We start from the raw sequence: 72,089 nt of genomic DNA on the forward strand, positions 1-72,089 counted from the left end.
TTTTCAGGAACACCTTCCCAGCTAAGACCAGACAGAATTTAACTGGTTGTTTTTTTTTTAAAAAAAATAATATATTTTTTTTAATGCCCATTTTTAACCTTAATGCACACTGCACACAGAATATGTTTTTGTCGTTGTTTAGTCGTTTAGTCGTGTCTGACTCTTCATGACCCCATGGACCAGAGCACAGCAGACACTCCTGTCTTCCACCGCCTCCCACAGCTTGGTCAAACTCAAGTTCATAGCTTTGAGAACACTGTCCAACCATCTCTTCCTCTGTTGTCCCCTTCTCCTTGTGCCCTCAATATGTTTTTAAGAATATACAAATGAATGGGCTCCCAGAGAGAAGCTCACAACTGTTCTACTCCTCCTCAAGTCTTTTTGCAGCTACACTGTGTTAAATTAAGCCAAGGTGATTATGCTCTCTCCTCACAAATTAGGATCTGTAATCAAGGTTTGCTCTTGGTTACTGCTGGTGGTTACTGAACAGAGAGCTTAATCACCAGTCCTAGTTTGGATGACATGCTAAGGGAAAGCTTGGTATAAGGACCAGGGGGGAGAACAGCTACTGTAGGTGTCTTTCCAGAAGGCTGCACAATTGTGAAACCTCACAAATCTAAGTTTTGTCTTGGCATGTCATGCAAAGCAAGCCATAGTGTATGCTGAGCACAGTATATATAGATATTAGGAGAGAACAATAAACCAGCATGATAGTACTATTGTCTGCATTCAGATCTCAGGAAACTACCCAGGCAATAACTAAAATTATAAAAATGCAAATGCCTTACTCTTTTTCTTAGTAGATAATATATTTCCAGATGCAATTTCATCACTACTTTAGGGTGTTCTGTATTCTTTGATCCACTCAATGAGCTTTGTTAAGAAATCACACTCTCCATTTCTTTCTGAGGCAGTGAAATTGTTTGTCTACCCTCACATTTGAAAATGTTTGTATACCCTTGCAAAATGACGCCTTTACTATGGGGAACAGAATTATTACTACAGTATTTATGTTCCCGGGAGTTTGATCTCAGGAGCACAACCCAAATTAGCAATTGTGTCCCTGGAAGCTTGTACTGAGTAGTCCAGAAAAAATCAGCAATAGTGTTTCTTGTGACTTGGTCCCAGGAGTGCAACACAAATAACCAATCAAAGTATGTAAATAAATGTTAACAGTCTCGTCTATATTTCTGAAAATGGGTCTCTAGGTACATGAGACTACATTAGCAAACATGAGCACTAAATTCTTCTTAACCACTAATTTGAATAATTCAGTGATCTGAACCAATAAAAAGTTTAAGATTACAATCATGTCAGGTGTGGCATCATTCAAAGTAATGAATATCATGCTCTTGAGGCTAGTTTCCAGCTAGTGCACTAAATCTAACTGTATACATAAAATGTAGTACATGAAAGACACACACGTTTTTAAAACTATGTATACGTCAGGGACTGGCTGGATGAGGAGGTGGGGACCTCTCGGCCAGGAGCCCCCCAGGGACGTCAAGGGAGAGGAGCGCTTCGATCCCAGGTCCTGGTGCTGGGACAACTGGGAAAAGGCTGGGGAACAAGCTAGGAGATGATGGAAGCAGGAAGTTGGAGTGATCAGGGGGTGGGGGTGGGGTCAGAAGAAGGCCCTTTCAGGACAGAGTGGGAGGCTGAGCATCTCAGTGTGAACACAGACACAAACAGGGAGGAATCAGAGAGTACACAGGCCGTCCTGCAGCAGTCCTGCTGGCTCTCCTCCTCTCAAACCCAGATCTAGAGAGTCCTATGTGTTGCTGAGCAGCGGACCAGACAGGCCCAGAGCCCAGACAGGATCATCCCCATGTTTCCATCTGTTGGGAAAGGCTCCAGAGTGAGAAGCTAGAGGGGAGAGGTGGAGTTGGAGATCAGCGTCCAGCAACATCTCAATCTGAAGGAGTCAAGCCAGGGAGACTTCCCTGTTATTTTATGTGAGTCCATTGCATTTCAAGCCTCTAGCCTATTCTAGGGGCCCAGCACTTTCCTGTCAGCCCTCATGACAGTATATCCTTATGTACAGCCAGGATTGGTTGAAAACTCTAATGAGTACACTCATTTGCCTGCATATACAGAAGGAAGACTCAGGAAGCAGTAATTAATTAGCTGCAGTCTGGTCAGCAGCAGCCTTCAGTGTCAATGAGACAGCCCAAATTGGGTGGCCACACACTGAAGCCAACTCCCTCTTTTTACTTTGCTGCCTCTTACTGGAACAAGATTTATTTTAGGGTTATGCACTGGATTCAGTCAAGGCCCAAGGCCTGAGCAAAACTGGGCCTATTTGGACATTGGACAAGTTGGATTCACATACGCTCCAACATGCCTCTGGTAAAAATAGGGACATTTCTCACTCCCCCTCAACTGACCCTCCTCAACCCCTCTTTTTCGTCTCCCACCCAGCAGAAGAAGGGCAGGCGCTACCACCACTATAACAATGGGACGCAACGCACACCATCCTGGAAAAAAAAATCTTAATCCCATTTTTACTCATTTTCTTCTTTGGTAGATTTACAAAAAGAAAATCGCACACCAATAAATAAATTTTAGAAGGGAGCAAATTCAGATGCAGACACACAAAGCATTTTTTAAATCAACCAACCAACCAACCAATCAATCAATCAATCAATCAATCAAGACTCCTTGCACTCTGCTGTACTCCCTTTTCCTCCCCACCCAGGGTGGCCCTGCATTCTGCCTGCATCTCAGAGCTGGCACATCACGCTAGGTTGGTGCTCAGTGGCAGCAGCTTCTCCTCCTCCTCCTCACCTGCTCTCCAGCACCTGCTACGAGTTGCCCAAAGGAGGAGGCCCACAGTGGTGGCGATAGGGAGGCAACTCCCTTGACAGCCACCACTGCTGCCACCACCACCGCTCGGCACAAGGGCTGGCTCCTCCTCCCCGGGCTTGGAGCTGGTGGCACTAGCAGGGGAAATAGGGACATTCTGGATTCAAATCAGAAGCTAGGATGGGTCGAGGTGGGTGGCTCAGGGTGATCCATGGCTGTCAGAGGGAGAGGCAAGCAGGTCAGGAAAACCCTGCCAGAGCCTCTTTTTGATAGCTGGTGGTGTCTTTTGAAAGAAGGTAGTCCCAACTAACTTCCTGCCTGACACACCCCTTTTGTCTGTTGAGCGGAGGCCTTGAACTTGCAGAGTGAAGGGAAAAGGAAAGACACTTTTGGAGCATCACATGCACCCTGCAGGATCACCCTCTTAGCTGAAAATATGTCGAGTGGAGGGGTTGATCCTTTGAGGAGGCACCCTCAGCCTCTGTTGGAAGGGTGTAGGAGACAGAAAGTCTCCTTACCTCAACCTCTTTCTGGACTACATGTTTAATTAAGCATTAGCCCCCACCCCTGAACTTATTTCTGACTGGATTTGGGACAAGGTGGAGGTCCCCAGATTGACCCACGGTATGTAATCTTGGCGCCTTCCCAGATTTTTTTTTTATATAATTTTTTATTAACAGGCCAATCACATCACATTATTCAAATCACATTAGTTCCAAATTATACAGCCAATTTTTTTTTTAAAAAAAATTGAGGGTACCCATACATCAAGCTCCACACGAGTCCAAAATTCCGGATAACTCCAGGCATCACATATTTTACTGCTTTAATTAGACAGTTCTATCTAGTCCTTTATTACTTTCTTTCTCATCTTGTTGTTATCATATATTCCTTTCTTTGCGATCTCTGATGATTCTCACAAGCAGACTGAAAACTGGCGTCTCTGTTTTGTACTCTTCACAAACTATCTCGTTCAGGGACAGCCTCTGTTCAACGCTTCCATAAATAAAGTTAACCTTCGTTCTGTCCTTTATTTTTTCTCAGGCTGGCCAAATAAATCAGACAAATCAGGGGACTCTGTCAGGTCAAACTTATATTCCAGCACTCCTTCTCTTTTGAACGATCCTGATTCTCCTCCCCCCCGTCCTTCTTTCTCTGGCAAGCCTGTCTTGGCGAGACGCCATTTTTAAACTGTGTCATAAAAAATTTCCTCTTTCTCACCGTTCACCAGTCTTCTCTCCTGTTGTAATCCTTCCCCACACAGTTCTTAAAATCCTGCTTATGATTAATAAAAATGCGACGATCTTATTTCTTTCTGGGGTGAAGGGTTATTAATATCACATTGTGTAAAGAAAAAAAGGGTTTTTTCCTCCACCACCCCTTTGTTCCAAACATACAGTCTCCTAGTGGTGATTCATCAGAAGATTTACTTATCCATCCGTCACTCCTGGTCACAGAGATCCATTAATCAACAGCCTTATCGTCGAGCTTTACTTGATGTATGTGCTTCAGCTTCCTTTCTAATCATATGTTTCCAATTATAATTCCGAGCTGAAGCAACCAGCACACGCTAATTGGAATCGGCGTCAGGAAGAGCTGACTTCACCGAGGGCTCGTGCCAAGTGTTCGGCACCCCCATCTCTCGGATCAGGGGGTGCATTGTGAACACTGCTGACAAGACAGGATCCCCCCACATCCTGGGGGGTAGGGAAGGCTGCATACTTCCCATAGCAGCCCCTTAATTACCTCGTATGGGTCAGATAGATGTTATTGTCGGCCATCTTCCAACACGCCACCTGGTGGCCCCTCAGCGCCTTCCCAGATTGAAGCCATGGAGGCGATTGGGAAGGTGCCAACAGTCCTAATTTATTTTGCCACAATTTGAACTGGGGTGGGCTCACCTCTTTACGTGGGTGTCTGAAAACCTGCAGGAGTGGAGACTGCATCTGTTGCTGTTGTTAAAGTTCCAGCAAAGTCTGTAGGGTTTAACCCACTGGGACCTCTGACTAGCAGCAGTCAAGCTTTGGAGCAAGAGATCCTGGTGCTCCACATCTCAATGTAAAGAAAGGTCTAAGATGGCCCTTAGATGAGAATTATTGCCATTCCTAACCCACACAGTGCCAAAAAAGTCATAGAAAGCACAGGGGACAGTGTCCTGATATTTATTCACAGACTGGTCCCACATACATGATGTATGTCTTCAGCCATTTAGGCCACTTTCAGTCCACCTTTTCTTTTCTTTCTCCTTAAGAAGTAATTTGTTTTAAGTCTCCTACATTTCCTTCAGCTTGATTTCAGACTCCTAAAACCAATAAAGTAACCTTCCATTCAAATCTTCTCCTTGGTCATACACAGAGATAGACAGGCGCATTTTATCATTTTTCACTGTTTTAACAAAACGTGATTAGTGACCATTTGGAGTATGTGAATCAAACACGAAAAAAAGAAGAAGGTAATGAAAGAGATGGGTTTAGCTGGCATGAGTAATCATACTTTCTCCTTCATCATAACTCAGCTCATTTGTTACTAATTAAGTTCTTTTGGAAACACAAAGCAAACTTTTAGACGTCAAGAACATATTTGCCTCATCTACGTAGTTATGCTGGACTCTTGAGAGCAAGACACCCCAAGCCCCAAAGCAACATAAATCTCCTTCATTTGCCAGTATTTTTAGATGCTCCTGGCAAACCTTGTGGCTGGCTCATAAACATTATAGTTACAGCATTTGCCAGCACAATATTCTTGAGTGCATAGAGAAGAATTTCATGCTAAGGGGAAATGACTCTATGAATGAAAAAGTAAGTCATTCTTTTAAGCTATTCCATTAGAAGTTTTCATGTTTTGCCTCATGCTCTGTCATCCATGAATCTATTCTTTCTCCATTTGTCTATGGTGTGGTGTGGTGTGCTTAGGACTTGAGGAGTAAAGCAGATCATCTTCTCAGCCTAAAGATAACTAGAAGTATGGTGTTAGTATATATAAATCCACATATCATTTCTTAAATAAGAATATTGTTTTCAATAAGATTCAAAACAAAATTATTGGCTCTAGGTCATATCTGAATTCCCCCTCTCTCTTTCTCTCTCTCTATCTGTGTATGTATATGTCTCTGTGTGTACACACACACACACATCATATTACATTACATCACATCACATCACATCACATCACTGAAACCATAAGACAGGTTCTTTCTTAGAACCACAAATACTGACTAAAAAAATGCTCAGCCTGAGAGCATGAGGTAAAAAAAGCAAAGACTGAAACTATATTAAATCAAGGTGCTGTTTTTTTCTGTTTGTTTGTTTGTTTTCAAATTTAGCAAGGAAAAGTGGGGAAGCATGTGGTGAATGTTTTTGGAGTTTGTAAAACTCCATACCTGGGATTAAGAAGAAACCTGTGTCCCTCCAAAAATGTAAGTTTCATCATGCCTGTCGATTGGCTATGCTGCCTGGGGCTACTGAGAGTTGGTAAACAACAATAACAGGAGAGCCACTGGTGCCTCATCCTTGGAGTAAATATTAGAGTTGGTTCAGATAAAATTTCAGGAGGCTTTTGGCACCAAACCTCACATCATCCTGGCTTCTCTTCTTCTTTGCAGTCACCCAGAAAGACATTCTGAGTAGGTGTTTGTAAATAAGAGCTCCGGTTAAACCACAGAGCCTAGGACTTGCCGATCAGAAGGTCGGCAGTTCGAATTTCCGTGACGGGGTGAGCTTCCGTTGCTCGGTCCCTGCTCCTGCCAACCTAGCAGTATGTCAGAGTGCAAGTAGATAAATAGGTACTGCTCCAGCGGGAAGGTAAATGGTGTTTCCGTGCACTGCTCTGGTTTGCCAGAAGTGGCTTAGTCATGCTGGCCACATTACCCAGAAGAACTGTCTGCGGCAAACTCCGGCTCCTTTGGCCAATAAAGCGAGATGGGCGCCGCGATTGGACCTAATGGTCAGGGGTCTCTTTACCTTAAGGATTGTTAGAAAGCTTTTTGCTTATTACAACTACTACCATTCTGGGTTTTGTTTCTATTCCAGGAATGACTAACTTGGAAAGGTGGTACAATTAATAATAATAATAATAATAATAATAATAATAATAATAATAATAATTTATTTCTACCTCACCCATCTGGCTAGGTCTCCTCAGACACTCTGGGCGGCTTCAAACAAAAGATTTAAAATACATTAAAACATTAGTTATTAAAAACTTCCCTGAACGGCTTCCTTCAGATGTCTTTATTGAGCTGTTGCTTACTAGGCTAATGGGGAGGTGGGCAGGACAGTGGTGAAGTCCGTTGGGGGGGGGGGGCTCACTGGCAGAGTCAGTTTTTGCTGGCAAGTGGCAACAATGTCACTGTCAAAAAGTTGGCAGCAGGGCACAACTCCATTATACTAGCTACTCCTGCTCTGTTATGTGTTCTCATATATATCATTATTGTATAAATATTACGTATTATGTTACAATGATTACATCTTTATGAAGACTTTTTCTCTCAAGTAATTCATATTTAATGTAAGCTTAATGAAAGTACAATATACTGTATGCCAGGATCTATAGGAGACACAGTTGTATGTTCTTTATCTCACACATTCTAGTTAACATGAGCAACTTATGGTTTCCTTAGTATTGTTATGTGAGAGGAGAACTTCATAGTAATAGGAAACCTACTGCAACACATTCTGCTCTCTGGCTTTTTTGAATCTCACCTGATGGACATTACTAAATTCAATTTGAATTAATAGCACTTGAGGTTAACTCTTCTTTAGACCATGCAATAATGTTAACAACTTTCTTCCTTTTTTTCCTTCCATAGAGCATTTTGCAATTTAAATCAGAGATGAAAAAATGTCTAACCAAACTTCTGTGAACACGTTTCTGCTCTTGGAGTTTTCTAATGTTCGAGAACTACAGATAACACAATTCTTTGTGTTCTTGCTTTTTTATTTGGCCACTGTCACAGGAAATCTTCTCATCATTTCTGCAGTAGCTCTTGATCATCACCTTCACACTCCTATGTATTTCTTCCTGATGAACTTAGCTGTGACTGATCTTGGCTCAGTTTCAGTCACAATCCCCAAATCGATGTCAAATTCCCTTTCAAATACTAGGGTGATTTCTTATTCTGGATGTGTCACTCAGGTTTATTTCTTTCTGCTTTTTGCAGCATCAGATTACACCCTCCTCACTGTCATGGCACATGATCGGTATGTCGCGATCTGCAATCCACTACGGTATGAGGCAATTATGAATCAAGGTGCCTGCATTCAGATGGCGGGCAGTGCATGGCTCAGTGGTCTTCTCTATGCTGTGTTGCACACTGGCAGCACTTTTGCCATGACATTCTGCTCCAATATTGTTGATCAGTTTTTCTGTGAGGTCCCTCAGCTTGTAAAGATCTCCTGCTCAAAGTTATACATACTTGAAAATGCACTTCTTTTCTTAAGTGTGGCTGTAGCATTTGGCTGCTTTATTTTTATAATTGTAACCTATGTCCAGATCTTCAGTACAGTTCTGAGAATGCCCTCATCACAGGGAAGGCAAAAAGCTTTCTCAACTTGCATTCCCCACCTTGTTGTTTTCTCCATGTTCCTGTTTGGTGGAGCACTTGTTTACCTAAGACCCATACAGCATGCCTCCTCACATACAAATATGGTCTTTGCCGTCATATATTCCGTGATTCCACCCATGATGAATCCAGTGATCTATAGCATGAGGAATAAGGAGATTAAGGTCGCTATGTCCAAGATTTTAGGATTGAAATAGCTTTCTAAGGATACAATTTGTGGTGTTATTCTTTATGCAGGGTTTTGTATGTAATGATGTTAAAGTGTATGAATGTTTTGATACACAATCAAAGTAGGGGAAGTTAATGTGGTTCCCATGTTGTTGGAATTCAACTCCCATCTGTCTCAGCCAGCATGGCCAATGTGTGCTTTGTCCATTTCAGTCCTAAATATCTTTTCTTGTTTGTTATAGAAGAAAAATGTCAGCATAGAACTATTTCAAATCATTAATCCTATTGTAATTTAAGTATGCTTAGGATTTTAAAGAAACAGAGCCATTTTTAATCGATCAATCATCCCGTTTTAAATTGGTTAAGCAATCTAGTGCATTTTCATGAATGGGTGAGTCTATATATATCTCACACTGAAACAATAATATCGGTTCTTTCTTAGATATTGAAAGAAATATGAGATAACTTACAACTGAATATAAAAATCAGTCACTCATTGCTCAAATAAAAATATAAGCTTCAAACATTTTCTTCTACATTCCATCAATCTGGTTTGAGTAGTTAATGACACGTGTTGGGATTTACCTAAAATTGGTGTGATACACCATTCATCTGAATAAGAATGGAACATTCTAACATCTTGATATAGGCCTGATCTGCACAGATCCCCATTTCCCACCCTCGCTTCTAATTCTCTTGATGTTGATATAATGTGAGGTTTCATTCTGTTAAAATGCAAACAGATATAATTCTGTTCTTCTATGTTATACAGGTGTAATATCTTGTGCTATAGGAATGGAGGCTTTGTGGTTCTCAAACAAAACAAGGCTGTAATTTTGATATACAGTATGTAATGTTGGAATCGAGCAGAGGGATCATGTCAGCCTCTTTGCGTGTGTAGGTCCCCAGGCCACCCCTCAAATAACTTCACACATAATACGTAATTTAGTTTTGGTTTTTGGGCACTATTTTGGCCACAACTTTATTAAAATACAAAATCAGTGAGTGGTTGTTTAGACATTGGTTATGACTATCTGTCCCCCCGCCTGGGACAGAACTGACATCCCGAGGTCCGATCGGTAGCCAGTAGAAGAGAAAGTCAAACTGGGGGTCATTTGAGCTAAGCGTCGGACCCACGCCGCTCACCCCAGCAGCTCCCCGAAAGCTTGCCGGCCCAGATCCTATGACAAGGATTCCCATGACAGGGATTGGGCGGCCCTGGTCCCATGACAGGGATTGGACGAAATCATGGCAAGCCCCAGGATTCCTTTAACGGAATTCCCTTCAGCGCAATGGGAGGGGCAAGCCCAGCCTGACCCCTCCACCACCAGCATATTATAACCAATGCCTAACCGCAACCTTACAAGTTGTGACGAATTGCTGAGTAGTAGGCAAAAACCAAATGGCACAGCCAATCACCAAATGGCAAAATTCCTACTAGGCCCCTGCGCCAAGGCAGACGACCCCATGACAGGCAAAGCAAGGTCAACCGGAAAAGAGGGCGGGCGGGCGGGTGATCCGATGCACTCTGCAAAGAGAAAGAGAAACCAGAGTGCACCAATATTTAAAGACCATGGTCCCACCCACCCAATTTGCAACATACAATTTGCCCCAGCAACCCGGTTATCCAATCACAATGCCAGGCAACAACTGTTAACCTGCCTGGCAACAAGAGGTCTGGCCCGGTGGCCCACACCGCAACACGTGCTCTCATTTATTGGAGAACACGCCTTGCGTGTGTAGGTCCCCAGGCCACCCCTCAAATAACTTCACACATAATACGTAATTTAGTTTTGGTTTTTGGGCACTATTTTGGCCACAACTTTATTAAAATACAAAATCAGTGAGTGGTTGTTTAGACATTGGTTATGACTATCTGTCCCCCCGCCTGGGACAGAACTGACATCCCGAGGTCCGATCGGTAGCCAGTAGAAGAGAAAGTCAAACTGGGGGTCATTTGAGCTAAGCGTCGGACCCACGCCGCTCACCCCAGCAGCTCCCCGAAAGCTTGCCGGCCCAGATCCTATGACAAGGATTCCCATGACAGGGATTGGGCGGCCCTGGTCCCATGACAGGGATTGGACGAAATCATGGCAAGCCCCAGGATTCCTTTAACGGAATTCCCTTCAGCGCAATGGGAGGGGCAAGCCCAGCCTGACCCCTCCACCACCAGCATATTATAACCAATGCCTAACCGCCACACGAGCTCTAACGCTCGCCGCCAACCACTCACAAACCCAACCATGAACCCAATTTAGTAGCCACCGCATCCAGCCAAACATCATTCCCCAAATCGGAGAGGTGCACTCCATCTGCCCGGTAAAGGGCCTCAGCCTTAAAATTAATGTCTGGGTGCGAAATACCAAACCACCCAGCTCCAATACCTTCACACAAACAGCAGAGTTAATGCGCTTCCTGGCCCTTTCAGCAGCCTCCGGGCGGGAAACACCGCGCCAGGTTTGCCTCTGCAACAGGTGAGACCAAATTATTCTCACTGAAGGTAATAAGGCTGCCAATGCCTCCAAATCTCTTTTGGATTGAGGTGTGCAAAGCAAGGCAATCAATAGTTGCCACATCATTTTTCCCCCAGCTGCACCACTATGGCCATAGGGTGGGGAGGTCCGAGAGCAGCCGGCGACCAATCAGCGGCATAAACTCTCCCCATGACATTCCACGTCTGGAAAACCATGACACTTGCATGTGCTGTGGGAGGCCGAGACACACTCCCTTTGCAGACTGCCTCGCTCTGCTGCCAGCCCAATGAACGATGCTGTGTCCCACTATCCAGACGCGGACCAGCGTGGGATCTGCAAGGGTTGAAACAAACAAGCATAAGTACCAAACTCAGCATTTTGTTTCGCACTTAACCCTTGAAAGCATACAATTTCCATCTCCCCAAATCCTTGATCCTGGCGGCTGAGAAGCCCCAATGGGCCGCCATAGTCGCTGCACCTATGCGAAAGGAATGAGGGGCGAAACCAGAGGCTGAGATCCCACAAGCAGAGATGGCCATATGCATGACTTTTGTGAACTGGTGTCGCGCCAAAGAGTGACTATTTTCATGCATGAGTAGGGGGCCGTCCCCAGGAGGCTCAAGGCCAAGTACTTCCTTACATCCTTGACTGGGCATGGGCCCACCTCCCCAGTCGCTGGGAGGCGGACAACTTCCCCCCGACCCAGCTGGTCAGTTTTGGAGTTGCGCACTACAAGTCTCAACTCCAAAAGGGGAACGCATATCCCGAAGGAGCAACCCACGAGAACCAGCAACTTCTAGGATCAAGCCAGCCCCCAGGGGAATGAAAAGCCAAATGTTTCTGGTATCCAATAACAGGGCAAGGGCCCACCTACCTGTGACTGGAAGCCTGATGATGGCAACCCAGCCCACTAGGTCTGACTTAGAGCTCCAGACACTTATGACAAGCTCCAAAGCAGATGAGAAAAAATCCAGAGGCAATAAGCCTCCAAACTCTCAGCCCTGTGCTGGCTTTAACACAATTTCCCCAACCCTCAGTACACCAAAATTACAATGGAATACTGAAAGAAGTCTCGTCTAGATCTAGGACCAGGAGAGAAGTCTTAACTTGCTGCAGATACTGCATAGGTCAAGATAGACCGGCCTCCTGCCTGCAGTCCTGTGAAGGCTGGAGCCTTTTACAACCGTCCGAGACCCTGAGCACGACACACTTTTAGAAGGGTCTCTGAAAAATTAAAGCTTTACTCTGGCAGACATTGCAGCAGACTGAATTCTGATGGTTTTAACAGTGCATACAATCTGCAGCAGGTAGTCCAATTACTGCAGGTCCTGCTCAGAGGATGGAGGCAAGTTCCTCTGAATGGCCGAGGACTCCCAGCTAAACGCTAAGAAATCAGTCCAGGCCTGAAAGCAGAAGGGGGAATGTAAGCTACTACTCCTCTTAATTATCAATTGTTGCCAAAACGCCACAGGAGCTCCAGAAAATCCGGCTATAGCTGGGCGTCCAGAGGCCAGGATCTGAAGCTCTCCAACTGAAAACAGGATAGAGTGACAGCGAAAACATTAGAAGATCCCGTAATAAAACGAGCAGATACGCAATATTAAACCTTAAGCAGTGCAGCTGGAAATAACTTTAAAGGGGGACAGAGACTCTGCCAAAGCATGAGGACCATTTTGCCAGGACCCTCACACTGCCTGGTTATCAGACCAAGACAGACCCGACGGTCCCTGTACTCCTCAGTCCAGATGTGCGCTGACACTACAATGGGGAAAACTCAAGAAAAGTTAGGTCACATGTGATTGCCTTGCCCTACCAGGCTCAAGGCCACTGTACAGGATGATGAAGGGACCCTGGGCCATGAGACCCCACCTGGCCAAGGAGGAATAGAAGGGGCAGCCTGGAACAACCACCCTGCATGCCATTTTTTTTTTTTTTAACTGACCTAGCAATGATAGAATCTGACAAAGCAACATTTGCTATCAGAGGAAGTATTACAAGAATAACATCCTTCATGGCAAACAGCTTTTCCACAGGCAAGCAGAGGTATGAGCAACGGTATCCAGCTAGCCCCCAAATACGTTAAAAGGGGCAGTAGGAGCCACTGTCCTATCCACTGGGAACACCCAGCTCCTCAGGGAATAAAAGGGGCGTACAGTAAGCCTTAGCAGAGGCTGGTGACACATGAACCAGCCAGTAAAATAATCCACATAACGATACCCCCAGTTAAACGAGTATTGACTCACAATGTTCAATCCAGAAAGACGCTAAAGGACTCAAGTGCTGCACAGCCTATAGCGCAACCCATTGGCATCGCCTTATAAATGTAAGGACCATCCAATTAAGCCCAACTACTTATAATCTTGAGGGTGAACCGGCAGCAACCTGACAGCTAATTCAATATCACATAATGCCAACAAGGCCCTCTTCCAATATGTTGGTAAGCTCAACTGCCTGATCCAAAGATGCAAATTTTGCAGAACAATTCCAGAGAGTCATTCACTGAGGTGCCTTTGGGATGCGATGAATTATATGGGGGATTGTATGGGGCTTTCCTAGGGACGATCCCCAAAGGGATAAATGAAAATAGGAATATCAGGAGAATCAAGGGTATACCACCATACGACCAATGAAAGCTGCTTCCTAACCTTCTAACTTGCTAACACAGGTAGCTCTTTGACTGGCTTAGAGTTGCTGTATTCTGAGCCACTGGCTGAAGAGCCAGCGGAATCCCAAACCATGGGAAAACCCTTCCCACAAGCGCAAAACCACTGACCTATCTAGATGACCATTTGGCCAGGCTTTCAAGGAAGATTTTTTTTTTTTTTTTTTTTTTTTGAAATATGGGCGAGAGGTATTGAGTTATTGCTTGCTAGCCCCTAGCCCCCACATTGGGCAAAATGCCCTGCCTAGTGTTGCCACCATGATGTGTAAATTTACAGGGCCAACGCCGGCCAGAAACCCTAAAAAGTCCCAACAAAGCTGCTGCCGGGCCAGCTTCCTGCATACCAGCTTAAGGTACTATTGCTCAGGGGATTTCCATATGAAATGTGGAACTGCACAAGTGGTCCACATGTCCCCGTCCCTGCGATCCTAGCAAGCTGAGGGGATGATGGCAGCCCTGCATCTAACATTCCCATAGTGAATAGCAACTTAAAGAATAGTGGGGTGGAAGGGACCCTGAGGATCATCTAGTCCACTCACCCACAATATAAATAATAATAATAATAATAATAATAATAATAATAATAATAATAATAATAATAATAATAATCTATTTGTACCCCATCCATCTGGCTGGGCTTCCCCAGCCACTCTGGGCAGCTTCCAACAAAAGATTAAAATACAGTAATGCAGCAAACATTAAAGGCTTCCCTAAACAGGGCTGCCTTAGATGTCTTCTAAAAAGTCTGGTAGTAGACATCTGGTGGGAGGGTGTACCACAGGGCAGGTGCCACTTCCGAGAAGGCCCTCCACCTGGTTCCCTGTAACTTGGCTTCTCACAGAGAGGGAACCACCAGAAAGGCCCTTGGCGCTGGACCTCAGTGTCCAGGTAGAGTGATGAGAGAGCATGCAGCTGTCCCATACAGGGACCAATCCTGCAACCTAGGCATTACCGGCACCATACGCTGACCAGCTGAGCTATCCAGGATGATCCCTAAAGACCTGGAACAGCCTGACCCTGACCCCTGGAGAGGTCCAAGGTGATGTCTGAATCATCATCAGAGCCCAGTGATGATTTACCTGCAAGGAGGTGTAAGCATCACCCCTGCTCCGCTTTTTTCCTGCCTCTGAAGACGCTTCCTTCTGGAAGAAGGCACCTGGGGCATCAACAAGTCATCCTCTGCAGGAGAGGCAAGCTCTGGAGGCATCTGCAAAGGCCCTGTCATAGTCTGCAAAAAGAAAAAACCTAAACAATGTGAGGAACAGGTGAAACCAATACTTTGTGCACACATGGGGATGCTATTCAGGCCAGAAACGCTGCCAGAGGCCATCAAATTCTAGAGCCAAGCCCTAAGATCACCTGCTAGGCCAGACATAAATGTTTCCAATGAGATAACAAACTCGAGGCAGCCCACCGCCTGTCCAGGTACCCCTGCTTGCCCTTTAGAGGGAAGCACCTCCTCAAGAAACCCAAAGTTCTTATTGGGAGCAATATAACAAGTGGGCCGAACTATCCAGCAACAGAATAGTCCAAAAGGCGCAGCTTGTTTTGTTTTGTGATAACAATGGCTAAGTGGGGGATATGAATCCTGTCTCCCAGGTCCTAGTCCTGCGCTCTAGCCACTAAGCCACAATGGTTCGTCTCTAAAATGGCAATTGCCACTATCAGGGCAAAACAAACTTGAAGAAAATAAACTTGTTCTGAAACAGCATAGTTAAAGAGCATACACAGAGTGCTCACTGGAGGCACAGAGAGCCTCTGGCTCCACTCTGTCTGTCTAAGATATACATTAGCAACAAGTGAGCCTGCAAACAAACAGATAAATTCTTATAGAGAAAGTGAGTCACATGTCACAGAGACTTAACAATTACTCTACTGCTAACTGTAGCAGGCTTAGGCCTGAATGATATGTGCAGGCCGAGCAGGCCGTGAAGGCCTCCATGCTTCTGCTCTCTGCCTTTTTTGTCTCATTGCAATATTAAAGGAACTCAATATAGTGCTCCCACCCAAGGCTAAATTAAAACTCAGCCAACAGCTCTGCATGCACCCAAAATAAAGCCAACCTTTGGGGATACTATAAACGAAGTGATTCTAGCTAAGCTGGGAACAGCCCTGACTAGCCCCACAATTAAACAGGCAAAAATGGGGAAAAACCTCTTTGCAAAAGAAAGCCCCTAATGGGGGCTCTCTCCCTATTGGGAAAGGCAAGCCCAGGAGGATTACGCACAGGCAGCGCTCACAGATACAGGGAGAATCTTCCCACAGGGCAGGGAAAGGGGTGGGGTGAGAAATCAAACAGGAAAAAAGGGAAATTAAATTAATTAAGGGACTAGAGAGGATTAAATAGAAGGGGGAAAATAAAGAAATGTAACCAGACAATGAGAAGATTGCTCCTGATCCGATGCACTCTGCAAAGAGAAAGAGAAACCAGAGTGCACCAATATTTAAAGACCATGGTCCCACCCACCCAATTTGCAACATACAATTTGCCCCAGCAACCCGGTTATCCAATCACAATGCCAGGCAACAACTGTTAACCTGCCTGGCAACAAGAGGTCTGGCCCGGTGGCCCACACCGCAACACGTGCTCTCATTTATTGGAGAACACGCCTTGTTAAATAAGAGACCTGGCTAACACTGTTAAACACCCTATTTGCATGACTAAAGAGCTGCACATGTTTCCATAGGAACAACTAGCTAATGGTGCTTCCAGAAGTAGGGTGCAAGTCTTTGCCTCTCACCTGAATGGAGACTAGGTCATCTTGTAAGAAGGAGAATAGGCAGGGAACTGAACACTAGAAAGACAGAGACTGGAAATGCTCACTGTGCTGAAACCAAAGCTATGGTTTTGCAGACCCATAGAGACATAATGGGGAAGCAGGTATTGTTATAAGAATTCTAAGGTCTCAAATATATAATAAATATTCATTAAAGCATACATATCTAAATATATAAACCATGTGTCTGACATAGTACAGGAGAGCAATCCTGAAATCAGTTTGACTCTCCCAATGACCTGAAATATTCCTCTATAGTAAGGGAGGCAAATGGGGAAAAGCCTTCTTACTGTCTTTTTGCTTACAAATTCTGTCTTAAGGGCATATTTATGTATGAATAGGGTGAGGCTGTGACCTAGATACAGGAACTAAAATATTAACCATCACAAAACCATCACAGTGGCCAGGCTGCCCAGGTAATGCAATCAGCGACAAATTATCAGATATCCTGGCAGACAGGATTTCTGCTGTAGACCACCTCCTATGATGTATATATGATGATATTGGGGTGATCTTTGGACTAAGGGGGTTGGGCCATGCCAATAGTCTTTAAAGGATGCACACTTTTGTTCAGGGAGGGGAGGGAATTCAGTTGCAACAGAAAAAATAAATATCTACCTTGCTTTCCACTGGATCTAGCCTCTATCCATTTTTTCTCTGACCAATCATGGACTTAGGGGATTCAGAGTCTCTTGGGGAGTTGGGCAGCAAAAGCCAAACTCCAATTTTTATATCAGTATGCCAGAGTGTTAATGTTGTGACTCTTCCCATCTTATGCTCAGATTGTATATATTTATAAAAATAAAACCATATATCCTGAAAACACCACAATTTCCAGTGACTTCATCCCAAGGAAACCAAACCTGGGAAAGTTTTGGCACCCCTGGAGTCTCTCACCACTTAGAGACTGGAGCGCATGCAACACTAGCATAGTCATTCCTCTGATTTCATGGATCAGGAGTGTTCAGTACACCAGCCCTAGCCATCACTCCGTAAGGCAGTGAGATCAGAGGCGGAATTAGGGGAATGAAACTGGTTCGTCCACACTGGGTGCCAAGCTGAGAAGACGCCACAGCCATGATGAAGAACAGAAGTTGAGAGGTTGGGGGTGCTGAATTTTGGCATTGCACATGGTGCCACTGAAATTTTAAATCCCAAAGTCTGGCACTGGTGGGAAGTAGCTACACTCTGCCAATGGTCAGAAACTGATTCCTCTGTCTTGGTGTTGGCATTCTTACATATACATACTCTGTCATCTGTATTCTTCCTCTCATTTTTTTTTTTTAAAGACTGGTATGTGGCTGATGTAAATCTGATTAGCCAAGCAGCAGGAAATGGTGGGGGTTGAGGGGTGTTCCAAATTGTTGTTGTGAGTGGGTGGGTGGGTGTGTGTTATGATGTGTCTGTTTGCACTGCCAGCATTCATGTATGTTCAGCTGTTCCACCTGGCCTTTGGTTTGGACTCAGTCTGACCCTTACGTTTCCCTCCCCTTACTGTTTTGATCTATGGACTACTTTTAAAATGAGACTGCATTTTAAATTGCATTTTAATCTGCATTTTAAATTTTTCAGTATTATGTTTTTATTGTAATTTTACTGGTGTTAGCTGCCCTAAGCCCAGCTCTGGCCAGGGAGGGTGGGGTATAAATTATTATTATTATTATTATTATTATTATTATTATTATTATTATTATTATTATTATTTACATACAGCTGAGAAGTTTAGGATCTTTTGCTGGAGTTATGACGTGTTCTTGTGATGGATGTGTGTTAACCCCTAATCTTATGCCCACAAGAAGTTCTCACACAAAGAAACAAAGAAAGCTTGGTTTATTATATAAAATAGGAGTGACAGAATATATAAAAATGCTGCTTTAGATAGCAAAGTTACAATCTAGGAAGTAGCACATTACAATACATACACACTTTGATTAAAGAACAAAAGATCCCCTAACTACTCTAAAAGCCTACAGAACCAAAAATGGGGAGAAAGGAGGGAGTATGCATGTCCTTAAAGTGAAGCAGATATACAGAGTCCTAGGGATCACTGTCCTGTTAGAGCTGTGGGAGCTTTACATCTATTTTTTATATATATACATTTTGCCAAGGCATACCAGTAGAGGGGAGGGGGTTGTGAAATGAGTGATTCCTACAATCTCTATAGTTACACTAGTGGCCAAAATTGTGGAAACCTTTTGGGGGAAAGTGTATTTCCAAGGTTTGATGGCTCATAACACCACTTTATTCTGGAGTAATACCATAAAATTATATATCAATGGAAAAACAATGTAATGAAGAATGCATTAAACTCAAGAGAGCAAATCTCTAGGAACACAAACCAGATATTACTGTACCCTCCTCCCCTTGCTGAATATATCTTTTTGGCCACCAAGGACTGGTTGGGTTTCATATGCTTTTATGGAGGACTATCCAAATGCACAGACAGCTGAAGTCCTTAGAGGAGAAAGCACATCTGAAGGTAAGAGAAAAATATTACTAAATTAATTCATATAGTTCAAACCTTACCTAACACCATATGAGTTACTTAATGGATCTCACATGTATATCCATTAAATCACTGGTTGCCAACTAATAGGTCATGGCCCGATTCACTATAGGCTGCAACAGGAGCACCACCACCATGCAAATTTATAGTACAGGATTAATCAATTGTTCTCAACTTTATGTGTGGGTTAAAAGCAGGTCCTGAGTTGGAAAATGTTGAAGTTTGTTTGTTTGTTTGTTTGTTTATAAGAAAATCTTGATGAATGTGAGATTTTTTCCTGGGCATGGGAATCCTTTTTTATTCTTCACACACACAAAAAATAAATGAGTTCTTTAAGTTTTAAAAACAGGGTGTTGTGTTGGCTATAATGCAGAACCACAATCAATAAAGCAAGAGCTGCCTTTAACATTTCAAACTGAAGTGAATTTGGGGGTTTTTTCAGTGGCAAAACATCCGAGGAAAGTAGGAAGAGGAACTTAAGGAAAGATTGAATGTTTCCATATGTATTGGGAAATTGAAAGGTTTTAACTAAGCTAGTGAAATTTCAGAGGAGGAAAGAGAGTTTGTGCTCCTTTCATAATATACTGTGGCTTCTCTGATGCTTTGATGGCAGAATACTTATTACCTGCTGCATCTGAAAAAATCATTAACTTTCTGTTTATTTTCAAAGTGCCTGGTTCTCATGTAACAGATTTTATCACATTGTGGATCTATTCAGCTGCAGCCTCATGCACTCTTAACTGAAAATTACATCCAAATTGAACATAAGTAGGACAGGACTGTATGTCAGTGAGTTGTAAGAACCACTTTCAATGTGTTTAGGTCTTTTACCCTCACTCTTCCAATTTTTCTCTCACAATTCTTTAAGCGCTTATTTATATAATATTTTTCCCCGTGTACTTTTGTTCCCTTCTGATATTGTCCCCCTCAAAAATGGCATCCTGTGGGGGATAGTAGGTGCTGATATTCAACAGGAGAAAGCTTAAAATCCTTTGGTGTGCAGGGTTAGGCTGTGTGCACAGTCCCCATTTCTCTGTGTGCTCCTATCACTGGTTTGAGAAGTGGTATACACACAGCATAAGCCACAAGCCACATGTCTCTGGTCATTTTTTAAGAACTGCTGCATTTCCTCCCAAACCACATTTGATTCAAGTTGTGAAGAGTGACCTAGCTACATTTCAAGCTGGTATTTAGTAGACAGCCTTAGCTGTTCTAATCCCACACCCAAAATATCTATCCAGTACTATAACTTTTGTGGAAACTTTTTGGAAACTCAACCTAGGCATTGTTTCTTGTCTTACAGTTGAGTTTGTTACTTATGTCCCTCAAAGTTCTTCAGATGTTATTTTACATCACCCAGAATGCTGAAGTTACATCCATGGGACCTCTGAAGGCTGCTGATGTCCTTCGCAACTCATGGTGCAGGCAAGAGCAATGTGTTATTTTGTAATTGCAACTTTTGTTTTGCAACTATTTTAAGACTGTTTCCAGCAAAAATTTGAATCTCATTCTTATGTTGGAGAGCAAATTCTTCTCTACTCTACACAAGGTCCAGATCGGGGATTCCAATGCACCATTTTTTTGGGGGGGAGGGGTTGGCATCCATCTGTCTTGGAGACAATGGAGTCCACCTCCAGGAGTATGAAATGTTAAATTCTCCAGGCTGAAGTGTTATATTACTAGAATATTCTTCTGTCATTAAAACTTTGTACTTCTGTTTCTTTTTACAGAAATCATGGACCAAAGCAAAGACCAGACTATAGCTAACCAATCCTTTGTTTCAGAGTTTCTACTCCTGGAATTCTGAAAAGTTTGGGAATTTCAGAGAATACACTTTGTAATATTCCTGGTATTGTACTTGGCAATTGTAACAGGGAATCTTCTCATCATCTCTGTAGTAGCCTTTGACCATCGTCTGCATACCCCGATGTACCTCTTTCTAATGAACTTAGCCATGCATGACCTGGGCCAAGTTTCAGTCATTATTCCCAAATCCATGGCCAATTCACTCATGAATTCTAGGCACATTTCTTATTCTGGATGCGTTGCTCAAGTCCTATTCTTCACCTTCTTGATATCTACTGATTTTTTCCTCCTCATAGTCATGGCCTATGATCGGTATGTTGCTATTTGCAACCCACTGCAATATCAGATGGTGATGAACCTGAGAGCCTGCGCTGAAATGATTTCTACTTCATGCGTCACTGGGTTTCTTTATGCAGCTTTGCACACTGTCAGCACTTTTGCAACTCCTTTCTGCTCCAACGTTGTCAACCAGTTTTTCTGTGAAATCCCACAGTTAGTAAAGCTTTCCTGTTCTAAGAAAAATCAAATTGAAACTGGAATTGTGCTGTTGTTTGCTCTCGTTGGGCTAGGCTGCTTTATATTTGTTCTTGTGACATATGTACAGATTTTTAGTGCTGTGTTAAGGATGCCATCTGCACAGGGAAGACAAAAGGCCTTCTCTACCTGCCTTCCACATCTCATGGTATTCTCCACATTTATGGTCACAGGCTTGTTTTCCTATTTGAGTCCCATGACTAATACAGCAACACATTTAGATTTGTTTTTTACTGTGATATATTCTATGGTCCCACCTTTGCTGAACCCACTGATTTACAGCATGAGAAATAAAGAGATCAAGGCTGCTTTGTCAAATATGTTAAGGTTGAAAACATCTTCAAATAAATTTGTTTTTAGTTTTCTAATATAGAAATTAATATAGTCATTTTCTTTAGGTATGGATATGAGTGTCACATGGATGTTTCACACTGATTTCAATGGGACCAAAGTAAAACTAAATCTGAATCCATCAATTGGTTGTTGTCTAACTATATGGATCTGCTAACATAAGGGTCTACATAAAGGAACTTCTACTACTTCTTGTCTTCCTGTGCATGCTCATGCCCTTCTAAATTTGTTCTTGGAGGTCCCCCAATGTCTCTAGAGTGGGAAAATGCATGCCTCCACACTTCACTTCATCATAGACCACATTGTTCCCCAAGGTAGATTCCTTGCACATTTCGTTGAAAGACCAGCCACATCACCACAGCTACTCTGCCATTGCTTTGCATCGTTCCCAGGTGTGCCACAACTGCAAAGTCACCGTCAACTGGCAGATCGATCTGAAGCTCTATGTCTCCTATGTGTACCTCAGCTTGTTCTACTATTTTGACTATGATGATATGGCCCTGAATAGCATTGCCAAGTACTTCCTATTTCTTTTTGAAAAACAGTTTGACATTTTACAAGCCTTTCTGAGAATTTTTACAATCAAGTGGTGAATAAAATTTATGCAAACACACATAACACAATCTAATTGAATATTTAGTGTACATAAGGATGTTTATTTATTTAATGGATTTATACCCCTCCTTTTGGTGAGGGATTATACCAAGGTAGCAAACACAAATATATACATTAAATGTACAACAATATATAAATTCATAATTAACATTAATGGTTTAAAGTATGTTTAATTCTTCATTGAATAGCAGCCACAAATTCTGGTACTCACTTGTGTGTTGTTCTCAATACTGTTCCACAATAACTGCTCTTTGCAATCACATGCTTCCATTGACCTTCTATTTGAACATCTTTTTATTGAGATATAAGGAACTATATTATAAGTCCTATTTTTACTCACCTGTAAATCCTGCAAACAAACAGAGCAAGGAGAGATAAGTGCAGTAAGCTCCACCCATCCCCAACATTTCTATCTTTTTACCCTTTGACTTGTCGTGAAGGAATGGGACTGTTTAAAAAGAAATGAACATTTTGCAAGCAGTTGGGTTTGAGAATAATGGAGTTAATTTGCTTCCTGAAGTCAACCATGTATTGCAGGTGATCACTTCAGGAGACGTTAAAATGAGGATGTAAAACATGGATTTGAGGCAGCCTGATCTATAAAGAGGATAAAGGACTCTAACTGAAATAATTTTGCTTAATGGAATTTTTGCAAGTAGAAACCCCTTAGATAAGACTAGCAGGATGCTTTTATTGTGTTTGTACACCTAATTCAGCTGAATCCCAAACCAAGTGGAGTAATTGGGGGATACCATAGATTGCAACACTGAATGGAAAGGAAAGTTGGATGATAATGAAGGTGAGAAGGATAAATAGGCCAAACTTCATTCCAATTAAATCAATGTTTGCCTTAAAATTAAGAATTCCATTGTCTAGTCTATCCATGTCAATAATGTGTTCTAATTCAAGCTAAACAAACCCAACTCCCTCAACTGTTCCTCATAAGGCTTCCTTTCCAGACTCTTGGTTATCTTGGCCACCATTCTCTGCACATATTCCAGCTTGTCATGATCCTTCTTAACTTGTGAAACCCAGAACTCCACACTATTCTAGATGTGATCTGACCAAGGCAGAATAAAGCGATACTATTACTTCCCTTGATTGGGACACTATACTTCTGCTGATGCAGCCTAGAATAGCATTAGATTTATTTTTTTTCCTGTTAAAACACACTGTTGATACATCTTAAGCTTGTGGTCTTCTAAGATCCCTAGATCCTTTTCACATGTACTACTGGCAATCCAGTGATTTAGAGCAGCTGTTTCTTCCTGTCAAATGTAGAACCTTACATTTGTCCCTACTGAAATTCATTTTGTTAGTTTGGGCCCAGGTCTGCAATCTGTTAAGGCTATATTGAATCCTGATTCTGTCTTCCATGGCATTAGAAACCCCTCCCAGTTTGGTGTCATCTGCAAACTTGATGAGCATCCCCTTAATTCCTTCAACCAAGTCATTTATAAGGACATTGAACAACAATGAGCTCAGGACAGAACCCTGTGGCACCCTACTTGTCATTTATTTCCAAGATTAGATTGGATTGGGTCAGCCAGCCAGCTACAAATCCAATTAACAATTACCCCACTCAACCCACATTTTACCAGCTTCTTCCCAAAAATATCATGGGGGACTTTGCCAAAAGTCTTACTGAAATCAAGTTATACTACATCCACAGCATTCCCCTGATCCACCAAGCTTGAAACTCAATCCATCAAAAAAAGAAAAGAAAAAAGGAATAAAGAAATGAAATTTGTCTGGCATGGCTTGTTTTTGAGAAACCCATGCTGGGTCATGGTAATCACACCATCCTTTTCTAAGTCCTCACAGACTGACTGTTGAATTATCTGTTCTCGAACTTTTCCTGGTATCAATGTCAAGATCACTGGTCAGTAGTTACCTGGGTCTTCTTTGGCCTTGAAGAACTTAGGGCATGTGCCTCATCTGTTTTCCTTAAATATGAGTTCCATTGTAAAGCCCAAGGATATAATTGTCAGATTCACCTTTAACTTAATTAAGAGGAATTACTCAATAGAGAGTCGAAGTGCTAAAATTCCAGGATTCCAGGACTTCCGGAGGCGGCGCGAAGGGTAATGGCTGCCCTTTCCTAACTGGGAAGGGAGCTCCGCGCGAAAACGGGTCGTCCGCTACGGCGAAGCGGAGACCCACATCGGAAAACCGCAGGCGGCAGAAGCCTGCGGTCTTGGGACCCGGCGGGCGCCAGAAGCAGCCCCCAAGACGTAGAAGGAACCCCGTAAGGGGCTCTGGATCGTGGAGGAGGCTGCGGCGCTGAGGGTCGTTCCGCAATCGGCGGAGTGAAGCCGCAAAGCCGTTGCCGGTGAGCGCTGACCTTTCTTCCTTGAATTGGCACCTTGGAAAGCAGCAACCCGTGAGTAATAAGGACTTTTAATTAAGCTTAAAGATCAAAGCTCCTGAATTTGGCTGAAAGCGGAGGACGTAAAAAAAGGAAGTCCGTCTTCCGCTCACACTAAACTTCAAAGCAAAGAGCAGGAGGAGTGGAGGCAGTGAATGAACTCTTTTACAATTTGGATTTGAGCATTCAGTGCATCACTTTAATGCAGAAAAGGATTTTAAGCATTGGATTTATGCTAAGATTTGGACTGTAGGATCTTTCTCTGAGGAATCTACATTTTAAAAAAGGAAACCCAGGTGCTGGAACTGCCTGGCAACAGTAGCAGTCAGCCTGCAGACATAAATACTTTGAAACAAAATTTGGAAAAAATCTGAGGGGCTTGGACTTTGCTACTTTGACATCTTATGAGGTACCAGCAAGCACGGCTTGAAACATTGTGTTTTTGTAAAACCAACTCTGCTGAAGATTTAGCATTTGAAGGCTTTTGGACATGGGTTTTGTTTTCTCTGTGAACTGTATTTATTGATTCCCTTCTGAAAGACTTTTTAAGCTCCCCCTAGAGGTTTTGGACTTTACAGCAGTGACATCCTCATACTTTCTGTTTCCCGGTCTCCTGGCTGAATGTTACCATCTGGGCTGTCTTTTTCTCATGGGAACAACTCAGCTTGACCTTGAGCCTTAGATAAATTTGGAATGAGTGGCGCAAAGAAAAAGGAGCCAAAAGAAAAGGAAAAAGAACAAAGACCGCGAACTAGACAAACAACTTTAGCCTCAGCCTTGCAGCAACGCAGATCTTCGGTACCCACTGTGCTCTCTGAGGAAGCAGCAGCTTCTCTGCCACGTGCAGGGGAAGGAGAAACAGAGGAACTACAATTGGAAGATATGGCCTCAGGAACAGCTGCCTCCATTTTAGAAAAAATATATGAAAAATTGGAATCTTTGGATAAGAAAGTGGAATCCTTGGATAAAAAAGCTGATGAGCAAACTTTTAAAATAGACCAAAACACCGAATGTTTAAATAAATTAGCTGGACAAGTGGCACAGAACGTGGAAACAATTGCAGAATTGAAGGGAGCTACAGGGGAGAACAGAAAATTGGTTGAAGACACCAGCCAAAGGCTGGGAAAGTTAGAAAAAGAGGTGAGGCCACTCAACAAACAAGTTGGTGAACATCAGACCTATCTCTCGATGATTGAACTGAGAAGTAGGGAGACCAACTTAAGGATTAGATCGATACCCGAAGTGGAAGAGGACAATCTGGCTGAGTTTTTGACCAAAATATTTTCCAAGCACTGGAACCTAGAAGAGACGGACTTTAAGATTACATCAGCTTTCAGACTTGGAAGACTGACAAAAAAAGACAAGCCCAGAGACTGTTTGATATCACTGAGATCAAAGGAGGAGAGGGACAAGATTTTGGGCCTACACTACGGAAAGTCACTGGACATTTTAGATAAGAGGATTGAGTTATACAAGGACGTTCCCAAACAGCTTTTGGATTTGAGATCGGAATATTTGGAATTAGCAAGACTTTTGAGGAGCAACGCCATCATCTTTAGGTGGGATTTTCCACAAGGACTATCTTTTACTTTCAGAGGGAGGAAGATCAAAATTAGAACATTGGAAGACAGAGACAAATTTCTGAACCAATACGGAGAGGACCTTCATAAAAAACTTGGATTACCATCGGAGCTCGAAACACCAGAGGTACCTGCACCCTTGGATTCTGAAGATTCAGCAAAAAAGGTACCACCCCCAGAAAAATAACCAGATCTATCCAGGATGTCTCTGCAACTTCTGAGTTGGAATATAAATGGCTGCAACATTCCGGAGAAAAGGAGGAAAATTTTTCACATATTAAAAAAGGAACAATTGGACATTATTTGCCTGCAAGAAACCCACGTGACTAGGCTCCACAGAAAAGTGCTGATAAATAAGAGACTTGGCCAAGAATTTATATCTTCAGACATAGTGAAGAAGAGAGGAGTGGTGATATATGCAAAAGAGAGCCTTTCACCTAAATTTTTATTTAAAGATGAACATGGCAGAATTTTGGCAATTGAAATACAATATCAAGGAGAAAAAATTTTGATATTAGGAATCTATGCACCAAATGATGGGAAATCGGAATTTTATAAGAAGTTGCATGAAAGCATGCTGGAATATCTGGACTATGACAACATCATAATGATGGGAGATATGAATGGGATTGTATCAACTAACATGGATAAGTCGCAAAGTCAAAAAGTTACCAAAGATGGCAGACTACCAAAGACCTTTTTTGAAATGACAGAAAATATGGGCTGGATTGACATATGGAGAATCAAGAACCCCCTAGGAAAAGAAGGAACATTTTTCTCTGAGGCTCAACTGACTTGGACAAGAATCGACCAAATTTGGATTACTAGAGGTCTGGCACCTAAGGTCAGGAAAGTGGAAATCTGCCCAAAAACCTGCTCCGACCATAATGCCTTGAAAATGGACATGACATTATTACCAACCGGCTCCTTTAGATGGAAGATGAATGACAATTTGTTTAGAAATCAGGAGATCATTAAGAAGGCCCAAAAAGTTATAAAGGACTATTTTGAAATAAACCTGAACACCGCGGTGGAAAAAAGAACAATTTGGGACGCAAGCAAAGCTGTGATGAGAGGGTTCTTGATACAACAGAATGCCATAAGGAAAAGGACACAAAATGAAAAGAAAGACAAGATTCTGGAGAAAATTAAAGAACTAGAGAAGAAGCTAAGAGCCAATCCGAAGTCACAGCCGATTTTGAGAGAAATTAAACTTCATCAAGCACAATATTCAAAACTGATAAACCAGGAAATAGAATGGAAGATTAAATCAATGAAACAAAAAACGTTTGAATCGGCAAATAAATGTGGGAAACTGCTGGCCTGGCAGTTGAAAAAGAGACAAAAATTGAACATAGTAACAAATTTGGAAATTGAAGGAAGAAGTATACAGAACCCCGTGGAGATTAGAAAGTGTTTTCAAAAATATTTTAAAAAATTATATACTCAAGGGCCGCAGAATGAAGTTGAGATTGAACAATTTTTGAGGAAAAACGGATTGAAAAAATTGTCACAAGAAAATAGATTACTCCTGAACAGCAAAATAACACGACAAGAGATTGAACATGCCATTCAGAACTTGAAATTGGGCAAATCTCCAGGGCCAGACGGCTTGACCTCCAAGTACTATAAGTCATTAAGTGATTATTTGATCCAACCACTGCTGGAGGTCAGCAATGAAATTATGGAGGGAAAGAAGGCGCCAGAATCGTGGAAAGAAGCGTTCATCACATTGATACCAAAATCAGAAACTGAAAAGACACAGCTCAAGAACTACCGCCCCATCTCCCTTTTAAATGTGGATTACAAAATATTTGCTGATGTTTTGGCAAACAGACTTAAAAGAGTTTTAAGTCAAGTAATTCATAAAGACCAAGCAGGCTTTCTCCCAGGCAGACATATGTTTGCTAACACAAGGAACATTATTGATGTCTTGGAACTTTTGCAAACTGACATAAACACTAAAGCAGTGCTAATTTTTATAGATGCGGAGAAGGCCTTTGACAACATCTCTTGGAAATTTATGAAGGGAAATTTAAAAGAAATGGGAGTGGGGAGGGGTTTTGAAAATGGGATTGACGCAATATATTCAGAACAAAAAGCAAAATTGATTGTTAATAATGTGGTAACAGAAGAGTTCAAAATTGAAAAAGGAACACGACAAGGCTGCCCGATTTCCCCTTTGTTATTTATCTCAGTCCTGGAGGTGCTCTTAAACTTGATCAGAAGGGACCGGTTGGTGCAAGGGATCCAGGTCGGAGCGAAACAATATAAACTTAAAGCTTTTGCAGATGACCTAGTTTTGACACTGCAGGAGCCGGAATCTAGTACGAAAAGAGTTTTACAATTGATTGACAATTTTGGTCGGGTGGCGGGATTTAAGTTAAACAAACAGAAAACTAAGGTGTTGGGGAAAAATTTGACAGATATTGAATCAGAACAGTTTCAGAGAGAAACAGAATTATCATTGGTGAAAAAGGTAAAGTACCTAGGGGTGAACATAACAGCAAAAAATCTGAGTCTATTTAAGGAAAATTATGAAAAATGCTGGTCTGAAATTAAGAGAGACTTGGACAGTTGGACAAAATTGAAGCTTTCTTTGTTAGGCCGAATTGCTGCTATTAAGATGAATGTATTGCCAAAAATGTTGTTTTTGTTTCAAACACTACAGATTATAGACAAGACGGAATGCTTCCGGAAGTGGCAGAGAGATATTTCTAAATTTGTCTGGCAGGGCAAAAAGCCCAGAATTAAGTTTAAGATATTGACTGACGCAAAGGAAAGAGGGGGCTTTGCCCTGCCAGACTTAAGCTTGTATTACGAAGCCGCAGCTTTCTGCTGGCTAAAAGACTGGCTACTTCTCGAAGACACTGATGTGTTGGATCTGGAAGGGTTTAATAATAATTTTGGTTGGCATGCATACTTATGGTATGACAAAGTTAAGATCAATAAGGCCTTTAAGAACCATATTGTCAGAAAAGCAGTGTTTAATGTCTGGACAAAATATAAAGACTTATTGGAAAATAAAACCCCAAGGTGGCTTTCACCTCTGGAAGCTAAGGCCCGAAAAAGACCCAATATGGAAGCCAATTGGCCAAAATATTGGGAAATATTAGAAAAAGATGGAAATAACTGGAAATTGCAGAGTATGGAAAAAATGAAGGATAAAGTGCGAGACTGGTTACATTACGCTCAGATTAAAGAAGTTTTTAAAAATGACAAAAAGCTAGGGTTCCAGGTGGAGAAATCGAAGCTGGAAACTGAACTGTTAGAACCTAAGACTAAGGTACGTTCAAGAATGTATAACTTGCTGTTGAAATGGAACACACAAGACGAAATGGTTAAATCGGCTATGATAAAGTGGGCACAGGACATTGGGCATAACATTATGTTTGAGGAATGGGAAAGGTTGTGGACCACTGGGCTAAACTTTACTGCATGTAATGCTTTGAAAGAAAATATAATGAAAATGATATACAGATGGTACATGACCCCAGTTAAGCTTGCCAAAATATACCACTCGTCTGACAATAAATGTTGGAAATGTAAAGAAAATGAAGGAACATTCTTTCACCTCTGGTGGACTTGCCCTAAAGTGAAGGCCTTCTGGGAAATGATATATAATGAACTGAAAAAGGTATTTAAGTATACTTTCACTAAGAAACCAGAGGCCTTCCTTCTGGGTATTGTCGGCCAGAAGGTGTCAAAGAAGGACAGAACTTTCTTTATGTATGCAACAACGGCAGCAAGGATACTCATCGCAAAGAACTGGAAAACTCAAGATCTACCCACGCTGGAAGAATGGCAGATGCAGCTGATGGACTATATGCAGCTGGCGGAAATGACTGGCAGAATTCGAGACCTGGGAGAAGAAAGGATTGAAGAAGACTGGAAGAAATTTAAGATTTATTTACAAAATTATTGTAATTTGATGGAATGCTAAGAAGGATGCTTGATTATAAACAATTGGCCATCACTAAATTAGATGAGCATTATTAGACTATATTGTAATGATTGGTTATAAGATTACAAATAAGATGGTAATTTGCTTGAAAAATTTTATGAACAATGTAAGTGCGAGCGGATGACGTGAGGAAGTCCAAAGATGTTATGAAATTTTGTAAAGACACAAACAATGCTGTTTTTTAATTTTGTATCTCTTTTATTAAAAAAACCTAATAAAAATTTTGGGAAAAAAAAAAAAAATTCCAGGATTCCAAGACCATTGTTTTACAAAATATACGTGGAGGCACTTTAGGGCACCACCACTACTCAGCCTTGTAATGGGGTATCTACACAAAGTGAAAATTCCATATAGATGAGGCTTCCCATTCAATCTGATGGTCATAGTGGATGGAATACTGCATTCAGCGACCTGCATTCGATTCATCCTTTAGGTGAATCCTAAATGTAATGTGACGATACTTTGATGGAATGTATGAGGGTTGGGAGACCCAAGCAAATGTAAAAGGGTAGCTGATGCTGTCCACAAGCACCAGCCTAATGTTATCTGTCTCCAGGAGTCACACCATGTTGAGTCTGTTGTATGCCTACTAAAACACAAGTATTTTTAAGACCGCTGTAAGGGAAATCCATTGATTCCCATTACCCAGATTGCATTAAAAATGTTGTTAGAATCAGCTTACTCATATTATGCTAAGAATGTGTCAAGAATATTTGTACAGGAATAACTCAGCCTTGAGCTAGCCTGATAACAAGTTCCATCCTGTTCTTGCTGAACAGGTATCCAGCTCTGATAATGCCTGCTCTTCCTCTGTGAATGTCACTTAATTTTTAAATCCATGTGTATAAAGCTAAGGAAAGGGCTCTATATAAGCCTGTGTAATTTATACATCTGTGGAATCGACCCTGGTGAACTCCCCAGTGACTGTTGCTTCTTGTCGAAATAAAACTGCATTAAGCTTTCCTTGCTGTGTTCATAAAATAATTCCAACACACTATTATATTGTACCCAGGACCAGAAGTTCAAGAGGGGTTGCCATAATCTTAAATACTACTTTTCATTTTCAAGTCCATAAGGTGAATGGTGACCCAGTTAACTATTATGGCCCAAGTCCTTTATATAAATTCTAACACCACTTTGGATCACAGACAATCTAAGTTCACCACCTGCACAACTCTCAAAATACATGTCTGATTCAGTGTTGCTGAGCTGTACAAGACTCATGAGAATTAAACCTTCAGGGTGTGATTAGAAATGCGACATGAATAAACTCAGTGCTGAAGCTTACCACTGTTAGAACACATAGAGAGATGTCAAGAGAACATCACTCCAACTCTAAGATAGTTACAGCTGAATAAGAAAGAAGTAATGTGCTATATTTCTGTTCACAGGTACCAAACAAACATCAGAGAAGCACAATGTCTAACCAGTCAAGAGTGAATGGATTCCTTCTTCATGGATTTGCTGAAATCCAGCAGTTGCAGATATTCCACATCATCATTTTTGTCATGATGTATTTGGTGGCCTTTATAGAAAACCTTCTCATCATCACAGTCATCATCTATAGCCACCAGCTTCATACACCCGTGTACTTCTTTCTGGCCAACCTGTCATTCCAAGACTTTGGCTCCATATCCGTTACAGTTCCCAAGTCCATTGCAAATTCATTGATGAAGACCCAAACCATCTCTTACTCTGGATGTATCTGCCAAGTCTCCTTCCTTGTCTTCTTCATGGTCTCCCACTTCATCATTCTTGGTGTCATGGCATATGATCGTTATGTTGCCATCTGCAATCCACTGCATTATGAGACTGTTATGAACAAAAAAGCTTGCATTCAGATGGCAGCCAGTGCATGGATTGGTGGAGTTTTTTATTCAACTATGTACACTGGGGCTACATTCAGATTTGAGTTCTGTTCTAATGTCATCAATCAGTTCTTCTGTGAAATCCCACAACTGCTGAAAATCTCTTGTTCTGACTCATATCTCAATGAAATTTGGGTTCTGATTTTTGGGTCTTCTTTTGGCTTCATTTACTTTTCTCTAATTATTTTTTCTTATGTTCAGATCTTCAGAGCTATTCTTAGAATCCCATCCAGCCAAGCGAAGCAAAAATTCTTCTCAACTTGCTTGCCTCACTTTATTGTTATTTCCCTGTTTGTGGTAAGTGGCACCTTTGTCTATTTCAGACCAAGTTCCAGTTCCCCATCTGCATTTGACCTCCTGGTTTCTATGTTCTACTGCATGGTGCCACCAGTAATGAACCCACTCATATATAGCATGAGAAACAAGGAACTGAAAGTGGCATTCTGGAAACTGATTACTAACATTTCTCCCCCAATCCTTCGGCAAAAACCGTTCTCCAGTGCATTTTAAAAAACAGTTTCTGTTGTCTATATGCCTTGCTCAAAATTTCCATTCATATGTTTGTTTACTCAGAAATAGGCAACACTGAACTCAATAGGAATTACTCTCAGGTAAAGATTGTAGCCATATAGGGCTTTAGACTGATGTTGTACTAAAGCTTTGATCCTCCCTACCCATTACCCATGCTAGCAGAGGCAGACAAAAATTGGAGGACCAATATACAAGCCAAGCCTTCTTTAGAGTGAATAAACTCCCAAACTGGGCAAATGTAGCTAGCTCACTGCTAGCACTTATATAATTGAATATAATTGAATATTACTCAGAAATAAACCTCATTGAATACATTTACAGTTTTTGACTATTGTGTATCGGACTGCAGATTTAATCTTTCCAATTGAAATCAGGAGGATCTAAAGCTTATTTAATATAGATGATTGTGTTGACTGCCAGTTGACTGGTAAATTATCACATGTTAAAATTCATAACAATGTTCTCCTTAAAAGCTTATACACTGGTACCTTGGTTTAAGAACAGCTTAATTTATGAATAACTTGGATTAAGAACGCTGCAAATCCAGAAGTAGGTGTTTTGGTTTGTGAACTTTGCCTTGGAAGAAGAACATGTTCTGCTTCCTGTTGAGTGTGTTCCATTTGTAAATTGAGTCTGCCACTGCTATTGGAAAGCACACCTTGGTTTAAGAAATGACTTTCAGAACGGATTAAGCCCATAAACCAAGGTACCACTGTATTCCTCAACATTTGTATTAGTTATAAATTCTTGCTGTGGAAATGTAAGCCAATAGATAAAAAGTAATTTCATTCATGGGAGCTTACCTATGTACCCATTCTTGCAGGTGTTGTAAATTTTCACTGATTCACTTGTTTTTAACTCATTGTTATGTATGTCATTATGGGGATGTTATAATGTTTTTTTATGTTTTTTTTATGTCACAACTTGCACATATGGCAATCAGCATTCAGAATGACCCTTGGGTGGCCACAAATTCCCTCTTGTGTTATGATTTCACATCCCAGCACTTCTTTTGATATGCAATCTCCATTTTCCAGATGTGGGATTGGAGCCAGAAGTGGAGGAATGGGAAGACTGGAGAGACAAAAGGTCATTGGGAAAGGGCAGGTGCAACACACTCAAAGGTGTTTTCTTTTGTGTTTCATTCCTTAAAAAATGAGGTGAAATGTTTTGTCTATAGCCTTTATAAAGAAATGGGAAAGTGTGACTAGAATAAGCTTGCCATAGTCAAAATATATGAAGAGATAAAACAGTGCAACGTGCATTAGTACTCCAAATGAAGATGGGGGATTTTATACCAAGATTGGGGTGTACCAACATGTAGCCTACAAGGCCATTTTTGGGAGTCCTAGGCAGGGCATCCTGTGTGGGTGAACTGGTAGCACTGCTCTAAATCTGGTGCTGCCCCCCACCCACCAGGGTCAGGAAGGAGGAAGCAGAGAGCTAGGTGAGAGCTGCCCCCAAGTCCCCAGAGTGCTGTTTCTGGTAAGTTGGAGGGGCTCCTCATTGCCTCCTGTTCACACAGGTCAATGACCTGGCTGGGGGCTAGAAAAGGGGGAATCAGTGGGCTGGCAAGGAATGAGAGTTTGGGGCGATCAGGCTAGGTAGATCTTGGCTGTGCAGAAAATAACTGCCTGGTAGGAAGAGCAAACATGGGCTCTTGTTTATAGATTGGCAAGGGGGGGGGGTTGGATACCCACCTCTAATGTCTCTTACACCCAAAGCACACACACATGTATCAATAAGGAAAGGGGTCCTTGGATTTGTGACTTTCTGCCTCTTCTCTTCACCCACAGCAGGATGGACAGGGAGAGGGATAGTCAGGAGTGCAACTGCATGAGAGGGATGGAATGTGGTGGTAATTGTTTTGTGGTTACTTTGACTCCTGTTCCATATGCTCAGATCTTTCAGGGGTTGGATTCTCTCTCACACACACTGATCCTGGATTCTCCCACATTTTTGTGTTTTGCATCTATCTATTGGTAAGGGAGTCACCCTGAGTATGCAGATTAAATTTATTTAATAAATGAATAAATACATTAAACCATTAAATTGTGTGTGGCATATATTAAATAGTATTAACTCTATTGTGAACACTTTAATTAATGACATGAAAATTTAATTCAGTGTGTGGTCTGTGGTTTCGGTATCAACTCTTGTGTCCCACTTGGTTTGAAAGGCTGGACTACCCTGCTTTAGATCCTCAGTTGTGGGAGTCAAATGCAACCCCTTAGACTCCTCTACATGGCTCTTGGGACACTCCACAGGCTACAAATCTTCACCAGTCACACAATCTCCCCATGCCTGCTTCACACCTTCCTGAATTGTTTTGTCTGACTGAAATGTGTCCTTGAGCTCTGTTAATGCCTCTCACTTGTCAGGATGGAGGATAGAGAGGGTAGTGTGAATGTATAGAATGTAGCCTACTTTGCAAATGTAAAATTCACATTTATCCCTGCATCTGGTTTTATCTCTGTCCAGCAGTGGTACCTGGTCCTGGTCCAGGATGTAATGTAGTCCTTGACTGAAGAAGGTTCCCAATCCCCTAGACATCCTCATCTTTTCAACACATAGTTGGGGAGTGGAGTTGCACTCCAGGACTGGCATCACATTTGCTGCATAGCCCCTCCTTCTGGCATCCATATGTACGTGTGAAAATCAACACCTTCACCACAGTTGTGACTAGTAGAGGGGTCAGTCCTGGTTGGGGTTGGCAACATTGTCTTGGGTAGAAGGAGCAAAGGAGATACCGGTACAAGTTCACTTTCCTTAACCCATCTCCTGAATGTATATAGATAAATAGGGTTTTAAACCCCTAATTAAACATTGGCCCCACGCTGAGCTTATTCTGGACTGGATCCAAGGCAGCACAGGGCAGTGGTTCCCAGGCAGACACAGAGCAGGTCATCCTGATGGCTCCCATATTGAAGCCATGGGGCAGATGGTATGGAGGGGGCACTGTGGAGAGGGCTAATATATTTTGACAGTTCCTGCCACAACCTGCACTGTGGTGGGTCACCTCTTTACAAAAATATGCTGCTGGGACTGGGTGAGTGGCCATTTCTGATTCCACCCTCTATTGTGTGGGCAGGTAATCCCTCCCCCTACCTGGCCTGGTTTCCCTGGCAACGCTTCCCCCAGGTGGGATTGGACAACACACTGGGGTAGGCGGGGACCTCCAGGTATCCCACCTGAGGGAAGGCAAAGCCTATGCTGATGGGGCCACTCCAGATCCAGGGCTGCACGCGTCCCCGCAAAGGGTGCCCCCCCATTTTAAGTGGGGAGCGGTCATTCTGATTCCACCCATAGCTGAAAGATTGCTCAGCAGCAGTCAATGGGGCAGCATGGTAGGATGGGGAAATTAGAGGTCTGCTGAGGAATGCCTGCAAATGCATACAAACACAGGCAGAAATATTAGCAAACTGAAATTAGCTAATAGGCATATATCTTCTGGTTCGCCAGAAGCGGCTTAGTCATGCTGGCCACATGACTTGGAAGCTGTACGCCGGCTCCCTTGGCCAATAAAGCGAGATGAGCGCCACAACCCCAGAGTCGGTCACGACTGGACCTAATGGTCAGGGGTCCCTTTACCTTTATGTACCTTCTGTCCTCCATTTTTTCAAAAAAATGTTGAACCAAATAACAAGTTGAATGCATTTCCTGAATGTCTCTATTGCTAGTCTCTGGTGAACTCCAGGGAGCAAATCTCTAGGAACACAAAACAGATATTAGTACAATCTCCTCCCCATGTTGAAGAGGTGATTACTGGCATCAAAGCCTGATTGATTTTCATGAATGACTATCCAAATACAGTTAGCTGAAGTCAATAGAAGAGAAAGTGCTTTTGAAGGTAAGAGAAAAAAATTAATTTATATAGTTAAAATATTACTTAACACCATAGGAGTTACTTAATTGATCTCACATATATATTCTCTAAAGTTTCTATTTAGGAAAATACTGCATTGAATCTGTCCACACACACACTTCTTTCTGGACACTGGAATATTTTTGGTATTTTATTCTTCACGAAAAATGTGAAATCTTTTACTGAAAAAAACAATGTATTATACAATGTAGGACCACAATGAACAAAACAGAAGCTGCCTTCAAAATTCCAAACTAGATTTATGTTCTCAGTGAATCTGGGGATTCCTCTAGATAATTTTTTTTTTTAAAAAAAAAACTTAGTGGGGAACAGTGGGGAAGATGAAATTGGTTTCCTTAAGATTTCCAACATTTCTTAGTAGAATTCCATAGACCAATTGCTTGTTTGTGGATTTTGCAAGCATAGCATTCAAAATAAATTCAAGGATTCTCCTCAGGCAAAATTTATAAGGAATGTAATGGGAAATCAAAATGTTTTTTACATGGCTAGTGAAATTTCTGAGTATTAATTATAGTTTATGCAACTTTTGTAAATACAATTTGACTGTGTACATTAATTGCTTTTCTAGTGCTTTGATGCTAGGATTCTTATCATATGTAAAGCCTGAAAAATCATTAATTTTCAACGTATCTGGTTTCCATGGAACAGACCTTTCCCATTTTGCTTCTGTTGTAGTCTCATGCACAATTAGCTGGAACTTAGAACTTATCCACACTTACATTTTGCCCTGCTCTTTTCAGGAACAAGCCAACACTTTAAAGCTCCATGTCCAAGCACTCTCTCTTTCGCCCCTGAGCTTTGCCCATGAAAATCTACTCTTTAAAGCTGAAGTGCAACAAATGGCAATTTGGCTTTTCCATGGATTGCTGTTTGCTGCTACTTAGCTTTACAGAGCAAGTTTACACGGGGAATACTCCTGAGCAAAAAAAAAGAATGCTCAGAGCTTTAAAGTGCAGATTGTGCCTGGAAAGACTGGAGGAAAGTTAAGGGTGGATAAATCCTTACCTACAAAGTAAGCATATGTAGCTAACCACTGTATGCCATTCAGCTGCAACTCTACAAATCTATGATTCTATGATCTATGATTCTATGCCCAGAACTTTTATGCCTTATTTCCTCACTTTCCTTTGACTGTTTAACTATCTCCATTCTTTGACCACAAATATAAAGTATTTTTTGCCAATGTAGTTTTCCTCAGATATTTTCCCCCTCAGAAATGACTTGCTGTGGAGGATGGGAAGTGCTGATTTTCAACTGGGGGGAGATACAAATAATCATTTGGTGTGCAAATAGAGGCTGTGTGGGGTTAACAGCATAAATCTAAGGGCTCTTAGAGGTTTCGCCGTTTTGGGGGAGACAAATTGACTTTGACTGTGTTCAGCTCTTGTTTTAGGCATGTTATCAAGATGATGACGATGTTGTTGGCGATGATAATTATACCCTGCCCACCTGGGTGGAAAGAACCAGTGGCAGTCAACCAGCAATTTGTCTACCTGAGTTAATGGAAGTGGTCTCGGAGTTGGAGTTGGAGACCTCCAGGATGATTGTGCTGGGGGAATTCAATACCCATCAAAAGACTAGATTGTTGGTGCTGGTTCAGGGCTTCATGGTCACTATGGCAGCTATGGGCCTGTTCCAATATGTCATTACTACATCACATGCATCAGGACATATTCTGCATTTGGTCCTGCTAGCCATGCGGGAGGGGAATGATCTGAAACATCTTTTCCCTTATCTTGGTCATGTCTTTTCTTATTGAGATTAAATAATTTAGTAGCTCTTTCCCTTGGAAGGGGGGGCTATTAAAATGTGCACCCCCCAAAAGTAGTGGTTTCTGGTGAATTTCTGAAGTCTTATGGGAATGATAGCTGCTCCTTCCAAAGCCATAGTTGATCTATGGAACCGAGAAATAACAAAGGCCTTTTCCAATGGGCACAATTCTTGTAGCTCCTTGGTTTACATTTGAGCAGAAGTATAGGTAGGTAGTTTCCTGCCAACCTAGGAGTTTGAAAGCACGTCAAAGTGCAAGTGGATAAATAGGGACCGCTCCGGCGGGAAGGTAAACAGTGTTTCCGTGTGCTGCTCTGGTTCGCCAGAAGCAGCTTAGTCATGCTGGCCAAATGACCCGGAAGCTGTCTGCGGACAAACGCTGGCTCCCTCGGCCTATAGAGCGAGATGAGCGTGCAACCGCAGAGTCGGTCATGACTGGACCTAATGGTCAGGGGTCCCTTTACCTTAACCTATAGGTAGGTAGTTGCAAGGTAGATCAAATATAAGTGAAGAAAATCTCATTATGACCTTATTGGACACAAATGACACTGCTGGAAGCCATAATTAGGAAATTTTGTGCCATTAGTATGTGGATGACACTTGGGTTTATCACTTTGTTCCATCTAAAACAGGAGATGTGGTTCAGGCGCTATACTGGTGCTTGGAGACAATGATGGGCTGGATGTGGGCCAATAAATTGAAGCTGAGTCTTGAAAAGACAGAGGTGATATGTGCTCCGAGTTCTCAAGTCTAGGAGATTGGGGAATGGCCTGTTCTGGAAGGAGGAGGTCTATAGTTTGGACATGCTTCATTGTCACTGGAGGTTCAGTTAGCCTCAATGATTAGGCACAACTATTTCTAGCTCTGTTTTATTTGTCTCTTATAGCACTTCTTAGAGAGCATTATATTATTACAATATTCTGTTGAAATTAAGAGATACCACTTGTGATTATTTTTACAGATAGCATGGATGTTAGCAAGGATCAAGCAATAGCTAACCAAACTACTGTTTCAGAGTTTCTGCTTCTGGAATTCTCAAAAGTTCAGAAATTACAAAGTCTACATAGCATCCTGTTCCTGGTATTGTATTTGGCAACTGTAACAGGGAATCTTTTAATAATCTCTGCAGTAGCCTTTGACCACCACCTGCACACCCCAATGTATATCTTCCTGATGAACTTGGCCATGCAGGACCTGGGCCAGGTTTCGGTCATTATCCCCCAATCTATGGCCAATTCCCTCATGAATACTACACACATTTCTTATTCCGGATGTGTTGGTCAAGCCCTATTCTTCACCTTCTTCTTATCTACTGATTTTTTCCTCCTCATAGTCATGGCCTACGATCGGTATGTTGCTATTTGCAACCCACTGCAATATCAGATGGTGATGAACAGGAGAGCCTGCACTGAAATGATCCTTACTGTATGGATCACTGGGTTTCTTTATGCAGGTTTGCACACTGTCAGCACTTTTGCAACTCCTTTCTGCTCCAATGTTGTCAATCAGTTTTTCTGTGAAATCCCACAGTTAGTAAAGCTTTCCTTTTCTAAGAAAAATCAAATTGAAACTGGAGTTCTGCTCTTGTTTTCTCTCATTGGGTTAGGCTGCTTTATATTTGTTCTTGTGACATATGTACAGATTTTTAGTGCGGTGTTAAGGATGCCATCTGCACAGGGAAGACAAAAGGCCTTCTCTACCTGCCTTCCACATCTCATGGTATTCTCCACATTTATGGTCACAGGCTTGTTTTCCTATTTGAGTCCCATGACTAATACAGCAACATATTTAGATTTAATTTTTACAGTAATATATTCCATGGTCCCACCTTTGCTGAACCCACTGATTTACAGCATGAGAAATAAAGAGATCAAGGCTGCTTTGTCTAATTTGTTAAGACTAAGGACCACTTCCAATAATATATTATTTAGTTTTATTCTCTGTGCATGGATTTAAGTGGCATCCTGATTTTCCACATTGGTATCAATGGGACCAAAGTGAAACTAACATAATTTATCCAATCAAATTTTTCTTAATAATAGTAATAATAATAATAATAATGCATGTCAACACTCTTTACTTCATCACAATTACTGATGGAGATTTAAAAAACATTTTTTACTGAGAAACTACCCAGGTCACACTTTTCAAACTGAAGTCTGGAATTAAATAAAGCTGTTGTTCAAAATGTGGACTTATTTAATTTTTTTCATGCAGTTCTCAAACACTATTTCTCCCACTAAAAAAAAGTAATCATGGGGCAAAAGTTGGAGCAACACCACTGACACTTATTTTGAAGAACAGAACATGACTCTTACTGCCAAACTAGTTGTGATGCTAAATATGTATTAGGAATAATTGTGTGTGTGTTTGTGTGTCTGTTTGTGTTTAATTAGTAGCATGGCAGATTTGAGGTCTGCTACATTTGGGGAGGGGAGTTTTAACTCCTTCCCCACCTACACATTCCTACCCATCCCCAGTGTTTCCCTTCCCCAAGTTGCTTTTGGCTTATAAAGGAACATTCTCATTGATGTCAATGGAAACATTCCTTCCAGGTCTAATGGCAAACTGCGGGGATTGATTTTTATCAGGACCTTGACATTTGATGAAAGATATTAACCTTCTTTTCCCTGTGTGTTGCGGTCCTAAAGAAAATCATTTCCTTCCACACCTGCAATTACCGTTCAGTGCTTAGATAGAAATTTGAAATCATTAACTCTATTCAGTCATGTGTTAATATGATTATTTTAGTATTATGCTGCCTGTTATAATACTTTTTAAAAATGTAAAGGTAAAGGACCCCTGACAGTTAAGTCCAGTCGCGAACGCCTCTGGGGTTGCAGCGCTCATCTTGCTTTACTGGCCGAGGGAGCCAACGTTTGTGTGTAGACAGTTTTTCTGGGTCATGTGGCCAGCATGACTAAGCTGCTTCTGGAAAAACCAGAGCAATGCATGGAAACTCCAATTACCTTTCTGCCAGACCAGTACCTATTTATCTACTTGCACTTTGGTGTGCTTTCAAACTGCTAGTTTAGCAGGAGCTGGGACCGAACAAAGAAAGCTCACCCCGTCGCGGGGATTCGAACCACCAACCTTCGGTTTGGCAAGCCCTAGGCTCAGTGGTTTACAACACAGCACCACCCACGTCCCTTTATTATGCTTTTTATTATGTTTTTATTATTGATGCTCCATAAAATGTGTTCTTAGTGCTATCCCTGGTCCTGAGATCTTTTGATAAAGGGTGTTATAAACAGTAATATAATAATAGTGTGTTCAATTCACCAGCTAGAATGCACACATTATCTCTGTAGAGACATTAGAGCATATCTGTAGAAAAATTCTATGACCAACCACTTCCATTCAGTTTAAGGGGAAAGCTTTGCTGTTGGTGAAATGTGTTGACAAATGCAATGGTGTGATGGACATTTGCAATTTGGTGAATGTTAACCTTCATTGACAATTCCAGCCATTTTAGGGTACAACATAAAATTTCAGAAATTTCTGCAACCTTGTAGGAAGTCACACTTCAACTAATTAAATAATTTTATAATATTTTGCTGATTTGTTTCTGGAAAAAGTAATGCATCTTTATAACATCTTGGTAAACAATGTAAACACACTTTGTGACATGCTCATTTCTTACATTAAGACTGCACTCTTATGGACAGTTACCTGGGACTATTAACCATTGAACTAAATGGGACTGACTTCAGAGTAGATGCATATCGTATTGTGACATAATGCATTCCAAGAAGCACCACTCCAGGAAAACAACAAAATGCATCTTCACTGCAATCATTTATGAGTCAGTGTCAATACATATCATACAAAAAGCAAGATTCAATGAAAATTTGCATTATATAAACAGCTGATTGAGAAACAATAGGACTACAGAGCTGGATGGTTGCCTATGTTACAAATAAAACAGGAACCAAGAATATATATTAATTAAGAACAGTTACTGATAAAATAATGACAAGTTTCTATCTTCATCCCCCATGTATTCTTTGTGTTAGCTGTGTGGAACACATTCATAAAAATAAAATGGACTGGATTGAAATATATGGTAGCACTGCAGTAAAACCACTGCCCCCATTTCAAATCCTAGTGTAGGACCACTGTCCCAACTCAATATATACCATAGTAGATACATTTTTTCCCTAAGATTCTTGGTTGCTTCCATTATTTCGCTTTCTTAGCTGCTCCCTGTGATTCAGCTCAGGCTTCAGCAAAATAATATAGCATTTGGGAGAAAAGATACAGCCTAGTAACCCAGCACTGGAAGCTAAAATAGAGAAGATCTCCACAGCCACCATGTATTTGCCTTTGGTGCTCAGGTATGTTGGTACAAATGACACCCAAACACTGCAGAACACTAGCATACTAAAAGTGATGAACTTGGCTTCATTAAAACTATCTGGCAACTTCCTGGCTAGGAAAGCCACAGTGAAGCTTATCACAGACAGAAGTCCCATATAGCCCATGACAATGTAAAACATGTTGACATATCCTTCATTACATTTTATGATGATCTTTCCTTCTAGTGACTGCATGTCAACATCTGGAAAGGGGGAAGAGATTCCTAGCCACACTGCACAAATGACTCCTTGAACAAGGGAGCAGGAAAGAACAATTGAACCTGTCATTGTTTTCCCCACCCATTTCCTCATGCTGGATCCTGGCTTGGTGGCCTTGAAAGCCAAAACCACAATGATGGTTTTGGCCAACACAGAAGAAACAGCCACTGTGAAGATGATGCCAAAAGCTGATTGTTGTAGAAGACAGGTCACCTTCTTGGGTTTTCCGAGAAATAAGAAAGAACAGAGAAAGCAAAGCAGGAGAGAGATCAGAAGAGTATAGGTGACATCCCGGTTGTTGGCTTTGACTATGGGGGTCTCTTTGTGCTTAATAAAAGTTCCTAGCACCAAAACTGTGATCAGGGAAAGCATAGCTGAGAGTGAAGCTAAACTAATCCCTAATGGTTCTTCATATGACAGAAAGCTCACAGCTCTGGGAATGCATCGATCTTGTCCTTTGCTTGGGTACTGATTTTCTGGGCATCTGAAACAATTGTCCATGTCTGGGGGGTAGAAAAATATTTTAGTGCCAACTCAAGCAAGTCCTTTGGGGAAAATATCACAATTACTTCTGAGGTGGATTTGCTGCTCGCAGAGAGTTCTAGCTTTTCATTCCATGTACAGAATTGGTTATGTGAGAAGACATTTTTATATTAAACATAGAATCATATTCAACATAGAATAATAGAATTTTAAAGTTGAAATGGACCCAAGGGTCATCTAGTCCAACCCCCTGTAATACAAAAATATTTTGCCCAATGTGGGGTCAAACCCACAATTTGAAGATTGGGGACTCATCTATACAGTTGCAGATAAAATGTTTTAAATGTGTTGTAAAGTGCAATATACACATGGGACACTAAATGGCGACAGTGAGCTATGCTAAATTTAATTTGTTTTTCAAAACTTTTTTTTTTAAAAAATAATAATTTCACGTTTTTTATATGGACTATAAATCTGATTAAGGTGGAAGTTGGAGCCTTTGGGACATTTGGACTTAAAAGGATTAAGAAACAAGATTTGAGCTCCACCTTTAAATATGGAGGTCTGGCTGGAAGGAACATGGACATCATAGGGATAGTGCCCCTCCGAGACTTGGTGTTTAATACAAAGGACTATAAAAAAAAAAACGGCAGAGAGGAACTGAGAGAGATTTAAGAGCCTCAGACGTGAGGTCTCCAGGCTGATAGCAGATGGACTAATGGACAATGGTTCGGGGATCGAAACCGGGGAAGGGAGGGTGGGGTTTGGGAATCCAAAGGGTGTACAAATATATTCTGATTCTCTCTATTTTTTCTTTTTTTGCTTCGTTATTAGTATAAAAATGGGGAATTCGTGGAAGGGAAAATGGGTCGATCTTAGAAAAAGTCTTTAAGTATAACGATCAATGTATATAAGTTAAAATTTGATATATAAATTGAATTAAATATAATAATAAATTAAGGTTAAAAATTAGGGACAAGAACTTGTTGAACAAATATTTGGACATGGAATACAAGAAGGGGAGGTGAGGGGAAGTCGCGGAAAAAAGTTATTGAAAATAAGGACTGTAAATGTTGAATGTCTTTTAATTTTCTTTTTCTTTCTTTTTTATTATTTTATCTTTTCTGGAAAATTGTTTTGTTGTTTTTTGCTTCTGGGTATTATTTGAAACTCTAATAAATATCATTTTAAAAAAATGTGTATATATTCTACCTAAGAGTCTTATGCTCTACCAACCTATAGTCCAGAAAGCTTATGAATAACAGTATGTAGTGATTATTATTATCATTCTTAGAAGTGATTGAATAATATTATTTTTATGCTAGTTATTTATACTGATTAATGCACATTTAACCCTTTACTTACTCTTAGATAGCAGAGCCAATTACGTCACTAAACTAATAATCCCAGCCCAACGTAGGGCTTTTATGCTGGCCCGTTTGAATGTTTTTCCCTCAGCATTTGTCAGGGGAAGATATCAAAACATTCCTAGAAACAAGAGACTCTGCAGATGCTCTATGAATGTCCCGGACACTGTAGAGCATATTCTCCTTCATTGCCCATTGTACAGTACGCTCCGTCAACGCGTGCTGTCCCCTCTTTTGGGTGGTCTGGAACCGCAGCAAGATGAATGTGTGGGTTTCTACCTATCCGACGTTGACCAAAGGGTAACGGCGGGGGTAGCCGAGTTTTTGGTAGCAGTCCTCCAAGGAGCAGGATAACAAGGAAAACCACTGACTCTATATGTATATATATATATGCATTTAGCAAACTGCTGCCTTTTTATATATATTTCAAGGCTTTTATATGTTATTTTCTCTTTTAAGGTTTTATTTCCATAATGCCTAATAAAGGTTTGATAAAGTAAAAGTAAAGTAATTAGTCTGCTGCTAGGTTTTTTGCTATAGTTTTTAATTTTCTTTACACGCTCTTATTTAATTAATTTGAGTTATTACTGTTATTTTAATTGCTGCAATCCATTCTGAGATGGATTTAGGGCAGGCTTAAAATATTATGCAATAAATAAATAAATAAATAAATAAATAAATAAATACATAGGGTGACAACACACACATAATTCTGCATGTATTCATTGTTGCAGGACATTCTAAGCAGGGTTTCTAAGGTATTTGTAGAGTGCAGATAGAAGCAGTTGCAGTGTTTGCCATTTATGGATTCTAAGCTGGAGACACTCATGACAATTTGCCTTGTTTCCATTATGTTGGAGTGATTTCTCTTTCTACACACATTGACAATATACCGTATTTTTCGCTCTATAAGACGCATCAGACCACAAGACGCCCCTAGTTTTTGGAGGAGGAAAGCAAGAAAAAAAAATATTCTGAATCTCAGAAGCCAGAACAGCAAGAGGGATCGCTGTGCAGTGAAAGCAGCAATCGCTCTTGCTGTTCTGGCTTCTGGGATAGCTGTGCAGCCTGCATTCACTCTATAAGAGGCACACACATTTCCCCTTACTTTTTAGGAAGGAAAAAAGTGAGTCTTATAGAGCAAAACATATGGTAGTCTGTGACGGCAATACATGATTCTTGACTAATTGTCTGGGTTGATCATGATTAACAGTTACAGATAGGTAGCCGTGTTGGTCTGCCATAGTCAAAACAAAATAAAAAAATTCCTCCCAGTAGCACCTTAAAGACCAACTAAGTTAGTTCTAGGTATGAGCTTTCGTGTGCATGCACACTTCTTCAGATATCTGAAGAAGTGTGCATGCACACGAAAGCTCATGATTAACAGTTAATCATGGAATTCTAGATTTCCCAATAATATTGTCAGATAAAGTCTGATTCACACATCAATGTACCACATGAATTCTCTTATCATTTGATGACCTACAGATAAATGTGTAAAATGCTTTCATTGACAAAGACTGCATTTGAAGCAAGTACTCAGATTGATGAACCAGTTTCGAGGTGGAGTAAACTTGTTGTAACACCTTGGAAAGATGGCACTAACTTAACACCCTCACCAAGTACTTACAACCATTCAATGGTCTGTTAGATAAATTGGTGGTATGTGCAGTAAATGTTGGTACCACTAACCCTTTTGGTTTGAAATCTCTCCATCTGGGCATGGAACACAATCATAGCAACAAAACTTCACCCCTTCTCTTTTCTTCTTCTGATAACCAGGGTGGCAGGAGTCACAACACAAAGAAATAGGCAGCACCTATCAGCAAAGCAAGGAATATGATGGAATCAATGAGAGGAAAATAATCACCTTTTTAAAAAAACACACAAAATGAGTAAGCTGTTGACTCAGAAAAATCAAATTATATTGAACATTATTACATAGTACACTACTGAACCCAATAGTTATGTTTCCAGAGAAGATAATGTACTTGTTTTAGTGCATTATTGTATTGAAACAAGCATGACTATAGATGCTAGAAAGACAAGATTTGGCCCTTAAATGTGTTTTATTATACGTATTCACAGTCTTGCCAAATACAAGGCAATTATTGTGACTAGACTCAGGGATAAAGAGTTGAGACAAATGAAATGGGTTAAAATGGGGCTACATTTTATTACTAATATGAGAAGTGCATAACTTAAAACCTCAACCTTTGGTCAAATATCTTGACAATGGCAAATGGTATAGTATAGAACTGGAGTCTTGTCACTCCCTTCTGGTGAGTAGAGAGGCCTTCTTGTTCCTGGTGCCCCATGACTCTGGGCACCTGCATCTTAAGAATGTTACATATCCAGCATATGGGCCCATAACCTTGAGTAGCTGTCTTCTGGAAACATTCTTCACCTTCAAAGGTGCCAAATGGTGTTCATCTATTCCCTTTTCTCTCATTAACTTCTCCAGCACCTTCCAAACACATCAACACATTTCTCTGCATCTACCGCTAAACCCCAACCTAGCATCCAGTATATGGGGGGGGGGGGATGCACAACTTAGCCAACTTGTGGTCCTAAAGTAACTGGAAATCCTGCACTGGATAAAGGGATAGACTGGGCAGGTGTAGGAAATGGCAATAGAGGCCTACAGAGATGTGGTATATGTTGGGATTTGTGTGCTCACCAGCTGCGTGATAGCAGCACATTGTTTACATCATGTGATACTTCTGATGTTACTGAGCGTGAGACAGGATGTCCTACACTGTTCTCAGGGTTGTGTTCTCAGTGTAACTTGAGACCTTCCTGTGGTTGCTGCAAAGGAGGAAGGAGTGAGTTGTACGGAGGCTGCTGAGAGAGCAGACATGATTTGTACTAGCTCCATGTACAGTGTACAGTCTGTGAATAAAGTAGGATGTTAGACTACTTTCAGACTGTTTCTTTCTTCTGCTGAGATGCAAGGGGAAAGTGAGTGTGTATCTCTCAAAAGGGAGGTGTCGCTTATCACCGGTCTCCCTGGACTGACCGAAGACCAGCCAGGGGCAGACCACCAGAGAGAGGCCTCAGAGCCTGGGAAGAGGAGTCAGCCTTTTCCAAGGGGGCCTCTCACCAACAGTATAGACCTATAGACCCATGACCATGCTCCCAGATGCCAGTGTGTGTGATTTCCCTCATCTCCCTCATCTCTGTATTTGGCTTGCCACAGCAGAACTTCCAGATGCCCCATTTTCTGACTGGAGGAAACAACTGTTTCCATGCAGAGATTTATATATTCAGCTTTCTTTCTTTTTTTACACCTCTCCTTAGTTTCTAAGAAGGGATGTGAGTGGCACTGTGGTCTAAACCACTGAGCCTCTTGGGCTTGCTGATCAAAAGGTCAGCGATTCGAATCTTCGGAATGGGGTGAGCTCCTGTTGCTCAGTCCCAGCTCCTGCCAACCTAGGAGTTCAAAATATGCCAAAAAGTGCAAGTAGATAAATAGGTATGGCTCCTGCGGAAAGGTAAACAGCATTTCCCTGCACTGCTCTGGTTTCGGTGTTCCATTGCACCAGAAGCAGCTTAGTCATGCTGGCCACATGACCTGGAAAAAAACTGTCTGCGGAGTGGACAAACGCCAGCTCCCTTGGCCTCTAAAGCGAGATGAGCGCTACAACCTCAGAGTTGTTTGCGACTGGACTTAACTGTCAGGGGCCCTTTACCTTTACCTTTTTTTGTTTCTCGATGCAGTACAAGGCACTGGATTTATCAAGACAAATTATCATCCATTACATGGATCTTGTTATTCAACAAAGGATAGTCTCAAACATTGGCACACCCATATGGAGAATGGAAAGTAGCTCCCCAAAGCACCTCAAAACTCATACCTGGTTAAAGCTTCCATGCCACACAATTATATCTTCATTGATGACAAGTTTATCTTCCATTGGAGCTTTGTGTTCAAACTTTCCAATTTTCACTCTAAGGAATGAGTTATTTGGGGAAATCACTAGGTTCACTATGTCAAGGTCAGCTTCCATTTCCTTTTTATCATTAAAGGACACAATTTCCTCTGCAGAATTATTAAACACAACGCCTTGAAGAAATGGGTGGAGCTAGTTGAAATGGGTAAAAATGAAACAAAGGGGTAATAACCTATATATTTGGTGTCTTTGCATTAAAGAAACTTTATACAGAGCCTCTAAGAGGATGAAAGCAAGAATATTCCAAACAACAAAAAACTTGAATCCTATTACCCTAAACCTTAGTAAAAGCAGCAGCAACACAAGACCAAAATAAAAAGACACATATTATCTCAACTAGTCTAAAACAGTGGTGGACAACATTCAACTTTGACTGCAATGACTCTAGTTGGGTGTTAGAATCCAACAGCACTCAGAGGGGCACACATTTCCCATCCTTGTTCTATAAGGTGACTCTAAAATATATGAGCAAATTAAAATGTATTTTAGTACAAGAAGAAAAATAAAGTGGGTGGCAGGTGAAGCTTCCTGAATCTTGGCAATGTTCAATCTTCAGCCATGGATCAAGAATGGAAAAGGCCATTTGGAATATTTTTGAAACCTCCATGCTGGGTTTTACAATGTTTTCATTGATTACAGTTGTTTGAAGTTTTATGTAAGTGCAGCCTAAACAACAGCAACAGCTGTTCTGCAATAGCAGAAGTTGGGAAATAATAATAATAATAATAATAATAATAATTTATTATTTGTACCCCGCCCATCTGGCTGGGTTTCCCCAGCCACTCTGGGCGGCTTCCATAGAAACCAAAAATACACTAAAATATCACAGATTAAAAACTTCCCTGAAATGTACACTTATTACTTGAACTTATATACTCTTTCTCCCCAAGTGGTGCTAAGTTTCTAGTAAAGGTCATTGGGGTGGTGCACGTTGGGTGGCATGGTTTGCAAGTGCTGCTGCTGCTTACCCAGGTGGAAAAGGGAAGGAGCAAGGTGAGAGGAGCTCAACATGATGCAAGCATGGTGGCAGGAGTGTTGGATTGGCACTGTGCACACATAACATTAATCTCACCCTGCCTCGAGCCTCCCCATCTTAGTACGTAGCAGTGGAACTTGCTGTATGGAAGCCAGGTGAGCAACACCTGTTCATCTTCACTCACCACTACCGGCACTTTCCAGTGTTTAAGCATAATATTGGAGTATATACTTTATAATGGAATTACAGGAAGACAAAATTGGAAACCATAACAGTTTATCAAAAAATAATGTGTGCACCACCATTTCACCAGTTATTCACAGATCAACAGGATATTGGATGTTTGATATTATATCACTTTGTATTGAGCTTTTCATGATAACAAATGGTTGTCTCCAACTAAGCTTTACACAGAGTAGACCTATTGAAATGAATGTACCTAAACTAGTCATAAAGATAGTCATAGGGATGCGGGTGGTGCTGTGGTCTAAACTACTGAGTTTCTTGGGCTTGCCGATCAAGTCGGCGGTTCAAATCCCTGTGACGGGGTGAGCTCCTGTTGCTCGGTCCCAGCTCCTGCCAACCTAGCAGTTCAAAAGCATGCCCAAAAATGCAAATAGATAAATAGGAACTGCTCCAGCGGGAAGGTAAACAGTGTTTCCGTGCGTTGCTCTGGTTTCTGTGTTCTGTTGCGCCAGAGGAGGCTTAGTCATGCTGGCCACATGACCCGGAAAAACTGTCTGCGGACAAACGCTGGCTCCCTCGGCCAGTAAAGCAAGATGAGCACTGCAACCCCAGAGTCGTCTGTTACTGGACTTAACTCTCAAGGGTCCCTTTATCTTTAAACTAGTCATATCTATTAATTTGAATGGGTCTACTCTGCATAGGATTATCACTGAACGCAACCAGCAGAAAATTGATTATAGAAATTCTACCTCCCAAGCTCCAAAATCTTGAAGACTTCTCTTCTTTCCTTTTATTCTGTGAATGTATCTAGATGAATACATTGCATGGAAAGAATGCACCACAGCATAAACAGCATTATAGATGCTGTAGCTGTGGCCAGTCACAGCTATTTCAAACAGAGATCCAGGAAGACTTTCTAGCCTCTCTTCCCCTGTACATTCACTACCATCCTCCATCAGATCCTGGGAATTTGGAAATGAGCAGCCAAATATTTGCTCACAGAAGTCCTTGAAAAAGCTGTTTTCTTGTGTCCTGCAAAGTTTTATATTCTGAAGAAATTCCTTAAAGCTTGGAAGCTTGTGTGAGTGTGCTGTGAACAAAATAGCACCTTGGAACACTTGCAAATTTGCTTGGGCTTGAATGCTTGTTAATGCAACATCGATCTGGGCTGTCATGATCCACAGCTTTCTCCAAGACATCATATTTTCTTTATATACAATATCTGTTATAAGAATTAACCATGAAATGATCATAGTTTCTCCATAGACAATCAATGTATTAGCTGTGCTATTTGTCAAATGTTGGTTAATATTGAAGGCCATAGTGTTCATTTGGTTTCCTGTATGCCAAGATGCTTGCTTTGGAATTCTTTCTGCAAAGGCTGAACAGATGCCATTCTGAGAAAGCATTGGTTCCAACACCTGCAAGAACTGTTCTCCACTATCATCATCCACAGCAAATAGCCCAACCCACATCCATCCAAAATGCTGAAGTAATCGGAGAATCCCCAGGTACTGATGAGATTCATTTGGAATCATGCGGTAAAAGGAAAATAGTTGCATTGTATCACTTTTCCCTGGGGCGAAGGAGCCATATGTCAGCTATAAAAAAAATTAAAATGTTCTTATTTCAGTGGTGCCTTTGTGATGGAAAACCTGTCAGTTTCAGGTTTTTTCCACTTTTAATAATAGTTCTTCACATTTCCTCACCAGATTTTTTTAAAAAATAGTCCGCATGAAAATTCATCAGCAATTTAGTGACTTCTCTAATATACACATTTTTGTGTGCAATGTTGCCTAATATATCCAATTTTTCAAAAGCAAATTCCCTTTAATTAATCATTTTTGTAAGCAACTTTCAGTAATATATGCATTTGTATGTGTGCACTTTGCTCTAGCATAGGCATATTTGAACACATTACTTTGCTGAAGAACTGCATTGCAAAACTTGCAGACGTACAAATTTCAAAAGATGACTGTGTTTCAGTTTGCATATGGTTTCAGAAAGTGCAGATTAGGTAAGTTTGCTGTTAAATACAAATCAACAAATTTTCTCCCCCATCACGAGCCATGCATTAGTAGAGATGTGCATGGGACTGCTTTGAATGTAAAAGAATTACCATGAAAACAATGCACTATCACTGTAAAATAAAGCAACTTGAAAAAACAGCAGCTATTGCAATAGCATAAAAGCAGACTGTGGGGTACAATTTATGGGGGGGGGGATAAGAAGGAAGGCTTCCAAGATGCCAGATTCTATTCCATGGCACCTGTTTTCCTAGTCTGTCTGAAGACATTCCTCATCAGGATATGTTCTATAATCATCACACAATATTTTGTTTTTCTGTGAACCATGCCTCTCTTTCTGTATGGTCTTTTAAAGTCCCCCAATCTCCATGCACAAATCCTACCTGTGGAATCTTGTAGAGACCTAATATGTCTGATATGTGAAAGGAAATGTCTGAGCCAAGGCCACCAATGACAGCCATCAGGTTTTTTGGCAAGTCACACCTGTAGTTGGGGGGAAATCTACGCAAATTGAAAAGCAGGTCCAGAGTGGTACGATAGGTCATTATCAGGTTGTAATAGCTGTCATAGATGTGGAAACCAAGCGTTATATTATGCAAGATCTTTGGATTCTTATTGATCTCATTCACAGCAAACGCCAAGGCTAGGATGTGCTGGTATAACTTTGCCACCACTCTGCAAATGAAGTTACATTCTCTTTCACAAGAGGATTTTACAATTCATATGAATCACTTTCGCACTGCGATGGCCCACACTACATTTCATTAAGACAAGTCTATACACACAAATGTCATAAATTTGTTAGAGTTAAATGGGAGGGGAGTAAACTTCAGAGAAAAACCAAAATGGTGATCAGAGGAAGTAAGATCAAATGATAACAAGATGGATGACAGAGCAGTGCAACACTGAGAGAATTTGTGGAGTACAACTTAAAAGCTGCATTGAATTATTTAGTCGCAATGAATGTATGGTGCTTTCTTATATGAATCAGAGCTTTGGTTTGCCTTCTTTACCTAGAGGTGATCCTCCAAGGTGTTAGACAATGATTTCTGTGAGCTTTGTTACCTGATAAGCTTTCAACTGGAGTTGCTTAGGATTGTACCAGAGACCTTTTCTATGTAAACAATGTGCATCATCAGTGAGCTATTTCCAATCCACCCACCATGGAAATGCCCTGAGAGAGCTCTCCTCTACACAGCCAGATATATACAGTGGTACCTCGGGTTGCAGACACTTCAGGTTACAGACGCTTCAGGTTACAGACTCCACTAACCCAGAAATAGTACCTTGGATTAAGAACTTTGTTTCAGGATGAGAACAGAAATTGTGCTCCAGCGGCGCGGCGGCAGCAGGAGGCCCCATTAGCTAAAGTGGTGCTTCAGGTTAAGAACAGTTTCAGGTTAAGAACGGACCTCCGGAACGAATTAAGTACTTAACCCAAGGACCACTGTATGGTGGTTATTTGGCTTTCTATTGACTTGCTGCTTTTAACAACTACCATGAATACTGTGCCCTCTATTAGTTTGTGCTCTATTTAAAAGAATATGCATAAAAATATACTTTTCTGAAGTAAATTATACTATACTGTCATTCCTAGTGAGGGCCATTTAAGGGAGAAGGAAAAACAAACAAAATACTTCTCATCTTTTTCTACTTAAGCTAGTCTCCTGATATGACACCCATCAGTGTTTTCAAACATCTTTTTGGGGTTTATCCAAACTGGAGAAAAATCTGGATTTGCACCAGCCTGTCTCCCTATTAATATAAGAGAATCCATATGATGACCTCCACATCTGAGTGCTGTCTCAGACCTTTCCCTCTTTTACTGTGGGCCTTTAAAATCCTTGCAAGGTGCAAAAAGTATGAGATAAGCACACAGACATGGACATTTCATGGGAGGAAATATCCACAATTTTGTTCTGGTGTGGACAAGTGCTTAGTTTCTGTCTTTCCTTTTGAAATATAAGTTCACTACTTCCTATATAACTTATTCCATCAGCTTTGCTATCTTCATGTCTGATTTTCCTCATGTCCACATATCCTTGCAGGCAACATTTTCAAACATGAGGCTTCCTGCTTACTTATTTATTTAGGCTTTAATTTCTGAGATTCTATTTAGAGTTATTGTACCTTATAAATACTATACCTGGCTATATGTAAATGTGGTGTATGTAAAGAAAACATTACTCTCTGATTCCAAGACAGGAAGAATTTTTCATTAAGGGAGGAGGAAATGTGGATATACTGTGAAGAAGTGAGGGCAACAGAAGAATTAGAAAGTCAGTGATTGAGAAATATAGGAGCCCTCTTTAGGCATTCAGGCTAGACACATAAGTACAAAAGTATGTTGGTGTGTGAACGAGGTGTCCCTTCTCCACAGGAGCCTGGGTGTGCAACCACTTCAACACTGACATTTATATATTTAGCATGATGATCTGAAGGGGGCTTGCAAGTGTGTGTTCCTGAAAAGTAAAAGTAAGGGATCTTAATCCCAAATAGGCTTTCAAATATATCAGGCAAACATGCTAACAGGCCCACATTGGACCTTTTCATAATACACATGGTGGTCAGGAAAGGAGATTGTGTGCATTCCCTGTCCCTCTAAACTCATTTGCTGCAACTCACCCCATACATACATTGTTTGAGAAGTCTATTTCCTGCATTACTCACACTTGAACATCAAACTCATCCTGGGAAGGGTGTTTGCTGAAGACAACATCTGAAGAAATGTAAATTATTTGAGAAGCAATTCCACCAATGAGAAGGCTACCTGACTGATACCACTCATGTGGAATATGGAGAGGATCGTTCATATGGCACTTCATGGTATCAACATTGAATATCATGTGAGATAGCAGAAGCAGCAACACCACTGGTCTCACCATTTTGACAGCAAGGCTTGTCTCTAGACACAAACTCTCCTGTGTCCTTCTATAGCAACAGCTTGTTACATGGAACAGGCTACAGTTTTTGATGGCTTATTCTGTCAATAGGCTTCCTGAAGATAATTTCTCCCCCCACTGGTAACAGAATACTAGTACTTGAATTGTCATGTCTCAACTATAACATAAAAAAGACAAACAGACACACTGTTCTCAGTTTGTTCTCAAACAAAACAAAAACAAAAACAGAGAGAGCCCGGAGCACAATCCCTAGATCTCAATGGTATAGGAGTTTTTATAGGCTTTCTTATCGATTTTTCTTCTGGAAAGCCACAGGAGATGAGAAGTAATGATAATGATTAGTGACTGTTAATTATAGGGGAGATAACAAACTGTCAGGAGTCCAGGTTCCCAGCTTGATAACACAGTAAGCACAGCTAATTAGAAAGGAGGATTTATTGCAAAATAATAATAATAATAATAATAAATCAACAGATAGCTCCGGATGGCTCTAACAAAGCCTCCAGCATCATTACTCAAGATGACACTTCTAAAGAGTCCTTCCGGGATCTACAGAAGATATTGAACTTACGACTCTCATGTCTCTTGTTTTGGTTCCTGTCTAGCAACCCTCCCATTCACCAGCTTTTTGGACTAATTGTCTTAGCTCCAACCTCTTCCTATTCCGACAAACTATCTCCTTGCCTGTTTGCGCCTAACTGATCTTCCAGAGAGCTTTGGCTATGTTCTGGCTCGCTCTCCATCGTTCCCTTGGCAATCGGCATCCCAATGCCTGTGGGAGTTGCACTGGGCACTGCTCATCCTGCTGCAGATCTAACTCTCTCTGTTCTGCAGCAGGCTGTGGAGTTTCACTAGGAGCTGGCTCATTCCTGACACAAACTCTGCAAAGGATGGGGTCTGAGTGACGCCACTGCTAGAAAACTCTCCCACTGCTTCCCACTGCTTCCCACTGCTTCCCACTGCTACCCTTTCAATTATATGAGAATTATTAATGTATGCCTCTCCCCTCCCCCCCAGTCTTTCACTTGTCCCACTGCTTTTCCCTGGGAAAATCCGAGCTTTACTGCTGAATCAGAGCAAACATTATTTGGGTTTTCCATAGATTGACATTTTATCTGATTCAGTGTCAAGGAGCAGGTTTTCACATGGAAAGTGGCAAGGCAAACAGAAAACTGCACAGGCCCATGCTTAGAAGCAAAGGACAAGTGGAAAACCACTTGAACTCATGCTTCCTAGGCATGGGACAGGTGGAAGTGTGGACAAGTCAGAGGTCTCAATACAAGCCTTAGTCCATACTGAATAGTGTTCTTGAAGCTCATGTGTTTGACCAAACTGCGGTAGGCAAGACAGGCGTGCCTGGCGTGCTCTGGTCCATGCGGTCACGAAGAGTCGGACATGACTAAACAACAACAAGATAGTGGTCATCATGATACCTTATGTTGAATCATACTTTAGTGCAATAGATGATAGACTTTTCACAGAGCTGAGATTGCCTCAAGCTCCATGTCAAGTGTTCACTGAGTGACAAACCCAAGTTTGCTAAAGCAAATCAAAACAGAAAAAAAGAACCTGGCTATTCAAACAAAAAATAAAATAGAAGGGACTTGATAAATAAACTGCAAATAATAAATATGTTATCATTCAGCCTATTTATTGATGAAACCTGGTGGTTACATTTCCAATGAATATTTAATATTTGCAATATTTAATACAAACAATTCATAAGAAAAAATGCTGTGCTTTGTCATAAGTGAAAGAAAAAAACAAGAGTACAAAAAACAAGGAACCAGAAAAGTACAAATTTGACACAGTGGTATGAATGAGAAGGACAAAATCAACACAGTACAGGAAATATTCTCAATGTTATTCAGGAGATTTCTATGAACACCTGCAATGTCAGCTGCATTATGCTTCATTGAACGATTAATATCATTTGCAATAATTTGGAAAATCACCTATATTCAAGTATGGGACCAATGCTTATAAACGACTTCTGTTTCCTTCTGCCATGTTGTTTGAGTTGAAGAAAGCTCAACATATACCAAGGATGCATATCATAGTATCCCTGCAGACTGGGGGAAAAACAGAGGGGGAAAGCCCACAAATGTATTCAAAAAGAATTTCTGCTACTTGAACTGGGATTATATAAATACCTACTGCCTTCTCCAATTCAGTGGCATACTGCCTTTAAGACTTTTTAAAGAAATGTAAGTTGTTTCATTCACCATATTTAGTGCACGGCGCTGTGGGTAAAAGCCTCAGCGCCTAGGGCTTGCCGATCAAAAGGTCGGCGGTTCGAATCCCCGCGGCGGGGTGCGCTCCCGTTGCTCGGTCCCAGCGCCTGCCAACCTAGCAGTTCGAAAGCACCCTCGGGTGCAAGTAGATAAATAGGGACCGCTTTCTAGCGGGAAGGTAAACGGCGTTTCCTTGTGCAGCTCTGGCGCGCCAGAGCAGCGATGTCACGCTGGCCACGTGACCCGGAAGTGTCTTCGGACAGCGCTGGCCCCTGGCCTCTTGAGTGAGATGGGCGCACAACCCCAGAGTCTGGCAAGACTGGCCCGTACGGGCAGGGGTACCTTTACCTTTACCTTATAGCAACATCCACCTGCATGGGTCAGGTTAGGATCCTACAGATCTCTTTGTGCATCTATGTTATTACATCATAATTCCCTATCCTCTGCTGATCCACAATATGCTGGTTGTGTCCTCCATCCTGGCTAATCTAGGCTAAACCTAACAGCCTGAGCCAAGCCCTGTGTATCTTAAGCTGGTGTAAGTACCCAAAATGAGTGGCTGGGTTTCCCCAGCCAGATGAGCAGTGTATAAATAATATATTATTATTATTATTATTATTATTATTATTATTATTATTATTATTACTAGGATGGGGGTTGCAGACTAGAGATAAAGGACTTTGGTTGGAATGTAAGTATGGTCAGCTCAGTCACGTGACCTGATAGCCCAACATAAGCTAAGCCAGCAAAAATGATGCTATGACTCAAACACTATTTTAATGGCTTATGTCATCTAAACCAGCATTAGCTGTGCTCCTGAACAGCATTTGGATCTGACGTACTTTATGCTGACTTAGCATATGTTGGGTTTGCTTTATTTCAGTTTCTTATGCTTAGGATGTTCCCCTTAAAGTACAAACTCAGTTTTTCATTTGGCCTTTCCAGATGTATTGTTTACAAAAATGTGCCTGTGTTCAGTTATGCAATGAGACTTTTAATTTTTTTAGGTATTAGCCACACGGCGTTCTGTATGTCCTTGTTTCTGAAGCTGTAAATGATGGGATTCAGAACCGGTGGCAACACTGTATACAATACAGCAGAAACCAAGTCCACAGCAGGGGAGGAAAGTGATTTAGGTCTCAAGGTCGAAAACACAGCTGTTATTATAAATAAAGAAAAGACTGTCAGGTGGAGAGTGCAGGTAGAGAAAGCTTTATACCTGCCTTGAGCTGATGGAATCCTCAGCACAACTGAGAAGATGAAGCCATAAGAAACAAAGATGAACACAATACAAAAGGGGGCCACAATGAGCCCAATGACAAATGGCAAAACTTCACTAACTTTAGTATCGCTGCAAGAAATCTTTTGTAACTGAGGCAAATCACAGAAAAACTGCCCAATAATATTGGAGTGGCAGAAGCTTAATCTAAACGTGACCGTGGTTTCCAATAATGCATTAACCATGCTGCTCAGCCAGGAAGCAGCTGCCATTTGGATGCAGGCCTGCCAGTTCATGATTAGACCATATTGAAGTGGGTAGCAGATTGCTATGTAGCGGTCATAAGCCATGACTGTGAGCAAGGCAATCTCAGTTCCAGCAAATGTGATCACTAAGAAGACCTGTGTGACACATCCAGTGAAAGAAATTAGTTTGTTGTTTGTCAGTGAAATGGCTATGGATTTGGGTACAGTAGTAGAGATATAGCAAACATCTAAAAATGACAAGCTTGTCAAAAAGAAATACATGGGGCTGTTTAGGTGGTGGTCTAAGGCCACAGTAGTCATGATGAGAAAATTCCCCATTAAGGCTGTTAAGTAAATGAAGAGAAACACCACAAAATGCAAAACCTGCACATCACGATCGTCAGAAAATGCCATAAGAAGGAACTCTGTTGCAGTAGTTTGGTTGTTCATTTAATTTCTTTCTGATATTCTTTGGAGTGAACAGTAAGCTTGTTTAAGATGGAGATTCTGCAAAGGGGAAGCATTTGTTCATGATTATAGAATCATAGCATGCATATTGAAGTTCAATTGTCATTTTTATTGCCCTTAGAAATATCAAGCATGATTTAAGAATTTTGAGTAAAACAGGTGACATAATATTATGGAATGTAAGTTATTATTTGAGCTACCAAAAAAAGAAAAGAAAAAAGAAAAAAACCCAATGAACTTTAAGATAGAGCATAAGTTGTATGATATCATACAGCAAAATACCATAGAGGTTTGTGCAACCTACTCCACTCTGGATATTGTTGACAGCAGCTCTCATCCACTCCAGTGCTCATCCCCATTATATGATATTATGTGGAAGGCCACAAATTTTGCACTCTGCAGCAAAATATCAGCTACTATGCGAACAATGAAGCCACTAAATGTTGATAATATCTGGAACGGTTTATCAGTACTCACATGTTGTGGTTGAGAAGAAGGAAGGGGAAGACTCAGTAGCTTTGAATGTTACAATTGGATTAAAATGGATACAAATGAAAGCATTTTAACCCATGAAATCATTGGGTTGAAAAATAAAAATCTGATAACAGTTCAGACCATGGTTCGGTCTAGCTCATCTGCAATGATTAGCACCAGCGCTCCAGGGATTTAGACGAGAATCTTTCTCATGCTTTGCTGAAAATACCAGTTTGTGCTCCGTCACTAAATAGCAATCTCAACCCATTGCTGTTGAATGGGCCCAGTTTTTTTCATAAAGAAATCAAGGCACAGATGTTGAAGCGTCAAAGTTAATTGTCATTTAAAGCTATATTTTGGTTCATCCACACTTTCCTTTCACCACACATTTTCTTGGCACAGTTCTATGTGTCTGAGTCTATATGCGAGCCCCCCCTTTTTTTGCCCCACCGCTTTCCCCGGGAAAACTTGCCCTCTCATACTGCATCTGAACAAACAGCAATTTGGGATTCCCATGGAATATCGTTTGCTCTGATTCAGTGTCAAAGAGTGGGTTTTAGCGGGGAAAGTTTTGGAGCTGGAAAGCCCAGGCTTGTGCCTACAAATGTGGAGCAAACGTACTTGTGGATGAGCCCTTGTTTGTGTGAAGGTGTTTTAACTGCAACAACTTTGAAGTTAAAAATTAAGAGGCTTACTGCCATGATCAAACAACTGGAATTCTTTTTCTCTAGAAGTGAAACATGCTCCAACATTGGTATGTTTTCATTGTTTATGGGAAATTCTTATTTTGTCCCATACATAATAAATAAATAATCTGGTGCTTATGGATATACCAGATTTATTTATTTTATGTTTACTTTATACTGCATAAACTGCTGTACAATTAAAAAAAAAGTCAGAGTGATATAAAAATAGACTAGGAAACATAATACGTATCATAAAATAATGTTGAAAACATGAAACCAAATTGAATTCAAAGCTTCAGAAATAAAATGGAGTAATTTCAGAAAGCTTGGGAATTTTAGTTGTCTATTGACTGCAGTAAGCATCTTAACTGCTAACTGTAGCTACATTCTAACTGTAAATGTTATATGCTTCTTTTGTTAGGGAAAGAGGTATGATTGTTTAGGGTGCAAGCCACAAACTTTTGTAAAACTCATTATCCATGGCTTATTCATAGCTGACTTACATGAGGCAAGTAGATACCGTTTATTATGCCAGGCTTGTTGTAAAAGACATTGATAGTTGAAAGCTGGGCAGATTCATAAATGAGCATAGGGTTGATTCTGAAGGTGGTCAGGGTCTTTCCATCTTTAACAAAGGATAGGAATTTGGGAGTCCAACATTGTATTGCTGTTTCACTTTGAAATAATCAGACCCCTCAAGAAACCTAGTTAAATATCAAATCCTTCAAAACAGCTCTTTATGCTCAGAGAGTTGCCTTAAGGGACTTGATCAGTATCATACTGAGTGATAGCTGGACTATTCTCTGCCTGGCCACCAATGGGCAGCAACTAGGACAATTGATACTGCTGGCCAAGAAGGACAAGAGATTTGCATTTCATTTAAGAGAACATCCATTTAAGCAACATCCATTAAAATGAAAGGGGTTCAGATCAAAAAGATTTCTAGCCACATCAGAATGTTCCTGGCATAGCTGGGCTTTGGCAGTTTAGCTCCCACATGGGAAGCTGCACACACCTCCTTCATGCCTGAAGGAGGGCCAGAAATAGTGTTTGCGCATGCATGCATGCGTGCACTCTCACAATTGCACTCCGACCCACCACGGCATCTGTGGGACTGTGAACCGACCCAAGCCACAAAAACTTTGCCGACACCTGTGCTTAGATATAACCCAATCCTTTTTACTTCAGTGGGAGTTACTCCCAAGTAAACATGCATTTGCTTGCAACCCAAGGTCTAATCTTATGCAGATTTACCTGATAGTGAGCAGAATTGAAGACAGAGAGGCTTGTGTAGGAGTTAACCTGCAAAGGATTGTGCTCTATATCAGGGGTGGAGAAACTATGACCATTTTGAACTGCAAGTGCCATCAGCCCTTATCATCGACAATCCTGACTGGAGTGATGAGAGGACCAGAGGTTCTCATTCACACCATATATTGTTTTTAATGTTACAATGAAAATCTCAATTTATGCCTAATGTTGATATATGTTATAAGCAAATTTATTTACCACTTCTTATGCAAAAAATAAATCCTAAATCAGACTTGTGTATGTTAAATGTAAAGCTTGTGTGTGTGTGTGTATTTGTGATTTTCCTTTCCTGAAAGTTACAAATACAATTCAGTGCTGTTGTCGTTCTTCAACAGGAGTGTGCAAACAAATTTTACATTTTTTCCCTATCAGAAAAAGCAAAGTGGTGATAACTTGAGAAATGCATTATCGTGATAGTGATGAAATATTATCAGATTAATACTAAAGTTTCAGACATGTTATACCATTGTTAGAAGTGAAAACCTGAACTTGTAGTATTGTAACCAGACTTAGACATGCTTAGTGCAGATCTATTGCAATCAATGTGACAGTCATTAGTCATGGCTAACCAAACTGATTTCTTTTTAAGTGGCTCTACTCTTAATAGCATTAAATTTTGATCAGACCTTTATTTCATTCTGGACATAATTTATTAAAATGCTCACCTCAATCTGAAGTTGATCCTCTTTGAAGATGGCAGTGCATGTATGCCTGAGACTAAATTTTATTTGCAGAAGCATGTGCTTTGATCAGCAGAGTGTTTCATCTCTACTCCCAATAGTGGTCATAAAGTTGTGCATCACCAAGGTGATCCATAACTTGCATCATGGAGTTGTACCTTGGAGATTTACAATGTCTTAATTTACAATCCTTTCTCTAATTCAACAAAAGAGGCAGATGATGTAATCTTTTCTTTTTTAAAAAAAGCCATTCACATCATGCTTAGGAACTTTAACCATTTCACCTTCATTTTTAAGAATTATTTAGCTTAAGTAACTCAGCTGTGAGAAAACAAAGTTGGACTTACTGTGAAATGTCCTTCTAGTCAGTGGAGTGTAGATCATAGAGGCAAGGGATGCTTCCTCCTGGAGGCAGATTCAAACAGTTTTTGCAAATAACTAGTGTTGGCCGGCCATATGGGGAGGGAAGCTTCTGCTAACTTACAATTCCTACCTAACTTGAACAAATAACTTGAACAGTGGCCTCCAAGTGCAACAAAAATGCCAGGATCAGCAAAACTCTTCAGCCATGACAGCTTCTCACTTGGTCATGGAGAGTCCTGAAATGGGAAGGAGATGTGAGGAGGGTAGATTCTAGGGCCCTGTTAGAGCCCTCACACCTCCTTCCCAAAGGGATTGTTGTTTGGTTTCATTGCCAGGTATTGGCTGGAAAGCAGTGGAAAACTCTGCCCATTGAGTGTCACTTTTGAAGCTTTCTAAAATAGAGTCCATCATCATAGCTTATATTGTGTTATATTATATTGTATTGTGATTTCTGGATGATAGGTTTTTCAAAGAAACAGGATTGCCTGGAGCTCTTTATCAAAAGACTTGTTTGCTTGTGTTTATGTTTACATATTTTATTGTATTTAATATAATACAGTATAATATTTCCTTGAGTTTCCTTGAATTCTATACAGAAATAATATTCCTGACTGTTAAAGCAACATAAGACACAAGAATCAAGGTAAACATACTATTTATAATAAATATGCCATAATTCAACCTCTTTATTGAAGAAACCTGGGCTCTATTGCCAATGAATACATTTGAAACATTTAACACATACAATTCAGCAAAATAGTGTCTTTAAACCTAAATTTAGCATAATGATAGCCATTTATGAGTATTGAGCATGACAGTCATTGATAATCTCATCCTCCAGCATTAATTCTAATTTCCATTTCCATTTTAAGACCTTCTAAATTGGTGGCCATCACCACATCTAGTGAATTCTACAGGCTACCTAAGTATTGTGTGACTGATCTCCCCACTAGAAATTCTAGATTGTAACCAGTTTAATGAGCAATCTTACAGCAAGATCCACTGGGATGACTAGGGTTAGAACCTGCAGTTGAGACAAGAAGTTCCTTATGCAACTACCCATCTCCTGCTGTGCCAGAAGAATACTGGCTTATCCCTACCATTCTGGCTGAGCTGGGACCAGGTAATCTGAGCTGAGCATGGTGAACCATAAACCAACATAAATCCTCAAAAGGGAGTGTTCTGGGACCAGAGATGTAGGACTTAGGATGGAGCCTAGCCATGGTCATCTGGATCATGTTACCTGGAAATTTGACATAAGTTTAGTAGAAAAAAAAGGATCATGTGAGACAAAAACAAGTGTTGCTCTGCCTGTCTTAAGCAGCAGTAGCACAGATTCTGAATGGACTTTGCATCTAATGTGGTTTACACCAGAATAGCTGAGACTGGGCTTGCTCAGTATAAGGTTTCCCCAAAAAATATCAAACTCAGTCACTTATTCAGTCCTTCCAGACATAATGTTTACGAGAATGTTGATGTGTTCAATTATGCAATGAAGCTTTTTAATTTTGAAGGTATTAGCCACAATGCTTTCTGAATGTTTATTACAGCATCCAGATACTGATCCAATGCTTTCACTGTCCCTTCTGAGTCAGATGTTATAGAGAAGTAGAGCTGTGTATAATCAGTGAATGGGTGGCACCTCACTTCAAAACTCCTAATGACCACACCAAACATCTTGCATTAAATAGCACAGAGGAAAGACTAGTACCCTGTGGAATCCCATTGTACAAATGCCAGAGGATACAATATTCACATTTCTACCAAACATATGAAATAATCATTAATGTTTTACACCAAGAATTTATTTGCACAAATGACCTTTTCAAGTGTTCTCCCTCAGGGCATCATACTTGCCAAATTCTAGATAGCGTGCATAAAAATAGAGATGAAAAATGAAAGCAAATATAAAACTTGTGAAAAATATGTACTTTTGGTTGAGTATTATTGCTTTTACCTTTAAATGAGAAAGGGTGCAGTCATTTCAGTTTTCATTTTTAAAAATAAATGCACAGATCAGTCAAGTCCATCCTCTTTTTGTGCTGATCCTTTTTTTTTAAAAAATGGACAAAATATTTGCATCTAAATTGTATCCATTTTGTAGACTTTCTGTACACCCTGCTCCTGTAAAATACACATTTTTCAATTCTTTGCCATGAATTTCCACCCAAAATGTTAATTTTGTGAGCATTCTTGCATTTGGAAACTTTATTGCAGAAGCCAGGGGAACTACACAATCTGAGCAAGAGCTTCATTCTAATCTAATCCAATCTATCTATCATCTATCTATCTATCTATCTATCTATCTAAGTATCTATATCTATCTATCCATCTATCTAAATATCTATCATGTATCTATCTAGCTTTATTAGATGAATATTTAGTCAACACTATAGCATATTTCCAGTAGAATTTACAAGAATTATAATTATAATTAAAATAATTAAAAAATTATAATTAATTATAATTAAATTGAATTTTAAAATATATTCCTTGGAAATGAGCAATATATCTAGCTGTAGCTTTAAATATGATAAAATATAATTCATTTGTTGTGTGTGGAAGCAATGAAGAAAAGCAATCCTTCAATCTACACAATAAGTGACTATTGCTAAATTTGTGTGTTCTGACACTTTGTTCCTAAAGCTATAAATTAACGGGATTCAGTAGTGGTGGCAAAACATTATACAATACAGCAGAGAGCAAATCCATTGTTGTAGAAGAAAGTGTTTTAGGTCTCATGTATGAAAACACAGCTGTGCTCATAAATAAAGAAAAGACAGGTGGGGGATGCAGGTAGAGAGAACTTTGTATCTACCTTGAACAGAAGGGATTCTCAACACTGCAGAGAAGATGTAGCCATAGGAAACAAAGATGAACCTACACATGAATCCTGCACCAAGAATCCTAGGTAAAAGCCCATCACAACTTGCACCTAAACCTCAAGCCAACATAAAGCAACCAAAGAGAACTTGTGTTTGTGTGTTTGTGTGTTATATGGACTCAAAACAACAATTAATACTATTAATAATCAACACATTGAGTATTATGACACTCATTGAACTGTACTGAAATAGCTCTTTTAAAAAAGAAATACCAATATAATGCATCTTGCTCCCCTACATGCATCACCTAGTTAGTATGGTGCTAGAATAACACACCTCTAAAACAGTGAAGGAAGACGGGCCACAGTTATGCGAGAAACTGAGGTCAGAGTATCAGATGCAAATGTGGTTCAGAGACCTCATTACTTGTGCAAAGACTTATTCTACCCTTCCTCCCTTCTAACAGCTCCACTCAAAAAGAAACGTAATTTAGCAGGTTGGGAGGAGCAAGGGTGAATGTGTCAATTTCATTTTCTTTCACTTTCTCAGCATTAGATCCAGTTCCTCACATTTACATATTGGCATACTTCTTCTTTTTTTAAGTCCTAATGAAAACTCATCAGTTGTTTTGTATGAAACTTTCCTAATATGCACATTTTATATGCAAATTTGCCCATCTATGTGCAGTGCACTGTTAAGCAATATAATGCATTTTTATGCAATTTTCACAGACATTTGCGTTCTTATAAAATGCACAGGAAATGTGATGTGTATGAGACACAACTTGAGCAATCATGCTAGGAGACTTCTAATTCTTTTTGGTATTTTCAGTACAGCCTCTTGGATGTCTTTGTTCCTAAAGCTATAAATAATGGGATTCAGTAGTGGTGGCAAAACCGTATACAATACAGCAGAGAGCAAATCCATTGTTGTAGAAGAAAGTGCTTTAGGACTCATATATGAAAACAAATCTGTGCTAATAAATAAAGAAAAGACAGTCAGGTGGGGGATGCAGGTAGAGAAAACTTTATATCTGCCTTGAACAGAAGGGATTCTCAGCACAGCAGAGAAGATGTAGCCATAGGAAACAAAGATGAACCCTCCACAAAATGAAGCTACTGTAATCCCTATGGCAAAAATCAAAATTTGATTAACCTTTGTGTCAGTACAAGAAATCTTTAGCAACTGAGGGATATCACAGAAATACTGCCCAATAATATTGGACCCACAGAAATGTAGCCTGAAAGTGATAATGGTATGTAATGATGAATGGATTAGGTTACTTATCCAGGAAGCAGCTGCCATTTGGATGCAGGCATCCCAGTTCATGATCAGCTCATACTGTAGAGGATGGCAGATTGCAGCATAGCGATCATAAGCCATGATAGTGAGCAAGGCAAGCTCAGAACCTCCAAAAGTGAAAACGAAGAAAACCTGTGCAACACAACCAGCAAAAGAAATCTTTTTGTAATCCAACAAAGAAGCAGCTATGGATTTGGGGATTGTGGTAGAGATGTAGCAAATGTCTGATAATGATAGGTTGACCAGAAAGAAGTACATAGGAGTGTGTAGCTTGTGGTTTAGGGCAACAGCAACGATGATGAGGAAATTTCCTACTAAGGCTGTTAAATAAATGGAGAGAAATATCACAAAGTAAAAAAATTGTTCTTCTGGGTCACTGGAAAACCCCATCAAAAGAAATTCTGTCACTGTAGACTGGTTGGCCATCTTAATTCTTTGAAATATTTCTTTTAAAAAGTTCTAGAAGAGTAGCTCTGTTATTTTGTTTTAGCAACACCAGCAGAAGGGTTGTGGCACCTAAGATTAGAAAGAGTTAATGAGAGTCTGTTGCTTGAGGGAATATGCAGGCAATCGTATGTGGGGTTTTCCCCCTATCTCAATATGATGTAATGGCACCATTGATTCTCCCCAGTACTCATAGAACTTTAGAGTTGGAAGGGCACATAGAGAGCATCTCAGGAAAGACCCATCTTGGTTACATGTTGAATCAATAATGAGAAAGTAGAATCAACTGCTAGCTGTAGCTTATAAGAACAACCAGTGAAATATCATGTTGCTTTGATGAGAGCTGAGGGTTTAAACCCAATCTCCAGAATTTTGAAACACCACATTATTATCTTCTCTTACCTATAAATGTAATCTATTTTTATCATAGAATAATTATGTCTGCATTAATCTTACTGCTGTATTAAACATTTTGAGGTCTTTTCAGAACTGAAATAGGACACCTTCCAAGCCCTAGTCTCCTCTGAGGTTGAACAAATGGGATGCTACTCACCTCATCATTCTCTGGAAGGAGGAAATGTCTAGATGCTGGAGTGTAGTCCTTAGTAGAAGGTATATATTTTGTGAGAAGGAGGAATAAATTGTGCTTCCCTGTTGTCTGTAGTGTTTCAGACAGTAGGTCCATGGAGAAGATCATTAAATTTCCATAGTGTTTCAGAGAATCACTCCTTGGAGAACCTCACCATAATGATTTGCAGGTCCTGATTTACACAACAAGGAGTGCAATTGTCTTTATCATAATAAAGTATAGTATATATTGTGGCGGTTAGAGTGTTGAACTTGATTAACCTATGTATCACTGCAAAAAATATCTTTTAACTGAGGAAGGTCACAAAAATATTGTCCTATGACTTCAATCCCACAAAAATTTAGCATGAAACTAAAACTGGATTGAATATCCAGGAAGGAATTAACTTTTGAGCCAGACACTCCGATTAATTTTCCATCTGGGAGGGCATCCATAGCTTCTTCACTACTGCCTAAAATATGTCATATTTTGTATATTTGCACCGTGAAATGTTGATTATCAAACAAGCCAGCTGACAAGGAGGAATAATCAATCTTGCTCAGATCAAATGATCAAAGAACAGAACGGTGCAAGTTAGCAGCACTGTTTGATACTGAGGGATAGTAATCCTATTACTAGAGCAATGCTGCATAAAGTGCCAGTCATGCTCTAGATTGATTCAGTGATGTGCCATCATGGGGAAAGTCCAGGAAGAAAAGGATAATAAGTGTATTGTAATGTCTCATTCTCACATTGTATAATGTTGTGGGTCGCCTTTAATTACTTAATTGATGTATGAGTATGGGAACTATTTAAATGTCTCCTCCCTCTCTCTGCTCTGCTGTGCTCGTCTGCTGAGGAAGATGGATGTGAGAGTCATCTTGTTATTTTGTTATTTGCTTTATAAATAAAACCTTTGATGTTACTATTCCAACCACAGTTGTTTCTGCTGCATTCTGCTGTAAAGGACTGAGTTCTCTATCTGCAAATGGGCATTTAATGCTCACAATGGTTATGGGCCCAGACTGTTTCCCTGGACTGTGTGCAAACTGTGTTGAACTGTCCTCAGAGTGTGTTCTGGACTGTGCCAGATTGTTGTGTGATTCCTGGCAAGAACTGTTTCAGCTGGAGGACCATGGAATGTAAATCAGGTCCTCCCTTAAAGAGGGTATGTGTTGCGGTGGGACCTGGCAACCTAACCCTGTGTCATGGGTGGGTATGTTTAGATAGCCACAACACCTGATTTGTAGGTCCCTTGATGCAGGGTTCAATCAGGCCAATGGGATGCAGGCTAAACGGGTCAAGGGACCTATATATACCTATGCACATGACCCAGAGCTTCCTCTTTTGGTGCCTGCATCGGAACACCAGCAACGTGTCCGCTGTGAGCCGAGAGAGAGCACGATCTACTTTGATGATCCGCTTGGTGAATCTGTTTCTATTTATTCCCCCTTTCCCCCCAGTTTCTCCTTTACTCATTATTCCCTTGATTTAATTTCCCCTCCTTGCCTTGCCTTTCCCTTTTCCACTTGGGAGGTTTTCTGCCTTATGGGACTTCGGCCCCTTGACCTCTGAGCTTGCCGCTGCCTCTGTTCAGCCGGATGGCTTCACTCATTCCCTGGCTGCAGCTGCAGCGTTGGGGCTTAGAAATTCAAGTTGATTTCATTTTTAGTGCAGAGAGTCCCCTCTTTGAGAGGTTGCCTTTTATTCTGCTTACGGTCTGTAGGGAATTGCTCTGGGCTGGAAACTTGCCCCCTCCCCCACAAAGTGACCTGACTGCCATTTTGTATCTTCTTCTTGTAGGGGTACCGGGTCTTTTGGCAGGAGCGCCATCTTGTTTTGGCGGGAGTGCCATCTTACTTTTGCGGATCAATTTTGCTTTGTTTTGTAACAATACTGGAAAAAAATCCATCATTGCCTTGGCGAGGAATGGATGCAATTCTGTCACCAGGGGATAGCCCAGAAAGCAAAGCACACAGAGGAAGATGGTTGGGTTGTGAGGAGGAGGAGGATGGATGGCCTTCATCCTAGCCAGCTCACTGCTGCCCCAGTTCCTCCTCAATGTATGTGAAAGGAGGGAAATGGGGGGGTTGCCATCACACTCTTAAAAAAGACTCAAGGTATAACAATTATGGGTAAATGGTTAATATGATTTGAGAACTTTAATAAGCTAATGGTTATCTCAGTCATTTATTTATTTATACAACTCAAAGGTGCACACTGTATGAAGGGAGAAAGATGGCATCACATTCTCAATGGTGAAGAATAATATAAAACACACACATAGCACAAAAATATCTATATAATACATAAGAATACACCTTCAGTTCAAAGATTTGTTTCTTCTCCTAAGGAAAAAAAAGCCCCTTCTAAAATCTTCTGGGAATTGTTGCTCTGGAGAAGTTTCTGTTGTGTTGTGTGGGTTTAGTTATGAAACCATAAGACATAGATTTTCCTTTTGAATTTAATTCATTTATGGTACAGGATGCCCAGTGAAGTACAGTGTCCATCTTGAGGAATTTATTTTTCCACTGATTGTAAATGGTGGCCAATAAAGCTGCTGGAGCTGAAAGAAGAGCTGATATGGGATTAAAAACTGAATTGTCTTTTGCTGTGTAGTTTTTCATTTTGTTTTGCTAAATCAAATATTCTGTATCACATCTATTTTTCTGTATTTTCCAATAAACCTTGTTCGAGTGTTAATTCATGGTGCATGTATGTGGGTGGGTGGGGGAGTGTAAACCAGGGATGCTTCTGTTGCATCTTATCCCACCTTAACAATACATGAATTGTTTAAAAATCAATCCCTCTCCCCAGGTAACTCTGGTAATTGTAGCTCTCCTGGGAGAATAGAGGATTCCTGAAAACTCTTGTATTTTTGTTTAAATACAGAACCCCTGTTAAGTGTCTAAACTTCACCTAAAGAACACCAAGTTATTGTTCTAGAATTCTCTCACAGTGGTAATAGTGTCCCATAAATAAATAATTAATAGAACTTACACATATAAAATGTCTCACAAAAACTATGGAAATGACAAAAGAACCATTCAGTATGATGAATAGTTAATATTGAGGAAGGTCCTATTTCAAAATATAAAGGGGTATATCTATGTTTACGTGACAGACCTTAGATCCTCATTTAGTGTTTCCATGTTTAACATTTTTTTAAAAAGAATTTGGAACTGATTAATCATGCTACAAGCTGTTTTAATTTTCTGGGTATTTTCCAGACTGCCAGCTGGATGTCCTTGTTCCTGAGGCTATAAATAATGGGATTAAGAACCGGTGGTAAAACTGTATATAATACAGCAGAAACCAAGTCCACTGTGGGGGAAGAAAGTGCTTTCGGTCTCATGTATGAAAACACAGCTGTGATGATGAATAAAGAAAAGACAGTCAGGTGAGGAGTACAGGTAGAAAAAGCTTTATATCTGCCTTGGACAGATGGGATCCTCAGCACAGCAGAGAAGATGTAGCCATAGGAAGCAAAGATGAATGCAAAACAAAAAGAGTCAATAAAAAACCCAATGACAAAAATCAGAATTTGATTCACGTTTGTATCACTGCAAGAAATCTTTTGCAATTGAGGAATGTCACAAAAATATTGCCCAATGATATTGGTCCCACAGAAATTTAGCACAAAAGTAAAACTGGTTTCCAATACTGCATGAATCAGGTTGCTTATCCAGGAAGCAGCTACCATTTGCATGCAGGCATCCCAATTCATGATTAAGGTATATTGTAGTGGGTGACAGATGGCTACAAAACGGTCATAAGCCATAACAGTGAGCAAAGCAAGCTCCCCACCAACAAATGTGACCACTAAGAAGACCTGTGTCACACATCCAGCAAAAGAAATCATGTTGTTGTTTGTCAATGAAATGGTGATGGATTTGGGCACAGTGGTGGAGATGGAGCACACATCAAACAATGACAGGTTGATCAAAAAGAAGTACATCGGGCTGTGAAGGTGGCGGTCTAGGGCCACAGCTGTGATGATGAGAGAATTTCCTACTAAGGCTGTTAAGTAAATGAAGAGAAATATTGCAGAATGCAAAATCTGCATATCACGAGTTTCAGAAAACCCCATGAGATGGAACTCTGCTGGAGTAGATTGGTTAGCCATTTCCCTCATTCCGTCATTCTGCAGATAGAAGTTAAATAGTTGTGAGTTAATGGAGCTTACAAATTTTTGGCCATTCTATTTTTTTTATATCATCTTAGATGTTGCGCCAGTTCACAACTACACATTTATCCACATCAAGAACCATGTATGCACACTATTAACTGCTGATGTGTTCTTTCATTCTGATATGACATGAAACATAATGGGGATAGTATGTGCACTCACATATTTTCAGCTAATATGATTTATCCATCCTCAAAGACTGGGGAAAGGCAACAGAGACTGGGTACATACATATACTTTCTAAGCCATGTGCCACATGATGTAAATGGTGCAGTTTTTACAGAAGTCTTCCATGTTGCCATCAAATGTACATAAACCATTTTATGAAACATGTAACATGGGGGGGGGGGAGAGATAGATCACACTGAATTAACTAGATGGGGT

General features: G+C 40.7%; 6 protein-coding genes and 1 pseudogene across 7 annotated transcripts in view; 3 read left to right on the forward strand and 4 right to left on the reverse strand.

Moving 5' to 3' along the window:
* LOC310830505 (olfactory receptor 14A16-like) overlaps positions 1-811 on the reverse strand; it is a gene marked incomplete at its 3' end in the record, with an annotated part of 2,852 nt that extends 2,041 nt beyond the window's left edge. The window contains exon 1 of the mRNA XM_083710285.1: positions 789-811. The remainder of the gene's footprint in view (positions 1-788) is intronic.
* A 6,833-nt stretch (positions 812-7,644) lies between these two features.
* On the forward strand, positions 7,645-38,214 carry LOC310830506 (olfactory receptor 14I1-like; the record flags this gene model as incomplete). Its single annotated transcript, XM_083710286.1, has 3 exons — positions 7,645-8,295; positions 32,240-32,335; positions 37,849-38,214. 3 exons carry the CDS (start codon positions 7,645-7,647, stop codon positions 38,212-38,214), a joined length of 1,113 nt encoding a protein of 370 aa, XP_083566412.1.
* LOC310830812 (olfactory receptor 14I1-like) lies at positions 18,865-21,665 on the forward strand (annotated as a pseudogene). Its single transcript has 2 exons — positions 18,865-18,925; positions 20,683-21,665. The product of its transcript is annotated as an olfactory receptor 14I1-like (transcript).
* Positions 38,215-39,191: 977 nt separating the features above from the next.
* LOC310830507 (olfactory receptor 14I1-like) lies at positions 39,192-40,181 on the forward strand (the record flags this gene model as incomplete). The annotated part of the gene is made up of 1 exon (XM_083710287.1): positions 39,192-40,181. The coding sequence occupies one exon, from the start codon at positions 39,192-39,194 to the stop codon at positions 40,179-40,181; it is 990 nt and encodes a 329-aa protein (XP_083566413.1).
* A 17,728-nt stretch (positions 40,182-57,909) lies between these two features.
* Positions 57,910-58,845, reverse strand: LOC310829652 (olfactory receptor 14A16-like; the record flags this gene model as incomplete). Its single annotated transcript, XM_083708373.1, has 1 exon — positions 57,910-58,845. One exon carries the CDS (start codon positions 58,843-58,845, stop codon positions 57,910-57,912), a length of 936 nt encoding a protein of 311 aa, XP_083564499.1.
* A 7,149-nt stretch (positions 58,846-65,994) lies between these two features.
* On the reverse strand, positions 65,995-66,986 carry LOC310829643 (olfactory receptor 14A16-like; the record flags this gene model as incomplete). Its single annotated transcript, XM_083708361.1, has 1 exon — positions 65,995-66,986. The coding sequence occupies exon 1, from the start codon at positions 66,928-66,930 to the stop codon at positions 65,995-65,997; it is 936 nt and encodes a 311-aa protein (XP_083564487.1). The 5' UTR covers positions 66,931-66,986.
* Positions 66,987-69,789: 2,803 nt separating this feature from the next.
* The window catches only part of LOC310830508 (uncharacterized protein), a gene marked incomplete at its 5' end in the record, with an annotated part of 14,379 nt that continues 12,079 nt past the window's right edge, over positions 69,790-72,089 (reverse strand). Inside the window, 1 exon segment of the mRNA XM_083710288.1 lies at positions 69,790-71,660. Coding sequence (XP_083566414.1) covers positions 70,707-71,660 — 954 coding nt within the window. The 3' untranslated portion in view covers positions 69,790-70,706.

Source organism: Podarcis gaigeae (genome assembly GCF_964106915.1).
Source record: "Podarcis gaigeae genome assembly, chromosome: 13".
NCBI classification, from domain to species: domain Eukaryota; kingdom Metazoa; phylum Chordata; class Lepidosauria; order Squamata; family Lacertidae; genus Podarcis; species Podarcis gaigeae.